At 42.2% G+C, this 72,089-nt stretch overlaps 2 protein-coding genes across 2 annotated transcripts; both read right to left on the reverse strand.

Annotated features, from left to right (window-relative positions):
• Positions 1 to 8,114: 8,114 nt before the first annotated feature.
• LOC101342258 (speedy protein E4-like) lies at positions 8,115 to 8,531 on the reverse strand. Its single transcript, XM_012556470.2, has one exon. The coding sequence runs from the start codon at positions 8,529 to 8,531 to the stop codon at positions 8,115 to 8,117; it is 417 nt and encodes a 138-aa protein (XP_012411924.2).
• Positions 8,532 to 33,205: 24,674 nt separating this feature from the next.
• On the reverse strand, positions 33,206 to 45,547 carry IGSF1 (immunoglobulin superfamily member 1). The gene is made up of 14 exons (XM_012556471.1): positions 45,268 to 45,547; positions 44,619 to 44,906; positions 42,474 to 42,758; positions 41,125 to 41,403; positions 40,634 to 40,695; positions 37,887 to 38,049; positions 37,313 to 37,591; positions 36,423 to 36,710; positions 35,372 to 35,659; positions 34,893 to 35,180; positions 34,415 to 34,453; positions 34,018 to 34,296; positions 33,497 to 33,620; positions 33,206 to 33,344 (listed from the first exon to the last, which is right to left on the reverse strand). Exons 1-14 carry the CDS (start codon positions 45,545 to 45,547, stop codon positions 33,206 to 33,208), a joined length of 3,081 nt encoding a protein of 1,026 aa, XP_012411925.1.
• Positions 45,548 to 72,089: the final 26,542 nt, after the last annotated feature.

Genomic DNA, 72,089 nt, shown 5'->3' on the forward strand with positions numbered 1-72,089 from the left:
TGTAATTGATGTCACTGAATAGTACATGTAGAAATTTTTGAAATGGTGTATCTTTGGCTACGTATATTTTTACCATCAAAAAAGGTCCTCCAAGGTTGAGAAGGGAGAGTGTTGACATTTTATGGGGTTGTTAACTAATGTCATAAAACAATGTGTGTACTGACCGTTTAACGAGAAACTATTTGTTCTGTAAACCTTCATCTAAAGAACAATTAAAAAAAAGTGTGCCCTTTAAAAAGTGTACGTCTTTCAACTTTTATAAAACAGCTCCAATTTTAAGTGAACTAGGAGAGCTTTCTAATAAAAGAAATCCTGTAGCAAATTTTGGAAGAGTGAGGAATATTTTGTAACAAGATTACCTGTCTGGTTCCTAACATCTCGGTTTTATAAGTTTAGATTTTTATGTAGTAGAGTTTCTTAAAGTGAGTTACCCTTTGAAGTTAGACAGGCCTTCATTCCCAATTATTATAATCTGGTAACGTGGGACCCTAGGTTTTCTTAGGGTTTCAGATAGTTTTAGGGACACATCTACCAATATATCCCTAAATTCTTTTTGATAAGGCAGATTAAAAGAGCACACTTCCTCTTCTTCTGAGGAAGACATAAGGAACAAACCGTGGCGTTATTCTTCACAGAATGTGTCATTGGAGAATTCACTAGACGCATTTTTTTTTCAGGGTCTTTCCTATGTCTTTGTACCTTGGAGTAAAAATGAGAAGATTCAATCTAGCGGGTGGTGAACACAGGGTAGATAAGACAGACTGAATTTCCCAGAGGGGATGCCCACACAGAGGACTCAGCTCAGAGTGAATGGAGAAAGCACACTGACCCAGTGGTGATGAGGGATCACAGGATGGAGGTGGCAACGTAGACATTTGATACCAGAGACTATAAGAAAGTGCCCATATCCACTGCGCAAGTGTCAAGAGAAAGGGATTGCCTCTGGAGTGCAGGTATTGATATTGATTTACATTGGGGTGGCAATGCAGTGGTGTGGAGAGAGCACACACTTTGGACCCAGAAAGAGCCCATCAAATTCCAACTTGCCCTATTACTAGTTGAGTGATCTTGAGCAAGTTGTGTAAGCTCACTGCATTTCAGCTATCTCATCTGTAAAATGGGCACAGTATCTATCACATAAGGTTGCTGTGTGGTTTAAATTCAAGTGTCTTGTATGTAAACTGCCTACTAAAATAGGTCCTCAATAAATGTTAGTTCCCTTTCCGCTCTCCTCCTGTGTTTATTTGATTTAAAAAACGGGAAAAAAGGAAAGGAATGGACTTCACTCACTGCAAAGAAAGGCAGTTGGAATGTCAGAGTGATGTTGATTGAGATTAGGAGTCAGGAGTTGAGAAAACCAATATTTCTCAGCAAGCAGATGTAAAGTTCTGAGCTCATAAAAGCCTCACTTACTAGACGGTACATTTCTTGGGGACAAAGAGCCAACCATATCTTGTTTGTTTCTATATTATAGCAATCCCACAGTGGGCATAACTTTGTACTTAGCAGGACTTATTTAGGGGACACCAAGCAAGGAAAGTTTGAAAATTGGATGACTAGTTCTCAAAGTTCAGTTTGTATTCTAAAAGGAAAGTTTAGGCTAGGCAATCTTCAAGAACCAAAAATTGTTATTGATATAGAGTGATGATTGATATCTGGGCAAGCTATTAAGTGCCATTACATAAAAGAGTCTAATTTCCTGCTCTGTATTTTCATCACAGGTTCCAGATGGAGAATTGGATCATAAGTTTAATGAACCCCTCTTGTAAGAATTTGTAGTAGATAGAAGGGTGGTTTTCATCAAAGCTTAAGTGGTAAGGACAAAGGGACATGATCTGAGGTTGTCATAGGAACCTCTTACCCCTCAAGGGCCATCAGCAGGATTAAATAATGGCCATGGGACACACTGGCAAGTCTAAGGACCATACAGTCGTGAGAAGAACAAGATGAAAAAAAAATGAGTGGGAGTAGGAGACGAGGAAAGTGATTAAAGCAACTTTAATCACTCCATAGTCATGGTTTACCAATCTCTGAACCCTCCCCATCTTCTCTACTTGCCATTTGAGCATGAATTCTCCAGCCACCGTCAGGTAATGGATATTTACAAAGTGCCTGTTCTGTACCAGGTAGTGTTGTAGGTGCTGTGAGCGATACAGAGATGATCAGAACACGATTAGCATAGAACGGAGTCTTCAGTTTGTCACAGAAGACAGGTGGTTTTATTCCAAGGTGAGATAAAAATGTCAAGACAGGAGTTCAAGCAAAATGCTAGAGTCAGAGAAAGCAGAGAAAGCTTCCTAGAGGAGGCAGCATTTGAGGTGGGCCTTGAAGGGTGCAAAGGACTACAGTAAATGGTAATTAGGAGGACATTCAATACAGAAAGAATGCATTAAGCAAAGGAAAGGAGGAGGAGGGTATAATAAGGATAATATTATAACAAACTTTTTATTTTTTTTGGTGTCTTCAATGCACCAGGCACCCTGCTAAGCACTCTAGATGCATTACCTCATTTAATCCTTATAACAATTCCATGAGACAGGATTCCATTATTATTCCTGTATTATAGATAAGAAAACTGAGGCCAGAAATGTTATATAATGTGCTCAATGTCACATAACTACTAAGTGGCAGAGCCAAATTTCTGACTGGAGCCTATATGAATCCAGAGCTCATGCATGCAATGAACCAGTACACTATATAGCAAATCAGGTCATGAAAAGGAGTGGAAGCATAGTGTGGCTGAGCAGAGTTTATGTGGAAAGCAGGGATGGGAAAGGATGTTGGAAAGGCAGCTTCGACCAAACTATGGAGCGTCTTTCCTGGCAGCCTAAGGAATGAGGGCAGGGGTGGATTATGCAATAGGCAAGGTAAGCATGGTGCTTACCTTGCTTACCATATCATCTGTAGTGAACAATGTCACTACAGATTAGTAAGCATAAGTAAGCCCATACTTACCTTGCTTACTGGGTCATCTGCCCCTGTCAGGGACTGTAAATCTGAAAAGAGGCCTCGATTCTATAAGAAGTTGCTGTGGGGCTGGGAGACAGATAGATGCCAGCCATACTTAGAAGCAGAGTCTTTGATGTGGTAAAAAAAAAAAATGTGGAATTGTTCACTACAGATGATTTGGTAGGCAAGGCAAACACCGTGCTTGCCTTGCCTATTGGATAATCTGCCTCTGAGTGGGGCCTGGATCTTCTAAACAATGGGAAACCATTGGAAGTTTTAAAGTAGTAGAGTGACAGTCAAAGTGGTGCTTTAAGAAGATTAATCTGTCAGCAGTGTGTAGGATGGGTGGGAGAGGGGAGAGACTGGAGGCAGTTAAGAGACTATTGCAATACACTGGTCCGAGTGTAAGGTAGTGTATTAAGCACTTGAATTAGGAAAGCCATAGCAGGAGCAGACAGGATAGAGACATTGTGAAAGGAAAAGAAATAGAAGTGTGTGACTAACTGGATGTGGAGGTGAGGGAGAAAGAGAGGTTGGAATTAAATAAGGGACACTGAAGTTTGGAGCCTGTGAGACTAGAAGAATGGCAATAATGCCAGTGAGAGAGGTGTGGGACTGCAGTCCTGGAGAAAAGTCTGAACTTGAGATAGAAAATGGAAGATATTTCTAAAAAGTGATCCTTGCCACTATGGCAATGAATGAGATCAACTTCGGAAGAGAGGAAGTCTAAGGGCAAAAGCTTGGGGGGGGGGTGCCTTTATGGAGTTGGTGGGGCAAAGAGGGACAATAAGTAATTGGGTTAGGCAAGAGAAGTCAGAGAGGGGAAGAAATAGGAAATTGTGAAAAAGGAATTTCAAGAATGTTGAATGATCAGCACTGTGAATCTGGTTGAGGAGTCAGAGAAAAAGGAGGATGAGAAAACACTATTGATTTTGGTGATCTGCAAGGAGCAGTTGCAGGATAGAGCCAGCTATTAGGGGGTGAAGAAGAAAGAGAGTAGGGGTGACAAATTGGAGACAGTGAGTATATAAAATGCTCAGAATAATTTGTGTGGTGAATTTAAAGAGCAAAACAGACTTGTACAGGGTGCTAGGACTGTTGAAATGTTTCCCTAGTATTAAGGATAAACTAAGCACATTTGTTAGCTGAAGGGAAGAGTGGAGATATAGAGATTAAAGATGCGGGGTGACGGCAAGGGTGATAGTGGCTGGAAGAAAATCCTGATGAAGGTGATAAGGAGTAGGATCAAGAGCTAGGTGGAATATTTGCTTTGGCAAATGTGAGGGTGGTCTCTTACTTGGAAAATGAAAAGAGAGAAAAGAGGCAGACATGATACAGAAACATTTGGAGATGGAGATGAGGGTATGAAACTGGAAACACGGGTTTTCAAGGAAGGAAGTCTGTGGTGTATGTACTGGCTGGTTTTGGTGTTACCAGTAGATCATCTGCAGAAGGGAAAGGGAGCAAACATGGGACTGAGAACGTCAGGAGTATGTGTCCCCAGAACCTGGCCCAGTTCCTGGCACATAGAAAATGCTCAATAGATATTCGTTGCATAAATAAGTGAATATGTGGACATGATTTAGAACAACCAGTATGAGACATGGGCTATTCTGTTATAGAAAGTGAATAAAAGGATTGCAGAACAACACCCAAACAGACTGGCTAAGATGAGAAAGATAAATTATACCAGAGTTGGTTAGGATGTGGAACACCTGAATTGTTTGGTCAATGCTGGTGGGAATGTAAATTGGTACAACCACTTTGAAAAACTATTTGGCATGCAATGTCTACTAGCTAAATATAAGTATGCTTCATACCCCAGCAATTCCACTCATAGTTTATACCCAAGATAAGTGAATGCAGAAGACAAAAGACATAAACAGGAATGTCCATAACAGCTTTGTTTAAAACAGACCCAAACTGGAAAAAAACTAAATGACCACCACCTGTAGAATGGATGAAAAAAATGTCATGTTGTACTTGTTGTTGTTGTTAGGTGCCATCAGGTCAGTTCCAACTCATAAAAAAAAGAAAAAACTCGTTGCCATCGAGTCGATTCCGACTCATAGTGACTGTATAGGACAGAGTAGAACTGCTCCATAGAGTTTCCAAGGAGCACCTGGTGGATTCGAACTGCCGACCTTTTAGTCAGCAGCCATAGCATTTAACCACTATGCCAACAGGGTTTCCTCCAGCTCATAGCAACCCTATATACAACAGAACAAAACACTGCTGGGTCCCTCGTCATCCTTATAGTCTTTGTTGTTATGCTTGAGGCATTGTTACAGCCACTGTGTCAACCCATCTCCTTGAGTGTCTTCCTCTTTTTCCCTGACCCTCTACTTTACCAAGAATGATGTTCATCTCCAGGGACCGTCTCTCGTGACAACATGTCCAAAGTGTGTGAGACAAAGTCTCGCCATCCTTGCTTCTAAGGAGCGTTTTGGCTATACTTCTTCTAAGACAGATTTGTTTGTTGTTCTGGAAGTCCATGGTATATTCAATATTCTTCACAAACACCATAATTCAAAGGCGTCAGTTTTTCTTCGGCCTTCCCTATTCATTGTCCAGCTATCCGATGCATATGAGACGATTGAAAACACCATGGCTTGGGTCAGGTGTCCCTTAGTGCTTAAAGCGATATCTTTGCTTTTTAACACTTTAAAGAGGTCTTTTGCAGCAAATTGGCCCAATGCAATGCGTCCTTTGATTTCTTGACTGCTGCTTTCATGGGCATTGATTGTGGATCCAAGTAAAATGAAATCCTTGACAACTTCAATCTTTTCTCCATTTATCATGATGTTGCTTATTGATCCAGTTGTGAGGATTTTTGTTTTCCTTATGTTGAGGTGTAATCCGTACTAAAGGCTGCAGTCTTTGATCTTCATCAGTAAGTGCCTCAAGTCCTCTTCACTTTCAGCAAGTAAGGTTGTGTCATCTGCATATCGTAGGTTCTTAATGAGTCTTCCCCCAATCCTGATGCCTTGTTCTTCTTCATATAGTCCAGGTGAAAGGATACAACACTGGCACACACCTTTCCTGACTTTAAACCACACTGTATCCCCTTGTTCTCTTTGAACAATTGCCTCTTGGTCTATGTACAGGTTCCTCATGAGCACAATTAAGTCTTCTGGGATTACCATCCTTCACAATGTAATCCATAATTTGTTATGATCCACACAGTTGAATGCCTTTGCATAATTGATAAAACACAAGCAAACATATTTCTGGTATTCTCTGCCTTCAGTCAAGATTCATCTGACATTGGCAATGATATCCCTTGTTCCAGGTCCTCTTCTGAATCTGGCTTGAATTCTTGGCACTTCCCTGTCGATGTACTGCTGCAGTTGCTTTTGAATGCTCTTCAGCAAAATTTTACTCGCTTGTGATAATGATATTGTTCGATAATTTCTACATTTGGTTGGATTACTTTTCTTTTTTCCTTTTAGAGTCTTTAAAGTATTTTACTTAGGAAAAGGGAACCTAATACTTATTGTCATTTGTTCTCTTATCTGGTGGTGGAAACATTTTGTCTGTTGGAAACAGTGGCAGATTGCCAATGATCTATATAAAATGATTTTCAGAGGCTGCGCAGAATACAAATATTGCTAGTACAAAACACTGTATTTTTCAATGATGCCATTTGTAATAGAAATTAGAGTCATTCTCCACGTAACTGAGAAAAAGATATCATGGAGTAAGATAAGTTAAATATATATATATATTTTACACATATATATATATCTTTATTACCAGTCTGCACTTTCTGGCATAAAATTTTAAACATATTATCACATCATCAGTTAATAGTAGCCATAGATAAACCACAAGAGACAGAATTCACCCACAATGAAAACCTAAAATTCAACATAAATACCATCAGCACCCCATGTTCATGTTAATACAAGGAAATAGTCCTGAATTGTGCAAAGAACTTTGTATGTACATATGCCACACATAAATTCTTGAGCATCTCCTCCCCAAAATTCTTTCTGTTACAGCAGATATTTGCTGCATCCAGTGGCCTATAGCAGTTTTCTGGGCAGAACGTCCCTGATAAGAGCAGCCCATGGTGAGTTGTCTGTTTTTAAGGCTTATCTGCAGAACAAATTACAGCCTCCGGGACACCAGGTAACCTCATGGATTACCACACAGCCCAGTGGGAATTCCCAGTTAGTGGAGCTCACTGAGGATGCTGGGAGAAAGTTGAAAATCTACCCGAACCAATGAGAAGATCTGTTTTGCAGGATCAGAAGATGAAAGACTTTTCATCTTTAATATATTTCCCCAACAGGAGTATTGCATTGTCCTCTTTAAAATAACATCCTAATACATTCAAGGCAAGTTAAAAAATTGAAACTGAATCCTCAAAATTCAATAATGAAGACTAAGCATTAAATAAAACATTCATGTTTACAAGGACTTGGGAGATTACCACCTAGCTATGTAACTTTTAATAGATAAGAGGACAAAAACAGCTCTTGAAAATATAAACAAAATTATATTTACATATATATACGTATATATTTACGTATATATATATCTATCATAAAACTTTATAGAAAGAACATGTTTTCAGAAGTATAAGAATGGTTTGAAATATATAGGTAATATATTATAATAGAGATAATAACCATTCTATGGCCAACATTTTAAAAATAAACCAACCCAATTTATGGCATATATTAAGCTATCTGTCACAATCCTATGGCTTTAATTTTACATTTTTAAAGTTATCCCCTTCCAACCTAAGCCCCTGCACTCCACCTTCAAATGGTAACTAAATGTATTTATAAAATGGGACCTCCAGCTTCCACCTCAGGGGAGATTTGAACAGAGCAATTGAAAAATTTAGGTGGTGCTGTAGGAAGGAACAGAACTGAAAAAACCCTGGTTTCTCATTATCCCCCTAAAGACTACTAGAAGGACCTGCCAGCTTCTAGGAGTAGGGAAATGATAACTCTTTCCAGTCCTTGGAGAAGAGCTTGGGTTCTTATATTTGTATGAGGCTCCTCTCTTCCTTCCTCATATCTGTCATTCAGCAGAGTTGACTTTCTGCTGAAGGCTCATCTCCCCTGAGCCGAGCGATTTCTCCTCAGGCCGATGTCCCCAAGCCTCTGTGGTCTTTGGGAGCTCTAGGGAATGAGGGTGCGGTCTCGCCCTCACACCCAGTGCTCCAGGTCATAAGCCTGGATCTCTTCACACTCTTCCTGGGAAACCCTTGTCTTCCAGCCCATGGATCTGATGAATCGAAATCTTAGCTTGTGGAACAATGGGTGCTGGGAGGGGTTCTTCCCATAGAGGAATGAAAAGATGGCTTGTTTGGGGGGCTGGTTGTCCTTTTCCATGTTGTTGGCCAGGTAGAGAGCTAGGAAGAAATGGATCCGCTGGTACTGCAGGGAGAAGAGGCCAGCCCGGCTAGAGTAAGCAATGACCATGCTCAGGAGATACTTGTCAGAGACCCTCAGGTTTTTGTCCCAGGCCAGGAAGTTTTTAATGACAGGATCCTCAGGCAGCCTGTTGAAGACCTCATGATGCTCAGGCAGCACAGATGACACCCGCTGTCTCTTCAGCTTCATCTTGAGCCTGCACAGTGACTCCACGACCCTGATGTCCTCAGCCGCTGGGGTTATTTCCTCCTTGAATGCTGTTGACAAATCCCTCTTCCAGCCAGGAGACTGAGGCAGGGGGTTAGGCTCTACCCAGGGGGCTGATGGTCCTGGGGTTTCTTCATCTACGATCAACCCTGAGGAGCTTGGCTGGGGACTCAGGTCCTCAGACTGGGAACTTGGTTGACAACTGGCCATGATTTCTCTCAAACTACTTCTTCCCTTCTACAGAACTGAAGCCCTAATAGGTCCAAACCACTATTCAGTATTCTGGCTAACTCAAGCCTGTTATCTCTTCTCCAGACTAGGGAGAAGTTAGTGGTGGAAAGAGCTCTGAGAAGATGCTGTTGCTCACATTCACTGCCAAGCATCCACGGAGTTTGGTGCCTCCAGTCAGGAAGGTTAGAAGCCTCTGACGTCATCAGTCAAACCAAACTGGCAACCAGTTTGAAGGAAAACACATGTAACTGTCAGAGTAATGCGTGTTCTTCTCCTGGAGATCTGGGGTCAACGGTATCTCATGCCACTGCTCCAACCTCCAACCATCCCCCCAAGCTACCCTCAATGTCTCAGAGTCATTGTATACCCTACTCCCAGCAGACGCCATGTTCTCTGCATTCTACACTTGAAACACGTGGGATTCTCAGGTGTAGCCTAACCTTCCACAGTTTTCTAGATGTCCCTTATGAGTGGTCAATAGAAAATTGGCTTGCTGCCTCCAGGGATGGAAAGGTCACCCAAATAACAGGTAATTCTTTTCTATTGGATAAGTTTAGTTATTGGAAGGCCCCTTCTTAAAAAAAGAATAGGATTGGAGGATGCTATTTGGGGCTGCTTCCTACTAAGTAGCCTGTTGAAAACCTCATGGTGGATCACCTTTCTTGGGAATAGGCATAAATATGGATCTCTTCCAGTCGGTTGGCCAGGTAGCTCTCTTCCAAATTTCTCAACATAGACAAGTGAGCACTTCCAGCGCTGCATCAGTTTCTTGAAACATCTCAGTTGGTATTCCATCAATTCCTGGAGGCTTGTTTTTTGCCAATGTCTTTAGTGCAGCTTGGACTTCTTCTTTCAGTACCATTGGTTCTTGATCGTATGCTACCTCCTGAATTGATTGAACATTGACCAATTCTTTTTGGTACAGTGACACTGTATTCCTTTCATCTTCTTTTGATGCTTCCTGAGTCATTTAATATTTTCCCTGCAGAATTCTTCAGTATTACAACTTGAGGCTTGAATTTTTTCTTCAGTTCTTTCAGCTTGAGAAATACCAAGTGTGTTCTTCCCCGTTGGTTTTCTATCTCCAGGTCTTTGCGTATGTCATTATACTTTACTTTGCCTTCTCTAACCCTCCTTTGGAATCTTTTGTTCAGCTCTTATTACTTCATCATTTCTTCCTTTCACTTTAGCTACTCTATGTTCAAGAGCAAGTTTCAGAGTCTCTTCTGACATCCATTTTGGTCTATTCAATATTGTCATATTTAGATAACGAACTACTCTACAGCAATCGGAATGAATGAACTACAACCGTGTGCAATAATATGGATGGAGCTCAAAAACAAAATGCTAAGTGAAAGAAGCCAGACACAAAAGAGCACATCCTGTATGATTCCTTCTATATAAGTTGCAAAAACAGGTAAACCTAATCTATGCTGTTAGAGGTCAGGATAGTGGTTGGCCTTGGGGGTTAATGACTGGCAGGGAGCATGAAAAGTATTCCTGGGATGCTGGTAATATCTGGTTTCTTCACCTAGGTACTGGTTACAAGTGTCTAGTCAGTTTGTGAAAATTAAATTGCAAATTTTTCTGTATATAGTGTTATACTTCAATACTTTTTTTAAAAATGCAGAACATTTGATGGAGCCCTGTTCAGGTTGGAGAGCACAATGGCACATGGATCTAGTGTGGTGTGCTGGGAATAATGTAGCCATATTTAGATTGGGCTTGGCTACTTACTACCTGTGAGATTTGGATAACTTGTTAAACTCTATAAATCTATCCCTTTGTCTTTAAAATGGAGGTAATAGTAACAGCTACACTTTATATAGCTCTGGCTACACGTCAGACATTTTCCTAAATACTTTACAGAATTAATTTGCTCCCACCTCACAACAACCTTATGAGTTAGGTTCTATTCCCATTCTCTAGGTGAAGAAGTTTAAGCATGTTGTTGTTGTTGCTAGGTGCCGTCAAGCCAGATCCGACTCATAGTGACCCTATGTACAACAGAATGAAACATGACTCTGACCCTCTACTTTACCACGTATGATGTCCTTCTCCAGGGACTGGTCCCTCCTGATAACATGTCCAAAGTATGTGAGACGAAGTTTTGCCATCCATGCTTCTAAGGAGCATTCTGATTGTACTTCTTCCAAGAAAGATTTGTTTGCTCTTCTGGCAGTCTATGGTTATTCAATATTCTTTACCAACACCTCAATTCAAAGACGTCAATTCTTCTTTGATCTTCCTTATTCATTGTCCAGCTTTCGCGTGCATATGAGGCGATTGAAAATATCATAGCTTGGGTCAGGTGTACTTTAGTCCTCAGTGTGACATCTTTGCTTTCAACACTTGAAGGAGGTCTTTTGTAGCAGATTGGCCCAATACAATGTGTCTTTTGATTTCTTGACTGCTGCTTCCATGGGTGTTGATTGTGGATCCAAGTAAAATGAAATCCTTGACAACTTCAATCTTTTGTCCGTTTATCATGATGTTGATTATTGGTCCCATCATAAGGATTTTTGTTTTCTTTATGTCGAAGTGTAGTCTATATTGAAGACTGTGGTCTTTGATCTTCCTCAGTAACTGCTTCAAGGCCTCTTCACTTCATCAAGCAAGGTTGTGTCATCTGCATAACACAGGTTCTTAATGAGTCTTCCCCCAATCCTGATGCTGGGTTCTTCTTCACATAGTCCAGCTTCTCGGATCTTTGCTCAGTATACAGGCTGATTAAATATGGTGAAAAGATACAACCCTGACATACACCTTTCCTAACTTTAAACCATGCAGTATCCCCTTGTTCTGTTCAAACGACTGCCTCTTGATCTATGTACAGGTTCCTCATGAGCACAATTAAGTCTTCTGGAATTCCCATTCTTCACAATGTAATCCATAATTTGTTATGATCCACACAGTTGAATGCCTTTGCATAATTGATAAAACACAGGTAACGCATCTTTCTGGTATTCTCTGCTTTCAGCCAAGATCCATCTGACACCAGCAATGATATCCCTCATTCCATGTCCTCTTCTGAATTCTGCTTGAACTTCTGGCAACTCCCTGTTGATGTACTGCTGCAGCCACTTTTGAATGATCTTCAGCAAAATTTTACTTGTGTGTGATATTAATGATATTGTTTGATAACTTCCACATTCTTTTGGATCACCTTTCTTTGGAATGAGCACAAATATGGATGTCTTCCAGTCGATTGACCAGGTAGCTAGCTGTCTTCCAAATTGCTTGGCATAGACGAGTGAGCATTTCCAGTGCTGCATCTGTTTCTTGAAACATCTCAATTGGATAGGGAGACTATTCAGGTAGGCCTGATCTAATCACGTGAGCCTTTAAAAGGAGAGAGCTTTCTCTGGCTGGTGGCATAAGACAAAGTCAAAGAAATGGGAAATCTGAGAAGGATTTGATGTGCCATTGTTGCATTAAAGATGGAGGGGGCCATGTGAGAAGGAATGTGGGTGATGTTTAGGAGCTGAGAGCAGATTCTGGATGACAGTCAACAATAAAATGTGGACTTTGTTCCTATATGCACAAGGAACTGGATTTTTCCTGAAGGATCTTGGAAGTGGCTTCTTCCCCAGAGCCTCAGATAAGAGCACATCCCTGTTAGCACCTTAATTTCGGACTTGTGAGACACTGAACGGAAAATCCAGCCAAGCCCACCCAGACTTCTGACCTAGAGAAGAAATAATAAATGAGTGTTGTTTGTGGTAGTTTTTTACACAGTAATAGAAACTAATTCACTCATAGAGGTTAAATTGCCTGCCCAAAGTCGTAAGTAGGATTTAAAATCAAGGCTTTCTCACTACAACACCTATGTATTTGCCTCTAAATCACCTTGGCTTCCATTTATTATATGTCCAGCAATTTACATATACTGTTGCTAATCCTTGCAATACAGGTATTGTTGCTCTCATTTTACAGGTTAGTAAACTAAGGACCAGAGAGTTAAGGTGCTTTTCCAAAGTCACACAGCTAGCAAATGGTGGATATATTTTTCCCAAAGCTTAAATGTGAACTCAGGTTTTACTGACTCCAAAATTCATACTTTTTCTCTTTCATCATGGAATGGAGGGTGTTCTCAAGCTTTGACAAGCTTTAAGAAGGATGTGCAATGGGCAGGTAAGGTTCAGTGAAAGAGTGCTGGTAGCCTGGTCTTCATTGCCTAAAAGACAAAGACCAAAGCCATAGCAAAGTAATGTCCACCCCTTTCTTCCCATCTGTGACCCATTGAATGCGTTCACTTTATTATAAGACCCTGGGAGCCAAGGCTCTAGGCATATAGGTGAAATAGAAAACTATTGTTTAAGCACTAACCACTCATCTTTTTCAACCCTCTTACCTAGTGTAGGTAACTCTCTCACAATATATTTCTCTCTCTCTCTCTCTCTCACACACACACACACACACCCCTCTAAAACTATTTCCTTAACAATCTACCTCCTCATTGCCGAGGACTTGTTACATACACAAAGAAGTGCTTGTGCTGAGGTGACTCAGTGGCTTTTGCCATCCAGTACAGGGATACAGATTAAGAACTATCTCCACTCACCTGAGTTCCAGCTCCAGCTCCCTTATCATAGGAGATGTTCAGAGATTTCTGGCAAGTATCTCAAACTGTCATGGTGATCCCGTATGTGTCAGAGTAGAACTGTGCTCCATAGGGTTTTCAATGGCTAATATTAGGAAGGAGACTGCCAGGTCATTCTTCTGAGGCACCTCTGGGTGAACTCAAACTTCCAACCTTTCGGTTAGCAGCCAAGCACATTAACTGCGCGCACCATCCAGGGACACATGGGCTTGCCATGAGTCGAAACAGACTCAACAGCTACTGATTTGGTTATTTTTTGTTTTGTTTTTATTTCAGACTCTAGTTCTTCCTCATGCCTAGAGTGCCAGAGCACCCTAGCGACCCTATAGGACCCTATAGACCCTATAGAACTGCCCCATAGGGTTTCCAAGGAGTGCCTGGTGGATTCAAACTGCCGACTCTTTGTTTAGCAGCAGTAGCTCTTAACTACTGCGCAAAAAGGGTTCTAATCATTAGTTTCTAATAAAAACAATTATGAGAGGAGAGAGCCTAACCAAGGTAGACTAATCCCAACAGGGCAAGACAAGTTCTGAGGACACCAGTTGGGTGCAGAGGCTCCGACCTTTGCCAGGTCTTCCTTTACTCCCAAACCAGAACCCTGCAGTACAAGCCCTGTTGCTCCCTCTGTTCCTCCCCTCACCCTCCCTGCCCAAGAGTCAGGTGTCTCAGGCTGAGAGGAAGAGAATTAGTTGCCATGGTAACCTGTAACTGTGCCTGATAGCCTCTTCTTTCAGCCAGTTCTAGGCCCCGGACATCTGTTCTGGGTTCACCTCTTCTAATGTTCCCAAACCTAAGCTGAGGGCTATATGCCAAGTTGCAGAGTATTTGTGAGTAGGTGACACAGAGGCCCTCACCCGCATCCAAGGCAAAAGAAACCAGAAAGGAGATAATGGAATATCAGGAAAGAAGAGTGTTTCAAAGGACTTCTTGGGACAAGGAGGTCAGGGCCACTAATTAAAGTTAATTAAGGACCAGTCGCACTGATGCCACATCCCTTATTTCATTTAATTCTCTTAAACCACCATATAAAACATTATTTGCACTATACAGATGAGGGAAATGGAAGCTCAGAGAGACAAAGTGATTTGCCTGACATGGCACAGCTGTGATTTCAGCTCAGTCGTTTTCTTAGTTTTCAAAACCCAATCTCTTTGCATTGCACCAATTTATGGTTCTTCCTTTTTTTGGAAGACATGTAAGAACTTCAGAGCAATCTTTCCTCAGTCCATGTGCCTGTGAATCCCTCAAAGCCTTTCTCCAGGAATAGCCTCCTTCCTCTCTTCAAACATGGCCCCTGTTCAGACACCACCTTCTTCATAGACTCTTCCCTTTCTCTTCGGTAGCCTCTTTCTAGCCTGCAGAGGTTCCCTACAATTTCCCCTTGGCCAAATCCTCACATTTCCCACATTTTCAGATAGAGCCCTAACTTCTTCTTTCCTATGGGGCATTTTTTTTCTTAGTTTCTTTTTCTTTTTTTTAATTGTACTTTAGATGAAGGTTTACAGAACAAACTAGCTTCTCATTAAACAGCACACATATTGTTTTATGACACTGGTTAACAACCCCATGACATGTCAACACTCTTCCCTTCTCGACCTTAGGTTCCCCATTACCAGCTTTCCTGTCCCCTCCTGCCTTCTTGTCCTTGCCCCTGGGCTGGTGTGCCCCTTTAGTCTTGTTTTGTTTTATGCGCCTGTCTAATCTTCAGCTGAAGGGTAAACCTCAGGAGTGACTTCATTACTGAGCTAAAAGGATGTCCAGGGGCTATACGCTCAGGGTTTCTCCAGTTTCTGTCAGGCCAGTAAGTCTGGTCTTTTTTTTTTTTTTTTTCTGTGAGTTAGATTATTGTTCTACATTCTTCTCCAGCTCTGTCCGGGACCCTCTATTGTGATCCCTGTCAGAGCAGTCAGTAGTGATAGCCGGGCACCATCTAGTTGTAGTGGCCTCAGTCTGGAGGAGGCCATGGTAGTTGTGGTCTATTAGTCCTTTGGACTAATCTTTTGCTTGTATCCTGTTCCCTTCATTCTCCCTTGCTCCCGAAGGGATGAGACCAGTGGGGTATCTTAGATGGCCGCTCACAGGTTTTTAAGATGCCAGACGCTACTCACCAAGGTAGAATGTAGAACATTTTCTTTATAAACTATGTTATGCCAATTGAGCTAGATGTTCCCCCAGACCATGGTCCCCACAGCCCTCAGCCCAGCAGTTCAGTCCCTCAGGGAGTTTGGATGTGTCTACGGAGCTTCCATGACCTTACCTGAACAAGTTGTGCTGGCTTCCCCAGTACTGTGTCTTAGCCTTCACCAAAGTTACCACTTACCTATTGTCTATTTAGTGATTTTCCATCCCTACCCCTCCCCTCCCTCGTAACCATCAAAGATTGTTTCTTTTCATGTGTAAAACGTTTCATGTGTTTTTCTAGTAGTGGTCTCGTACAATATTTGTCTTTTTCTGATTGAATCTATGGGACATTTTTTGTGGTATGGGAAGAAGAATGGGATGGGCTCAGTTTCCCCACACAGGCAGAACAGAGGGCACCTGTATTAGTTTCCTATGCTTGCTATAACAAATTATCACAAAATCAGTGACTTAAAACGACTCAAAATTATTCTTTTACAGAAGTCCGAAAGCAGTTTTACTGGGTTAAAGTCAAGGTGTTGGCAGGGCCATGCTCCCCCTAGAGGCTCTAGTGAAGAACCTGTTCCTTTGCCTTTCCGGCTTCTAGAGCTGCATTCCTTGCATCCCTTGGCTCATGACCCCTTCCTCCATATTCAAAGCCAGCACCATAGTATCTTCAAATCTCTCTCGTTTCATCGTATCACTTTCTCTTCTTTGGTCAAGTATCTCTCTTCCTCCTTCTTTCAAGGACTCTTGTGATTACATTTATGGCCCACTTGCATAATCCAGGATAATCTCCCAGTCTCAAGATTCTTAAAAGTCTCTTTTGCCATATAAAATAATAGTCACAAGTTCCAGGAATTAGGACCTAGATATCCCTAGGGGCCATTATTCAGCCTATCACAGCACCCAAGATACAGTTGTACCCTGCTAGAGGGAACTAAGTAGGCCTGGTGGCACAATGGTTAAGTGCTCGGCTGCTAACCAAAAGGTCAGTGGTTCGAACTCACCTGGTGGCTCCATGGCAAAAAGACCTGGCAATCTTCTCCTTTAAAGATTACAGCCTAGGAAACCTTATGGGGCAGTTTTACTCTGTCATATAGGGTTTCTATGAGTTGGGATTCACTCGATGGCCCACAGCAACAACAACAGAGGGAACTAGTTGTCCTCCATTTCTAGAGTAGATGATCCAGGACCACAGGAGTCAAAGACAGAATAGTTGGCATAAGCATGGGAGAATAATATAAACTTGAATTTTGCTGAAATGAGGCTGAGCATGCAGCAGATGATTCCTTCTCTCTGGTGAGAGGTCCGTTAACCTGCACACTGCCCCTGCATAGAAAAGAAGGTAGGACTTAGAGGTGAAGGCTTCTTCCCCTCCTATTTTCAAAATGGTTGTCTTACTATTCTTCTCTCTTGTCTGGGTGATTTCTCTGGCATAGGAAAGTTCAGTAAAGGGTGAGAGTCTGGCTCCTAAAACAAGAGAAGGAGGCTAGATCCTCTCCCTAGCTGACCTCTACTCTCTCTTTCCACCTCCGTATTCAATCTCCTCTTCCCCTGCTTGGTTACCTGTCAGGCACCTCACGTTTTTGGGAAATGAAGCTACAGTTAGAGAAGTCCCCATGTCCGTCCACCTCAAACCAGAGAAAGCCTTCTCCATCAGTCATTCTCAAGATGTGGGGCATTTGGGATGGCTGCCAAGCTGAGTGACCAAGAGTTATAGGGCCATTCCTAGGTAAACATTCACTTCTCTTCCTTGCCACAGAATATTGACTATATTTTTGCTATCTAGAATGTGTGGACTCTAAAAAACTCCTTTCTACAAGGTTCTATCTGATGATTACCTTGAGGAACAATTTTAATTACACCTGGCAAACCTGAAATAAAGCCTGGTAAAGAGGGTGGGGAATGGGTATTTTGGAAGTTCAGATTCTGAGAAACATGGAAAAGACTTGTTGGGGTGGGAGTGTGGGGGCGTGCCTGACGCCGGGCTAAATTTTCATGGTCTTGAAGTGTCGGCCACAGCATCAGAAGCTCAGCAAGGTTTTGATTTATGAGCAGCAGATGCAGAGTTGTGAACTGATGTTTTGTAAAGTTAGCAGCTGACTCCCCATATTTTGTTCCTGTTCCAAGATATCATCTATTATATTGTTCAATGTTCCTCCTTATATAAAGACTCATGACAAATTCTTCTCCAAGATCAGGGCCAGGAAAGAGTTTGTTTCTCCTGGTGAACATGTCTGTTTCTTTCTGCCAGACAATGAAACTGGCCATACAGTGGCACCACTCCTCCTCCACATCCCAGTCAAGGGGTTGACATAATCTGTCCAGCTCTATGAGTTTTGAGCCTGCTGAGAAGAAGTGGCAGAGGTGAGGAGGAAGCCAAGGGAAGCTCATAGAACTCACTCAAAATTAGAGGTCTAGCAAGTCACAGTTCCTGAAGGGATAGGCTGTATACCGAGACCAAACAGGGATTCCAGAGAATTCCTAGGCAGGCATGAGCAGCAGTAATGGCACATCAACTTCCAAGCTGAACCATGCTAGGGAATTCTCTAGCAGAAAAGTAGGAGCTGGACCTGGCTCCCGTGGTTAGAGACAGCAGGAATGTGTAGGAAGCAGATCTCATATAGATCTTGCCCTGGGTATCACTGGTCTGGAAGACCAAGAAGATCTTGGAACTGATAGTACTCAGGCAGAGAAAAGGCCTAGTTGTCCATGGGATATCCAGGAAGATATGCTGATCTGATAGCACCACAGAAGTGAACTGAACCCTCTGTGATTGGGTCCAGGAAAGACTTGACTTTCTAAATCCTACTAATTCCCTAGATCAGTCTGAATTATACTTTCCTGCTACTCTTTTTAATTGACCGTTAGACAAATATGTCACGTTTTACAAAAATCCGTGTGTAGATGAGCATGAATGGTACTATTAGAAGGTAAGGGTTAATGTCATGTTTTGAATTTCACCTTGGCTTCCAGGAAACTCAGTTCTAAATTGTATGCCCAATTGTTTTAGCATTCTAGAAGCATCAAGGGGGAGTTCAGTATATTTTGTTTTTCTCCTTCTTCCCTTTGCGCTACTTTTATACTTTGGTAACCGATTTTGCTCTAATTGTATCGAGAATTTAGCAACTATAAGTTTCCTCAAAGCCTTTTTGAAGATAGGCAGGAAATAAATAAGCATATAGATACGTGATACTTTCTTTGTAGGCTTGTCAAATTCTTCATATGCCCTTTCTTGGGTTTAATGTGGTAAGGCTATTGACGTTGACTCAAGCTATGCTCATTTTTGTTCTGCAAATCTGTTACTATTGACCATGAGGGGGCCTGGGCCAGTGTATGTCCTGCTAGCAGTCTGTGGAGTCATTGTCACAAAGGAAAGAAAGTACCTCATTTTGTTAGATGCTTTTATTACCCATGGTATTGCAATAACACTTTCCTCAGGTTCCTTGCCTTGGGAACACCTAATGGCAAGATGCTTTTGATACTTCAGTAACTAAAGCTCCTTTAATGGGGTCCATGATGGACCTGCCTTGTTTTGTTCTATAGTGAAAAATGTTATAAGGAAATCTCAGTATATATTTCGTTGGTAACAATGCCTTAAGCTATTAAGGCCATTTGTTATTTTCTGAAAACAAGAGAGATAATGCTCACTAGTAAAGTTCACTGCACTGCAGGCAGCTCTAAGTTTCTTTCCTACAAAGTGCTCCAGAGCTCTCACAGGTCAGCTTCCCTCCTTCATCTTTCTTATGTCCTTTCTAAGACGGGGAGGGGGCATAGCTCTTTTAGTGCTAGGGAATTGAACTCTGTCTGAATCAAAAATAAGTCATGAATAAGAGCCAGCTTAATGCAAACTCCACCCCCTCTTAGAGTCCCCTCTCCTGGCCCTGGCTCCCATGTTTGCCTCTCCCTGTCTCCAGAGTCCAGCCTCCCTGAGCCACCGATACTGGCATCTTCCTGAAGACCCTGTCCCTCACTCAATTCCTACTCCCTATCTAGGATTCAGGCATTGAAGTTCCCCTTAACCCAATTTCTCCCCGAATTGAAAATGCAAATGTGCCTGCTTTGTTGTCTGTGTATGTATTAAGCTTCTACAAGAGGCTTTGTGCTAGGCACAGTGCTCTGTATGGGGAAGTACAGGAAGGTGGGGGTAGGGGAGCAGAATGGCCTCTGAACTGCCTCAGGTCAGCAGCTGGAGTGCTTTGCACTATTCAGGCCTGTGATTGGGGTGAGGAGAGCAGCCAGCGTGAATGGGGAGAGAAGCAGGGAGAAGCACTGTGAACTCCTTCATGGAGCCAGGGTGAATTGAGAGCCATCTCAGGGAGAGGAAGCTGTAATTTCCATCTTACCCCAAATCTCTAGGCGCAAAATCCTATTCACAATTCCACTGCTATAAGGACTTCAGCTCCTAGTAATGAAAGATAAGGTTGTGGAGTGGGGAAAAGGCTGTGGGTTTCCCATCTCCCATCTCCCTTCCAGACCAAATCCAAGACATCAGGAAAACTTACTTTTCCTCAGATCCAGTGCTGTGTGATTAAGTTACACACAGTGTCCTAAGGCCAATTTCACATAGGCAGGACTCTCTGACAACTTTGTGTGCTAATAGTTCACCTGTAATACTGGTATTCATTTAAGATGTTTGTTTTTCTAGCTACTATTTTAAAAAGTGACAGGAAGTTTGACAATATAAAAGTTTGAACTTTGACATCTGTTGGATTAAACTCACATTAAACCCATTGCCATCAAGTCAATTCCAACTCTGAGCAACCCTATAGGACACAGTACAACTGCCCCATAGGGTTTCCAAGGCTGTAAATCTCTATGGAAGCAGACTGCCACATCTTTCTCCCGTGGAGCCACTGGTGGTTTCAAACGGCCGACCTTTCGGTTAGCAGTAGATCGTTTTAAACACTGTGCCACTAGGGCTCCATAAACCCACATTAGAGTGCTGAAATTTTATCCTCGCTATCTGACTGGACTCAAGTGTATTAAAAACATAGGTTTTCACAGGGGCAGGCAGGGATGGTAGGGGTATGCAATACATGGATCAACAACCAGCTTCTTTTAAGAAAACATAAAAGCTATTTCCAGCTGAAATTCTCAGAAACACTATAGGAAATGAGTATAACTGATTGATGCGATCTCATCTAATAGAAATGGGAGTTGAAGCTTTATCCTTCTACAACAGGTGATTAGAGGCAAATGAGGGGCAGGTTCCCATGGCAACCATTTGGCTATCTCAGACCTGAAGGAGGCCTCTGAAGGGGAAGCTTTGAGAAGAAATATGGGTTTTCAAAGGCAAGAAATATTAGACCTTTGTCTTTTAGGGACACACTGGGTTGCTTAGGGAATTAAGGTGATGTGGGGGCAAAGTCTAGAGTTTTTCTGTGAGTGTTGGAGAAAGATCTTAGATATTGTTCCAGTCACTTGAAGCTAGGGGGATTACTCTTCCATTTGGTTACTCCTCTCATCCCATCCTCTTGTGAAAAGAAGCAGGGTGCCTCTGGACATGAGATGACATGACTGTGAGAGCGGTTGTGGTCATGGTGGATGTGGAAGTGTCAGGTAAGTCCCTCATAGCCAAACGGTTTCTTTCTCCCCACAGATCTGCCTTCTCCCAGTGAACTCACAACCAACCATTCTAGCCCATGATGGATCTGGAGAAACTTTGGGGTGGCACTGCTTGTGCTGAGGGAGGTGTGGTAGGCTATCAAACCTCCTTTTGTGAAGAGGTGTGGCTGAAAACTTCCTGCTGACTGCCTTTTATTAGAAGTAAGGTCCTACATCATGACAGCCCTTAGGCGATAGGGGTTCAAACCAAAGTCAAGGGGCATTGCTCTTACTCTGAGGACTTTTCCAGGCTAAGCTACAATCTCTGCCCAAACTCTGTCCCTTTTTCTTCCCTTTTCTCATAAATAAGGTGTTATAAGGTCTTCAGTTATTTTCTTTCCCTAGCTGTTTTCACTTCTCCTTGGTTCCATCCCCCACTCTAGTCCATCCCCCTCCCCCACCCACACTCCCAAGGCCTTTGCTGATATCTGAGATGTCAGATTTGATGAAACGTCTGTCTGCCCCTGGAATTTCAGAGGACCTAAGAGATTCCTTATCTAGGCCAACAATACTAATGAAGGACAGGGATAAATAGGGACAAGGTGTAACATTTTTTAAATCCCTACTATGTGCTTTCACATATGCTGTCTTAATGAATCTGCAAAATAGCCCAGCAGAAGTAGACTTGTTAATTAATCATTCTCATTATGAAGATGATGAAACTGAGGCTTATAATATTCAAGTGACTTGTCCCAGTGATTAGAGCTTATAAGTGGCAGAATCAGGATTTAAAACTAGGTCTCCTGGCTTTAAATCTGGTTCTTTCTCCACTCAATTAGGAGAGTGTGGGAGCTTGAGGACCACATGTTCCCGGGAGCTGATGTTGTTGTGGGCTCCTAGAGGCTGTTGGAGAGTAGAAGGGGGTCTTTAAAGACTCAATTCTGTTTGACTGCTACAAACCCAGGGGCTTTGCAACCTTGGAGTTTCTATTTTCACTCAGCGTGATGACATCTCAGTCTCCCATTGGAAAACACCTTGTTCCTACCACAAGCTTGGTCGTTAGGATGACCTGAGCCAGAATTTCTCTCCATTTTGGGTTCTTTGTTTCCATAATTCATTAATTCACCAATTCATTCATTCACTCATTCATTTATTTGCTCAACTTTATTGAGTACCGCTTAGATGCCAGACACTATGCAAAGAGCTGAGGATCTCTTGATGATGAAACCACAGTTTCTGCTCTTCTGTAGCTTGTGGTCTCCTGGAGGATTCAGAGACTTCAAAGACAATAGCATTATAACATGGTAAGAGCAGTGATAGAGCTGTGGACTGATTTGTAGCATGGAAACTGTGACCATAGTGGGGGGATGAGGGTTTATGTTTGTAGGGATCAACCTTTCCTGGCTCCCAGTTACCCCCCTTCAGCTTATTTTCCTTTCTTTTTTAGGTTCCAGTGAACAGCAAATACTCGAAGTCACTGTTATTGTTGTTAGGTGCCGTTGAGTCATTTTCAACTCATAGTGACCCCATGCGACAGAGTAGAACTGCCCCATAGGGTTTACTTGGCTGTAATCTTGGAGCAGATTGCCAAGTCTTTCTCTCAAAGAGCCCGCTGGGTGGGTTCAAACCATCAGCCTTTCAGTTAGCAAGTGAGCGCTTAATCGTTTGTACCACCAGGGCTCTTTTACCATATGTATAATATATGTTTAATATAGATAGAAAGATAGATAAAAACACAGTCTGCTCTAGTAGCACTGTGGGCAGTCCTCTAAACCAGACTATAGAGCTGAGTTGGGCGGGGGGAGGTTTACTGGAAGGAGGTAGCATCTGTACTGAATTTTGATTGATGAGTAAGAATTAGGTGAAAAAGAAAGATGTGGGGGTTATTCCAGGTAGAGGGAACAATAACATACAGAAGTAGTTGGTTTGGGCTGGAGTGCAGTGTATATGGTTAGGGGTGGTCAGATGGGAGTGAGAGGGAGATAGAGACTAGAGATTATGAAGGGCTTTGCTTGCCATGCTAACTACATTAGACCCAAGTCTCAGAGACTAGTTTTCTTGGAAATGATGAACTAAAAGATTCACACTGTGGTGTAAATGAATCAAAACAGGTATTTGCATCTTAATACAGGATAGAATGTTCCAAAGGTCCAGTTCAAGCATTAGTAATTAGGGAGGTGGAATCTCCCTCATGTCTCTCAATTCACACATTTATGAGAAAATGACACACCTGGTTGTCTGGGTACCAGACTGTTCTACCCAGTGGGGAATCTGCCACCCTACTGAAGGTGGGTTTCTATTTTCCAGAGGATTCTGTTTTCTAGAAGCCCCCTTGTTCAGGACTGGTGATAAGAGTCTAGGAAGAAAGAGTAGCTCCCATGGTAACCAGTCATTTGTGCCGAGAACTCTGTGGAATTTATCGCTGAGAAGGACTAGAAGACAAGCAGGTGTCCTAACCAGCTAGGTCAGCTGGTTTCCCTCCATTGCAGCTACATGGTACAGGGGCAAGTGCACAGGTTTGGGAGTCAGACAGACGTGGGTTTTCATACCATCTTTGACACTTGCTAGCTCTGCGACCTTGGACATGTTACTTAAACTCTCTGAGTCACAACTTCCTTGTAGGATTGTGTGAAATAATACATATAAAGCACTTAACACAATGAACATGCAGAGAGTACTCAGTAAGTGTTAGCTCTTATGATTATTCCCTCTTCCACATGAGCCCACTAAGGATTACTATTACTGTTGTCATATTATGATTATAACTATCATTTTCCCTTCTTATCCATGAGTTCTCCCAGGACTATTGTTGTTGCTGTAGTTACTCCCTCTTCCATATGTGTCCACCAGATATTACTATTATTGTTGTTGTTATTATTATTCCTTCTTCCCTATGAGCCCCCACAGATTATTGTTCTTGTTGTCCTTATCATTATGAGTGTCATTGTTGTTATTATTTGCTCTTTCCCATGAACTCTCCTAGGATTAGACTCCTCATGCTCTCTACCTCGTGACTTCTCCAGGCCCCACCACTGGAGGAAGCTGCAGATCTGAGGCACCACACCTGGTGCTCCCTTTAAGAGCTGCCCAGCTAGCTTTCAGCAGGTGGAGGAAAAAGAGGAGGGGCCAAGAAGGCAGAAGTAAAAGAATTCCCTCTATCTGCCACCCACCCTGACCTTCCCTCGCTGCCCGCCCCACCACCAGACTCTCAGGGTCTCCAAAGGTTTGGGATCTGTTTCCTCTGGTCCTTTCCTCCTTGGTGGAGTGATTGAAACAAGTAAGTTCAACTGGTAGGTGGAAATAAGTCATCTCAAGTTTTCAAAAAAAAAAAAAAAAAAAGGAAAAGAGAAACTCGGAGTAAAGAGGTGAAAGGACTAAAGGACTCCTTAGATATGTATGGAATCCATGAACCCCAGGTCCAGAAATCTTGAGAAGGGTTGAACACAAGATAATGAGAACAATTTCTTTTTGCTGGGTTCTTACACTGTGCTAAACACATTACATCCTTACCACACTGATATGAGTTAAGTACTCTTATATTCTTCTCTTGCAGATGAGGAAACTGAGGCCAGGAGAAAGTACAGGACTTCTCTAAGATCATGGAGTTGATAAAGGACAGTACTGGGATATGATCCCAGGCTTGTCTCACTCCTGGACCAGGGGATTTAATCTCTACACTAGACTGTAGATTTAAAAGAAAAAACTTGAAGTTGAGCAAGTCTGGGGCAGAGACAGCTCAAGGTTATTTCTATTCATATTTCAGTGATTACCACAGTTTGTGATTTTTATAATTTTCCTCTTGTAGTTTTCTTTTAAATTGTTGTGACTTCGCAGCTTTCACCTTCTGTTTGCAATTAGTACAGTTTAAACCTCACTAGTTGTTTTCTCTAAAAATTCCAGTAAGAAGTCTGTAGAAAAAATAGTTAAAGCCACCATTTATTAATCACCTACTGCATGCCAGGCACTTTACATACATCATAGCTAATCTTCATGATATGCCTTGGAATTGGGTACTATTATTATTCACTTCCATCTTACATAAGGAGAGACTCAGCTTCAGTGAGTTTTAGTGATTTGCCCATGCAGCTGGTAAATGGCAAAGTGGGGTTTCAAACCCGGTGCCCCCTCACTCCCAGATTCTTAGCCGCCACATCATACTACCGACTGTTTGCGTACCATGCTCCCTCAAATAAGTATCATTTTTCATTAGCCTTGGGAGGACAAGTGGGGGCTGTCTAACTGAGAGCACGGGAAGATGCTGAGGGCCCATGGAAGAAAGAGGGTGAATGGTGAGCTGTAGGCAGGCTAAGAAGTATCCCCAGGGAATTGAGTCAACAAACTTCTCATCCTGGAGTTGTCTCCTTCAGAAGGATGATCCTTGAACCACTGAGTGGCATCTGGAACTGAGATGTGGTGCAAGGAGTTTTCTTTCTCTCTGAGACTACCAGGTTGAGAGAAAATTTGAGGAAAATGTTGGAAGAAGTATATGAGTTTTGAAGGGGGCGAAAGGTAGGGACAAGTTCAATTAGGAAGTTTTTTTTTTTGAATGAATAAATGAATTTTATTAATTTTTTCCCATCATCAATATTTATTGCACATTTACAGTGTACTAGGCACAATAGAACATACAGAAAGCATTGTCCCTACTCTTGAGGAGCTTATATTCTAAAAGAAAAAAAAAACACCTCTTTTAAAATGGTGGGTTTTCTGTGTGTGTGTTTTCTGCAAGGTATTGAGGAAATATTCTGTAGGGTGAGCGTTAGGTATAACTTAGCCCCATCATTATTTAGGGACTAGAGCAAGAGAGGAAGCCCCTCAATGAGATGGACTGACACAGTGGCTGTAACAATGGGCTTAAGCATAACAACGACTGTGAGGGTGGCGTAGGATTGGGCAGTGTTTTGTTCTGCTGTACATAGGGTCACTATGAGTAGGAACCAACTTGACGGCACCCAACAACAACAACAACAGAGCAAGAGGAAAGATTTAACGGCAGACAATGACAGACCATTCAGGATAAGTAGGGTCAGTTCTGAAGTCTCGTCTTTTCTTTTTCTCCAGGAGGTTTTCCAGGAGAAGATGAGTCATTGGAAAAATCTCCTGACAGGGGCATTGCTGAAAAGCACTCAAGGAACCACAAATTCTCCCTACCAGGTCGTGCCTTTTTGTAGACCCTCTAATGTATGACCGGTGTGTAAAGAGAAGGGATTTGCTGAATGTTGACTCTCTAGTGTTGGAAAATGAGCAATATCGTAATAATGGTGACTCTATTAGCATGCCTCAAAGTGGCCATTTTCCACGTTGTCCCAAAGGATTGTCAGGTCTGGCGCCAGCAAGAATTGCTGGAGAGGGAGGATTCTTGCCTAGAACTTTTTTGAGACCTGCCACCATCCAGTCTGCTCTTTGTTCCCCTTTGAGCCTGGCCTCATTTGGCTGTTCTCCCTCTGGTATGCCCCTAGCTGGAGTGTCAGCCAAGCCATTGCCCTTCACACACCCCACCCACAGACCGATATGCTTTCTCCCTTTGCTTGGCTGCCAGGGAGAGGATTTATATCAGGATTGCTCAACTAAGAAATGCCTAGCTCTGTAAAATTCCGATGCTTGCTCTCTATTACATTTTTGTTCTTTCATAGTGCTGATCCTTAACCTTCATGTTGGGGAATCTTCATGAAAGATTCTACCATTGAATGATTTGTCTTTGAGTCTTAGGTTTAACATTCTGTGCCTCAAATTCTTTTAGTTGCTTGGACTGTCCTGTCTCCACACTCATTGACCCACTGTCAATGAAGACAGGGTTTGCTTAATAAAGCATTTTCTGTTTTACATGTGTACTCACTCTGATCGAAAGAGGAATGTTTACTATAAGTGGGGCTCTCTATGGAGGTCCAAGCCAAACCACAACCTGGCCATTTCTATAGCACTTTCTAAATTGTTGTGCAAGTGGTGATGCTATATAAAATCACCCACTGGAGGAAAGTGAGTTTTTATTTCTACAAAATTATGTCTAGCCTAAACTTCCTCAGGCATGCCACCCTTCTGACCCTTCAATTATGGTAGTAGGCAGCAGTAGGAAAGCAAAAGTAACCCGAAAAACACCGACATTGAAATGCAGTCTCTTATGGCTTACAATACTTTCAATCCTCTTGGTTAACAACGTTTTACCAAAAGAGGGTGTCTTTATGCATGGGCCTGTAGTAGGCAGATGAGAAACTTCACTTGAGCGACTTCAGCAGCTGCAGGAGCCAGGGAATAATTTTTGAGTTCTTCTGAGGACTAAATATTAGCCAAAAGATTAAAGCTAACTAGCTTTAGAACAGCCTTCTCGAGCTTGGCTGCACATTGGAATAACCTGAGGAGATTTACTGATTCCTGGGCCCCACCCTCAGAGATTCTGCTTTATTTGATATGGGATGCGGTTTTGTCGTGGGGATTGTTAAAAGCTCTTCAGGTGATTCTATTGTGTACCCAAGGTCTAGAACCATTAATTGATCTAACATCTTGCTACACAAAGTGTGGTCTGTGTGCCAACAGTATGCGCATCATCTGGAAGCTCGTTAGAAATGCAGAATCTTAGTTCCCACCCCAGACCTACTGAATCAGAATATGCATTTAACCAAGATCCATTAGTGATTCATATGTGCATTAAAGTTTGAGAATCACTGTTCTAGAATTGTCTGCTCTTATAAAGCACCTCTTGGTGAAAAAAAAAAAACTTTTGCATGGTCAACAGACCGATAACAAATCTGCCCACTGACATTCTGGATTGTCTAAAATATAGCATATAAACCCTATGACCTCAATTGCAGGGGGTCATGTCTATATCTGTCTAATAAAGATGAATTCTCCCACTTCAGAAAAATGAAGAACAGTGGTAGATAGCCTGTTGTCTAGCATTGTTTCCTCTAGTCTGTCTTATAAGCTTGGAACTTCTGTTAGTTGTCTTCAAGGATTTATGGATAAGAAGAGAGGTGCCAAAAGACTAAATAAAACAATGATTTTCTTTTTCCCACAAAGCAAGGAGAAGCTACAAATGCTAGCCTGGTGAGTTTGGTGTCTATCCCCAGCAAACTTCTAGGATGGATTATTAAGAAGATGATTTCTGAGCCCTTAGAAGGGGACTTACTAATCACTAGGAACCAGCATGGGTTCATTAAGATTAAGTCATGCCAGACTAAGCTCATTTCCTTTCGGATGGGCTTCCAAGAGGAAGCTGCAAAAGTTATTTACCTGGGCTTCAGCAAGGATCTTGACAAATACTTCTGTAATGTTCTTTCAAACAAGGTGGAGAAATGGGAGCTAGCTGACAGTATGGATAGTTGAATGTTTAATTGGTTAAATGATCATATACAAAATGTATGGATTTAACAAATTATTGTGAACCCAGAAATACATGTGCTTTTCAATATTTGGGTAAAGATAAGGATGAGATGTTGACAAAGTTTGGGACAAAGACCAAGATTGGAGGGATATTGTGTATATTGTACAAAAGAAAATAACAATCATCATCGATGTCATCTTCAGGCCTTATATTGGCATGATACTTTTCTAATAACAAAGCACTTTCATATCTATTGTTTCATTTGATTCGTAGCACAGCCCTGCAAATTGAAAATAGTGATTATCTCCATTTCACACATATGAAAACTGAAATTAAAAGATTTAGTAACTTGTCAAGGGGTCAAATAGTTGTGAAGGTGAGCATAAAAAACAACTCTTATTCTAAAGTAGTTGGGACAAATATGAAGTTTTATATTCCAGCTCTAAATTTGACTGCTCAAACTCAGAGTGAAGGCAAGGCTTAGCAGTACTTCTGTAAAAGGCACGGGGGTTTCAGTTAGCTCCAAACTTAGTATGAGTCCATAGGGTTACATAGTTGCTAAGTATGCGCCTGAGATCTTAGGGATGTATTAATAGAAGTATAGTGTCCATCACATTGGAGGTGATAATTTTTCTGTATCCCACATTGGTTAGAGCATCTCTAAGGTATCATGTTTTACTATATTTGAAGAAAATGGGAATGTTGTGTCTCTGCACTTGAAGAAAATGGAGATGTTTTATTTGACTAAGAAAAGACTTAGGGAAGGATTTTGTGTTAGACATTTTCTGTGGGTCATTGGGTAGAAGCTGGAAAAAGGCGGCTGTCAGAACATTCTAAGCATGTCCTCACCATTATAGCTACCTGATAATTGAAGGGGAAGCCCCTCCTCATAGGTACTAAGTCTCCCATCCCAGAAGGATTCAAGAAGAGACTAGCTGCCTAAGGACTAATGTAATTTTAGATGGCATTAATAGTAATGGTGAGTTGAGATCCCAGAAAGTAATCATCTCACTGTATCGCGTGCTGGTCAGATCGTTGCAGACATACAGGACTGCATCTTGCATACATTGTTTCTGGATGGACAATCTGTCATTGGTAAACTGTTCAGAGGCAGTGAACTGGGTGGGTAGAGATTGGAAAACATTTTTCTTGAGGATAAAATTAAAATAACCCAAGGAGGGAAACACTGAGGCAATATTTGAAACAGTTCTCTTTTAATGAAAATGTTTACAGAACACACCCCACATCCAATCTGTCAGCAAATCCTGTTGGCTCTTTCTTCAAATTATACCAATAATCCATCCATTTCTCATTACTTCTTCTGCTACTGTCCTGATGTAACCTACTCTCTCTTGCCTGAATTATTGCAATAGTTCTTAGCAGATCTCTTTGCTTCCCCCCTTGCCGTCAGTCTATTTAGTCTCTCGGAATCCTGGATGGCCCTATTAAAATGGAAGTCCAATCCAATCATGTCACTCCTGTGGCTTCCTATCTCATTCAGAATATAAGTCAAAGTTCTTATCATGACCTACAAGGTCTTACTTGGCCTGACCCCCATTACCTCTCTGACCTCATCTCCTTCTACTCTCCCCCTTGCTCACTCTGCTCCAGCCACACTAGCAATTCCTTAAACCAACTAGTCATTCTTCTATCTCAGGGCTTTTGAACCTGTTGTCCTCTCTGCCCAAGGCCCACTTTCCTCAGATATCTGCACAGCCTATTCCTTCATGTCCTTCAAATCTTCACCTATATATCACCTTCTCAGTGAGGTCTTCCCAGGGACTCTTCTTAAATTGCAACAATCTCCTCCCCCAACACACACACCTCCCTACCTTCCTTCTCTGCTTTATTTTTAAATCATTTATCACCATCTAATATTCTATATAATTTACTTATTGATTATATTGTCTCTTCCCTCACACTAGAAAGGCAGGGATTTGTGTTTGTCTCACTCACTTTTGTATCCCCAGTGCCCAGAACAGTGTCTGGTACATAGAAGGCAACCAATAAGTGTTAGTAGAATAAATAGACATATAAAATATATAAAAGAGCTGCAGCTGTTCTGGTTGAATCTGGCAGAAGTAGGGTAGTTATGAACTCTGCCCTCTCTAAAGCCTAGATTATTGAGAGTTACCATTGAGATGGATTTGCAAACAAACCTTGGCCAAACCTTGAAAGTGCCCCAGAATAAGATTTACGGACTCAGGGAGGATAGCCCACATTTTCCAAACTTTGTATGACAATGATGTGTAAGAAGTAGACTTCATCTGAGTCAGAACTAGAGCCAAGGAGTATGAAAGAATTACACACAGGCAGATATGGGATAAATAGAACAATTTGAAGTGGTGCACTCCCATCCCTGGAGGTGTACAAGAAGAGGCTATGTGCTTACCTATCAGTTCTGCTCTAAAGCGGATCCTGTACTGGGTGGGGAGATTTGACCACATGGCCTCAACAATCTTTGTAACTCTGAGATGCTAGGGCCAAAGGTGTGTGAGCCCAAGGATTAGGGGTAATTTACACTTATTTTTTAGAACTGGGGAGACGATCTTTGCCCTTTGCCCTTTTTTCCTGGAGTTCCAGAGACAATTTCTCCTTTCAAAGGTCCATTCCACCCTAATGGAGATTCCATTTCCCAGAATTTACCTGATGCTGGGCTGATGATTAGAGGCCAGCCAGGGGTAAAGGGACTGATTCCCATGGCAACCAGGTTGAAAAAACATACCTTGTGGGGCATTGTCAGCAACAAGCTATGTTTGCATTATAAATAGATATTTAATTCATTGAGATAGCTCTGACAGGGAGCAGGAAAGTTAAATCCCAAAGCCACTCTTTAAGTATTTTGCCATTAATTGACAACTATTTTTCCCTTCTAAAACATGTAGAACTTGGTTTTCTAAGTGAAAGAACGGTATATGTGAGTGCTTTTAAAAGCCAGCTAACAGTCCAGCGTCACAATATTTCTCACTATTTGTTTCTCACTGAAAGTTTTATCAGAATTTTCCTTGATTGTATGAGTATCTGTACTTGAAGCTTTTTGACACAGGAGACCCCAGGTTCAATGCCTGGATTTCACAAGAGTCTTTTTCTGTCGTGTTTGCTTCATCCTCTTGCTTCTCTAACTCCGAGGCTTCTCTCAATTTCAGTTCTTGGCCCTGTGCTCTTATCTTCCCACTTCTCTTTCCCTTAGTGAACAGATAAAGCAATCAGGCTAACTTCCACAGCCCTAACACTAGCCTTGATAATGCATACTTTGGAATGCCCAGTAATTGGAAAGCAAAATCAGACCTGTTCAAAGGACTTCTATCCTGAAACCGAGGACGGGCCTCCCTCCTGTGTTCAGACTGTACAGCTTGATTGAGGGTTAGGAATGGAGAGTTTGAGGGCAGAGAGTGCTGTTCAATAGAAAGCAGCAATTAGGTTTGGCTAAATTCAAATATAAAAGCACTTTTGAAATGCAATTTTTAGAATCACTATAAGAAATTAGTATAAGCGACTAATATAATCTCATCAAATGGAAATTGGAGTGGGACTTTGTACTTCTACATTCCAAACAGCTTAATACAAATTAGTCTATAGTACTCAGAGTGTTTCATTCTGTAAGGATTAAGGGAAGTGGGATGCATTTTTTTTAATTAAGTCGCTGGGTAAATAAGCTTCCTAATACCAGAAATATAGGAGTTGCTCTCTAAACTTTATTATAACCAGGGATAAATAACTCAGTGTGTGTGGCAGCCTTGTACCTTGCTTTTTTGAACAGTGTTAGCTTAAAATTTAATAGTGTGGAAGGCAAGGAACTTTAGGGTCAGGTTTGAAGAGGTTATAACCTCCTCTAGGATCCATAGTTCAACTCTTCTGAGACCTTGGACAGGTTCAAGGAATTAGGTAAGTCTCCCTCCCCAATCCAGCTTCCCTAATGTGTACTGAATTCTCATCTATGATGATCGAGGATGAAAGGTCAGGGGCTAGAAGGGTACACTGAAGGTCCCTGCTCCAAACCACCCACTTCGCTTGCTTACTCACTCCCTGAGATCCCATCACTAGAGACCCATTCTTTTGGGAAAACAGGGCTTTCTTTAAGGAAGGTCAAAGTATTCAGCTTTAAAGTGTGAATGAATTTACACCCTGTAATTGTTAGGTAAAGGCCACAAAGCACAACTTTGCCAGTTTCAAAATTTTTCAGAGGGATACTGCTAATGCTTTAAATCAGGTATACTGTGGACTTAGACGTAACATGGGGAAAAGCATGTAACTTCAATATTTGTCCTCCTCAGACTCAACTTGGAGAGAACGTTGCTGCTCAGTCATTCATTCGTTCATTCAGTAATGAGATGTAAGTACAACAGGAACTCTGTTCAGTGGCCATGTCTCAAACCAAATTGGGAAGTAGCTATTTTGGAGCCCTCCCTCCTCTTTTCTCCCCTAGTTCCCATCCTTGAGCTCCCCTTCTTTGTACCAATAGCCCTGTGCTCTCTTGTTCTTCCATGGAGATCAGCTCCAATACACCATTCTTGCTAAGTTGTCAGTAGAGAACAGACCAATGGAAGACCACTGACATAGTTTTTGCAGTTAAATAGTGAATACTCTCTTTATTCAGAAGAATACATTTTTAATAGAATTTCATGCACCAGTAAATCAGTACAGTGAGGAGTTATAGGGTAGGGAACCTCTCGTCAGGAAACATCTCACCCTAGGAGAGCCCTCAACTCCCAGAATCCCCTTGACCCAACTCAGGTGATTAGAGGCCAAGGAACAGTAGATGGGGCTATCTCCCAGGGAAACCAGTTGGATTTGTAGGTAAAAGAGGGAAGAGGAAAGTTCTTGTAAATCAGGAGGTTATTCTATTGGGACTGGCAGTTCCTCTGAGGTTCCTTGAGAGACTGATGAGGGAGAGTTGGTGGTAGTGCCTAGTTCTATTTCTTGGTTACACTCTTCAAGGGCTATGGAGTGGTCTCTTCCATCTGTGTCTGAGTCCCTGTGTAGAGAAAAAGACATGACTAAGGGAAGATCCAGAACCATCAATCTGAAAACAGGTTGCACTGTGGGACTCAGATGCTAGGGGAACATTTGGGCCATTGAACCCAGCAGCTCTGGGTTCACAGAAAGAGCCTGAGATATGGCATTTACCTGGTTCGGAGTCGGGGCCACTTCTTCCACTCTATGGCTAGCACCACCCCCAATGCTACAACAACAACCACAATCAAGGTACTTCGCACAATGTTACCCACAGTGCACTCCTGAGCAACAGGCCCTGTGATGATAAAAAAGCAGAAACAAAGGCCATGGAGGTCAGCACATTTATGTTCCCCTTGATTTCTTGTTGCCCCCTTACTGTGGTCTCCACCAGGCTTCATTTGGGAGCCATGTGCTGAGACTGCAGAGGGAGTGGTTAGTGGCAGTGCTTATGCTGAGGCAGAAGCAGCCATCCTTTTCTTGTGGGGAAGGACCCTTGAAAGCACCCTGCTCACTCTTTTTGAGTGAATGTGAGGTCCCATATCCTCATCACCCCTAGGAGAAAGTTGACCAAACTTGAGGGCTCTGACTCCAAAGCGCCGCTCCCCTCTATATATTTGGGCTGTCTCTATGGGGACTGTTTTCTGAGATCCCAAGTGTGTCATGCCAGGTCCATGGAGGGATTATTCTCTCACCTGCTGCCCCCACCAGCTCTAGGGGATCACTAGGCTCTGACCAGATGTCAGGGTTGGCCTGGAGGCGGTAACTGCAGCTGTAGTTTCCAATGCCTTTCCCTTCCACATTATTGATGACAAAGTCTCCATCCTCTGAGAATTGCTGGGGTGCTTCTTCTCTGTCATGTTCCAGGACAAATTCAACACCTGGCAGGGGTCCTCGGCACTGAAGGGTGATATCCTTCCCCAGCTTAAACATGGTACTGGGCCATGCTGACAGAGAAGGTTTGGGCGGCTTATCTGCAACCAATCAGGACACAGAGTTAGAAGTAACTCTGAGCCCAGCCCTTTCCCCCTTTATGGCTAACCACTAAAACCCACAAAATATAGATTCTTACTGATGTTCCCAGAATCTTACCAGTCACCCAGATCTCCAGGGGGTCACTGTGATTGGAAGCTGCAAAGGGAGCAGAGTCCAAATAATAAACACAGCTATAGGTTCCAGAATCTTCACCTCTCACTGCTGGCATCCAGAAGTCAGCCCTGTACCCGCTTGGCCTCTGTTGCTCTAAGGGCTGTTGAGCCCCCTCCTTCACCAGAACAAATGTTGAGTCTGGCAGTTCCCCTTGGCATTGAAGAGTTATGTTTTCTCCAGGAGCCACCATGGGACCAGGCTGGGCTAACAGGCTAGGTTTGGGGAGCAAACCTGGAAGAAATGAACACCTAGTCAGAGAGTAGAGGCCCCTTTCTTGTGTACTATCCTTGAAGTCTCTGTTCCGTAAATAGGAAAGACAATTGTTTTGGCCCCTTTGAGATCTTTGGAAACCATCTCCCATGATCCAGGCTATTCCTTGCTTCCACACTCTCACTCCCACTCCAGATCATCTTCCCCTTACCTGTGACTATGAGTTCCAGAGTGTTGCTAGGCTGTATCTTGATAGGGCTGGTCCAGTCAGGGTGGTAGCAGCAGCTGTAACGCCCAATGCTAGCACCAGATATATTGGTGATGAGGAATGCTCCATCATCACTGGTGGATCCCCATAGCTGCTTTGAAGTGGCTTCTCCTTCCTTGTGCAGAATGTACCCTACTTCATGGACTGGCCCTTGGCACCAGAGAGTAACATTTTGCCCCAAGGGAATCACAGAACTGGGCTCAGCGTATAACCAGGGCTTGGGGAATGTGTCTAGAAAGAGGCCAAAGATGTAAAGTGGTGAGTATGAGAACTTATTACTCCCTGAATTAACCCTTTATCTTTCTCCTCCTGGATACAGCAGTTTCCCTCTGTGACCTAGCCTAGCCTTCCAGGAGGGATCATTCTCCCTAACCCCTACTCCAATTCTTTCTATCCTAGTCCCAGATCTTGTCTGTCCTTACCAGTTACCCAAATCATAATGGGCATGCTGAGATATGATCCCCTGTTTGACATGGTCGTCTCATAGTAGACACAGCTGTAGTTCCCAGAGTCCTCTGCTCCAACAGCATGGAGGAGGAAGTCAGCTGAGTTCCCTGAGGCACTCTGGAACTGTAAGGGATCCTGGGTTCCCTCCTGCAAGAGGGCAAACCTCATACCCTGCAAGGCCCCTTGGCAACGCAGGGTCACATTCTTCCCAGGAAGCACTACAGGACCTGGCTGTGCCAGGAGAGTGGGTTTGGGGTAGAATTCTGAAATTAAAGAGACCACAACATGAATGCCCTCCACCACCCCCTACATTTTGCAAATAACAATACATGTTTATTGTAGAAAATTAGAAAATACAGAGAAAATTAAGAAAACATAATTCTACCACTCAAAGATAATGATTCTTTATATATTTTATACATTTATTTTCCATTTATTTTTTTCTATATATGCCCACGTTGATGCAATGAGAACTATTTACATAATTGGGATCCTACTGCATGTACAGTTGTGTAGTCTGATTTTGTCCACTTAACTTTATATTGTAAATATTTTCCTATGATGTTAAATAGCCTTTGAAAACTATCATTTGTAATGGCTGCATAATATGCAGCTGACATTTCAAGGTCTTCTCCGTTTCTCTGAGGGCCATCCAGCCCACCAATCTCTGACAGCCCAGCTAAAGAAAAAGTAGACATTGAGCCTAAAGCTCAAGGGCAAGCCACAAAAGGATTTCAGAAATAGGGCTACTGGAGCATGGCTCTTGGGATTGGACACCCCCCATCTTCCTCTCTTTTTCCCCCTGTGAATGACTTGCCCTCCCCCCTCTCTTTTGTCTCTTTTTGTAATAATATAAGCAGCTGCCTTGAGTGAACTGCTTACCATGTGCCAGGCACTGTCTTAAGCCCTTTCTGGGCATCTTCTCATTCTAGAAGGAGCACTTCTCCCTCTCCCACTGACAGTTCTTCCACCCACTCTTTCAGGGTCAGCACCACGTATATCTGGATCCCCCCTACCCCTTCTGACCTGTCACCACGAGCTCCACAGGGTCGCTGGGCTCAGACCAGATAGCAAAGTCATAATAGCGGCAGGTGTAATTCCCTCCATCACCAATGCCCACCGAAACGATCAGAAAATGAGCTGCACTGGACCCTGGACTTGCCCAAGACCCATCGCTGGATGCAATTTCACTTCCATCTTTGTAAAGAATAAAGCTCATGTGCCGGTGGGGAGTTGAGCAATTGAAAGTCACTTGGGCACCAAGGGTGACCACTGGGCTGGCCCACGTCTTGAAGAAGGGTTTGGGGTACATTTCTAGAAAGCAAAAACACAACACAAAACAAAATCCATGGGAAAAAAAAGAAAGCAAATATAAATATTGGTTCTAGGAGGCTGCTCTGCTTTCTCTGGTATCTCATTAAAAGTAGGTGAACTAAAAATCAAGGTAACTCCACCTTGCAGATGGACTTCTCACACAGGAGCTCCTTTCCTCCCCTTTATATCCCCCCAATGATTCCTCACTGTCACCAAGGCAGGCAGTGGAGGCTAGCTAAAAGACTGAATTATCATCAGGGTTCCACTGGGTCTCTGAGCCTCAGTTTGCCCATTTGGACAAGAGGGGGAAATGGTACCTGCTCCACCTCCCTTGAAGATTTGTTGCATCGCTAAATGAGACAATCGATGTGAAAATAATTAGAAAAATTAAATCACCCTCCACAAACCCAAGCTATTAATAACAATTATGGCTATTAATATCATGCAGCCAGAGGCCCTGGCACTCCCAGCGCCACGCCTGCCTGGCTCTAAGATTGGACACAGGCTCCTAGGACCAGCAGCAAAGTTTGCTGTTGGGAGAGGAGCGTCTGATCCCAAGCTTTACTGCCCCCTCCTCCCTCACACACCCTTTTCAGCTCTACCTTTTATGACAAGCTCCAGGGGCTCACTGGACTCAGACCACTTGAAGGGGCGCTTTTCAGTGTGAGTGCGGCAGCTATAATTGCCTTCGTTTTTATCCTCCATTCTTTGGATTGTAAAGAAGGCTTCTTTCCCAACGACACTAAGTTGCTGGACAGGTTCCTGCTCTCCGTCCTTATACAGAGCAAACCCCATGCCTGCCAGCCATCCTTTGCACCGGATTTGTAGTTCTTGGCCCCGAATTGGGGGGGAAGCAGAAATGACAGGTTTGGGGAGGATGTCTGGAAAGGAAAATGGGGGGAAAAGGGAGTCAGAAGTTTGGAAGTGTCCAGATGGGACACTCACAATCACTTTGTCAGCAAAAAGAGAAATCCATCCTGGGCCGGCCTGTGGCTCTTCCTGACAGTTTCTTCTTATTCTCTGTCCCCTTCTTAGTCCCCCCATTCAGTCTCCTCCAATCCTACTTGCAGCACAAGTGTTCCCCGGGGCTCTGTGCATTTCCCCACCCCCAGGGAACAGTGTTGGAGTCCCAGAGTAACGCGGCTCTCTCCCGGAGGACCCTGTGCCTTTTCTTACCTGTCCCCACCAGCTCAAGTGCCTCACTGGGCTCCGACACAGCCATCTCTTCCCAGGAATGGCAGTGGTAACTCCCAACGTGATTCTGGGTCAGGGCACCAAGGGGGAAGGCAGCCCGGACCAGCTCTGAGGCTGGGCGAGTTGCGATCCACCCGGTCCCGTCCTTCAGCAACACAAACTCCTTAGTTGAGCTAGAAGGGCTTCTGCACCAGAGGGTTAAGTTCTTCCACGGGGCCAGAGGAAAGTTGGTCTCTGCCCACAGCTCAGGCTTAGGGGTTGGCATGATTATTTCTAAAAACAGCAGAGTTAATGAAGCCACCCCCCCTCCTCCCTCCCGCTCCCCCTTTCCATGAAGCTGTCTCTCTTGTCCTTGAACCCCCTACCCAAATCACACTGCCTACCTCCTCTTTCACCCCCAATCCAAACAAACCCTTCCCTTCCTTCTGCAGGTGCTGGGGAAAGGGGAAGCTGATGTCTCAGCTAAGCCTCAGAAAAGTGCAGAAGCTTGTGAGAAATTTTGCAGGCAGTAAAGCAAGAGTTGGAAGCTGAATTTTGCCAGCAGCTTTAGCAAGTGCCCCTTCCTGGCTGTCCTTCCCTCCCAACCAGTCACTCCCTGGCCACTGACACTGACACTCTGTAGTTATTTCGGATCTCCAGGGAGGAATGTCTCAGTCTGGAGCAGGAAAAACTCACCAGTCTGTTCTGTCAATACCCCACTGCACAGTCCTGCAAAAGAAATTGCTGCCAGGGCTCTGCCCCCTCCCCCACGGGACTTCACCCCGGCCTTCTGCCCAGGCCCCTTCCCCACCCCCTTGTACTCACCACAGCAGAGAAGGGCCGTGACTATGAAGAGCATGGTGACCCCTTGAGCTGTTCCCAGCAACCAGGCTTCTCTAGCAAGACCAGAAAAGAGATGAGAGGAGTTGCTGGGATTAGGGGGAGGGCGGAGAGAAGGGGGCGGCAATTTATGTCATTGGCTTACTCACCACCCAATAGGGATTGGATGTGGCCAAAATAATGGGGTATAATCTTTTCTGACATCGATGACTTTTCCTTTTGAGGGCCTCACCACCTACAACCCTCTTGCTCTTTCAGGATTCACGTGCCCCCGCCTCCTCCCCCCTTCCCAGCCTATATCATATGTCAGCTCCCCATGCCCCCTGATTAGGATGTTGCTGAAATTGAGATGTCAGATGTGAAAATGCTTTTGTGTCTCCAGCTCTCAGAACCCCTGGAGCTCAGAGTGATCGGCAGCTCAGGGTGGAGGGTGTGGGAGTGGAGGGAGAATTTCTCCGTCATCAAATTGAAGTTTGGAAGCAGTTGTTATTGTGGCAGTATAGGTCCTCAGACCAACCTGCTTCATTTGCCTTTGTTATGGAAGGGTTGCCTAGGCAGCCGCTGTGAATTACTAGAGGGTTGTCAGTGCTGAGCTAAGCTTGTCAGAGAGTGGGATGCCCCTCCCCCCACCCAGATTATGACTAGAAATGTGTAGTGGCTTTGGGTTATGGGTCCTGTAATATTAAATGATATTAAGCCAAAATCCATTTCACAATTTTTACTTAGAAAACACTGACCCTCCTTCCTGGTCACTAAACATGCTTTTCAAGCTGCTTTCTCTGAAGTCTGATTTCTGATCTCATTCTTTGATGCAGTGGTCCTGGGCTGGGGTGGAACACATGAAGCTACATTTTTTTTCTAACCCCTGGCTTCGAGGTTACCCCAATGTGTTGGGGGAATCGGGGCAGATTCTAGGAAGAACTAGAACCTGACCCCCACTGATACTTTTTGAAAACTCAAGGGGTGGTGGTTTCTGCAGAAGGCTTAGGTAGCTCCTCTTCCATGACCCAAGCACTTTGTTCCTCAGTGGAAAACACAGACGTACATAATCATAGTCATCATCCATTGTGTATTGAGTACTCTCAGACACACAAAGGCCTATGGGTGGGGGGTATGGCCAAGGGCAGAAGGTGGGGGGCAGTGGGCAAGGCATTCAGGAGCTGAGGCCCCCACCAGGCTAGGAGCTGTCATTTCTTTTCTCATTGCCAAGCACAGTAGTCTGAGCAGAAGCCACGGGGATTAGGGAGAGAGGGGCATGGCCCAAAGGACACCCAAGGATCAAAGGAAATGAATGGCAGGACAATCTGTTTGGCTCGCCATGTTCTGCGTCAGAGGAAACAGTCTGATTCTCTGGCCCGATTCATTGCCTGATTACATGCCTACCCACGTTAAGATCATATTCCCAGAATGCTCTGCACAGGTGGTTGGAGGCTAGAGAGAGGCAACTAGGATGGACCACAAGACTCTCTAGCCTTTGTGAACTAGGGGTTAAGGTGAAAAATTGGGCTAGGTATTGGATAACAACCTGAGACTCAGGACAACAAGACTTCTTACAAAAGAAAAAGTTCAAACCAAGGTAATGGAGGAGACAGCAATCTTCTGTGAGGGGCAGGGTGGTTTGGAGGAGATTTGAGCACTCTCCTCAGGGGATCAGTGAATAAGATTCTGATTACTTCTCCAGCCTCTGAGAATTACTCATTTCTCCACCCTCTGGCTCAGGTGCTGACCCCTCTGTGAGGTGAAAGAGAAATAGCTGGGGTGAGAAAGCCTTGTCCCCTAATCCCAGAAGGTGGGGGGTATACAGTGTGCCCCTGTGGCTTGTCTCCACTGGAGCATGGCCCATTCCTGAGAGTCTGTGGAGCCTGAACTCAGCTAGGTTGAGGAAAAAGGAGCTGGGACAAGACAGTTACCTGATTCTGAGTCTCCGGCATTTCCGCCTTATCCACAGCACTACCAACAGCAAGGCAACAAGCTGCATGATTAGAGATAACCTGATTGCTTCATTCAGAACGTAATTCCAGGTGAGAGAGCCTGTGGCCAGAGAAGACCAGAAGCAGGGGCCTTGATGGGAACAGGGGCAAGCGAATACATTCATGGGTGTGTGTGTGTGGTGCGGGGAGGTGGGGAAGTTGATTACTGAGAGTACTTATATTGGGTAGGTGAGGCAGAAGTGGTCTTTCTTTTCTTAGGGTATGGGAGCCTTCAAAGCACCCTGCTCACTGCCTTTGAGTGATTGTGAGACCCCACTTCACCACCCAGGGGTAGGGTGCCTAAACCCAAGGGCTCTGACTTGCAAGTCCCTGACTCCTCTTTCTATATCTCCCTGGAAATTGCTCAGGGATCCCAGGGGTATCATGGCCAAAGCCATGGAAGGGGTCCTTATAAAGAGTTGTCTTCTCACCTGCTGGTCCCATTAGCTTCAGAGGCTCACTGCGATGTGACCAGATGTCAGGGTGTGCCTCTAAGCGACAGCTGCAACTGTAGGTTCCTGTGCCTTTTCCTTCGACATTACTGATGATGAAGTCTCCATCCACTGAGAATTTTTGGGATGTTGCTCCATCTTCCCGTTCCAGGGAAAATTCAAGTACTGGACGAGGTACTCGGCACTGAAGAGTAATGGTTTTTCCCAGCTTGAACATGGTGCTGGGCCAAGCTGACAGAGAGGGTTTGGGAGGCTTATCTGGAACCAATCCAGAGACCAGAGTTAGAAGAAGTGACCTTGAACCCAGTACCCGCCCCCCCATCCAATATTTCTCAGCTCCCTATTTGGCCTTCTCTTCCTTGTCATTTCCACTAAATTTGTGGCTTCCAAATTTGACTATGCATCAGAATCCCTTTGCCCACTCCTTGGTCCTCTAAGGACTTCTGAGTCCATGCCTTCAATCAGGAAGACTTCATACCTGTAAGCTTCCCCTGGCCCTGAAGAAAAATACCTTTTCCAGGGTTCACAATGGGGCTGGGCCATGTTTAGAGGTAGGGCTTGAGGAACAGTCCTGGGAGAGAAGGTTCCTCAATTTTGTGGAGAAAGTCCTTCACCACACTCCTAGTGTGTTTTTCCTGGGATCATATCTCTGAGAGGGGACAAGGCCACTAGTTCCTTCTTAACCAGTTAACTAGTTGCCATCAAGTCGATTCTGACTCATGGTGACCCTATGGGTAATTACGATAAAAACAAACAGCAGTTGTTAGCACTTGTCTACAACTACAAGCTCCACACTGTTGTATGCTGCCATTCTAATGGAGCTCTTCCAGGTGAGGAGATAGTGGCAGCTATAGATGCCAGCATCACTGTAGGTCACATTGTTGAGGAAGAATGAATTGTCACCATCAATGTTGGTAGTATCACAAGAGATGAAGTGGTTTATCTTCTCCTTTCTTATAGAGTGCTAGCACCACTCCATTCACTGGCCCTTGACACCACAGGCTCATGTTCTGACCCATTTGAACCACAGGACTGGGCTGAGCAAGTAGCCAGGTCTTGGGGAAAGTGTCTATGACAAGACCCAAAATAGAAAGGGCTAATGGTCTGATTTCCCCCTCCCACTACTTAGGGTTTTTTTTTTTTTTCCCTTCTCTTCTAATTGCCTTTCACCAGTCCCCTTTTGGAAAATTCCCACCTAAGCCCGGTTGGACAGTCTGTACCCTTCCCCACTATTAGTCCTGCCTGCATGATTAGGTTTTCCAGGGGACCAGAAGGAGTTTTATATCCTTAGCCCTTAACATATGTCCCATGGTATCCCCCTTTCTTACCAGTTACCCAGATTTTCAGGATATCACTAAGGAGTGAACCCCTATATGACCCATCATAGTAAAAACAGAGGTAATGTCCAGCATTGTTGATTTTCAGAGCCCGGAAGAAGAAATATGCCTCATTTTTTATTGGCCTCTTGTGGTAAAAGGACTTCTCCAAGTCTTCAAGCCTCATCAAAGCAAAAGTCATTCCATAGATTGGCCCTTGGCACCTGAGATTCAGGCTTTCTCCAGGTGCTAGGATGAGCCCGGGATAGGCTGTCAGAGTTGGTTTGGGGTAGAGTCCTAAAAAGGTAAGAGACCCTGAAGTTAGAGATGGGATGATTCTTCCCTATTACCTTTCATTTTTATTTTCCTCGTATCTTTGGACAGGTAAGTTTTACCCTATCCTCCCTTTCCCATCCTTTGATCCCCACTTTCCCCAGGAAGTAATCAAAAATTGGTCCCACTTATGCCCCTGCCCTCTCACCAGACTCTATCGGTTCCACTGAGCTATAACCATATGTAGAGGTGTGTCTCAGAGGAATATCTACAGTTGTAATTCCCTGAATCTTCAGGTCCCCAGAATGCCAAATGTCCTCTCAACCACCTGAGAAACCAAACCTCTGAAAATGATTTTGGGTCCATCTTTTGTAGAGCATGAATATTACTGCAGTATTAAGCATGACTTTTGAGTGCATTAAGTCCATGTAAGACCCTACTTTCAACATGGGATTAGAGGAAGCCAATAAAGAGGGTTTGGCCAGTAAGTCTGCAACCCAAAGTAATCTCTGTTAATGGGGCCACTCCCTGATTTCCATGATTGTTCTTCCAAGGAGACTGTACTATGAAACAGAGGACAAATCTCACACCCATACCACCCCTTCTTACCCTACCCTAAGTCCAGGTAGACCTACTCATCCATTATGGAAGATCAGCTCCATCATATGCTCACTGAGCATTTAGGATATGTCAGGTATTATGTAACGTAGGATTACACAGGTGAAGAAGACAGAGTCCCTGCCAGCCAAAAGCTCATGGCCTAGTGGTGGATACTGATGAACAGGTAACTACAGAAGTATGTGTTAGTGGAATCTATGCTGGAAGGACAGGCGCACAACAGACACCCATATACACAGTTCAAACAGTCCTTTGTTTTTGGTCCTCAATAAAAGGCTATACTAATAGAATTAATATCTATCATTTATTAAGAATTTATATACCAGACACTGTACATATATTTAGGGAATTCCTCACAACAACCCTGTGAGGTAGGCATTATTATTATATCCATTTTACAGATCAGGAAACTGAGGAATAGAGAGGCATGGAGTAGTTTGGATAGATAATATAACCCCATTTTAGAGTTGAGAAAACCAAAATACAGAGAGGTGCAGTGGCTTGCTCAAGATTACACAGGGAGGCACCGTCAGAGGTAGAACTAGAAACCAGGATGAGTGCCTTAAAGTCCAGGGTACTTTCTATAGCACCGCAGCTGCCCCAAGGCTATCAAGCCTGGTAGAGGGACTAAAGCAAATGTGGCCAATTCCACCTAGAAGCATCCAGGCTATGGGGTGAAGGAGATGGGACTGGAGTGTGTGTCTGGCATTTGGGACATTTTGAGAAGTCTTCTGCTGTGTTTAAAGATTGGTACTGCCTTAATGGATCTATAGATACAGGACTAAAGTAATTGATAAAGCATTTCTAAAATATGAACTATCACTTTCCTTGTCCTTGTTTTTTATTTTTATCACAAGCGCTAATAATTGGTTCCATTTTCCACACTTAAAAATAATAATCATAAATAAAATAAAAATACATTAAAATCAAAAAGTTTATAAGAATGTAGTGGCAGTGCCTGGAACATACTGGTGCTAATAAACATTAGTTGAATGAATGAATGCATGCATGATATTCAACAAATAGAGAACAAAAAAGCTGTGATGAGCTAAAACTGCTGGACATTTGTCTGGGCTCGTCCACTACCCAAGTGATTGGATCCCACACACCTAATTTGCATCTCAGTAAAAGTTAAATGACTCTAGCTCATGGACCTTGCAGGGCCTGGGAACTGGCTGAGGAAAATAAAATCAGAAACCCTGGCTCATCCAGCCATGATCCCTGGAACAATGATTGTCAGACCCCAGCAGCCATAGCCACACCCACCTGCTATAACCAGCTTCAGGGGGTTGCTGGGCTCTGACCACAGGGTGGGGAGCATCTGGATATGAGTGCGGCAGATATAAACCCCTTCATTCTCAGGTGTCATGTTGTCAATGGAGAATATGGCCACTGCCCCAGTTGGGACTTGGCAATCCACAGGCTCAGCATATCCCTCTTTAAACAGCATGAATACCAAATCCTGCAGCCATCCATGGCAGAGTACGTTAACATTACATCCAGGAAGAGTGGAGCTCTCAGCCAGGATCCAGAAGATAGGCTTGGGTAGTTGGCCTGGAAGGAAAGAATGAACTGGACTTCAGGTAAAGCAAGGGTAGTGCTGCCAAGGGAGAAGTAGATGAGAGCTCTACTTTAAATAAGGCATCCCTCTATGATCCTTACTTGTCAACAACCCTCCTTATTCAATCTCTGGGCCTCCCCTTTATTGAGAGGTTTCCCTCTAAATCTGTTCCAGAGTCTGCATCTCCACCATTCATTGCCTAATACAGAGTAGGTACTTATTTAATAACTGTGGAATGCATGCATCCATGTACTTGAGGTAAACCAATGAATGAATTAAACAAACCCTGCCCTGGGACGACACGTTTGAGTCCCAGGAGCTGGAGTTTATTCTTGAGTATCTATTTCTTCTTACCTGGTGCCTCCAACTCTAGAATTTTACTGGGCTCTGACCAGCCCATCTCCTGCCAGTAGCAGCACCTGTAAAGACCTGTATTGGACTCATTCAGGGCACCTATAAGGAATGAAACTTGGAAGGTCTTGTAGGTAGGCCGGACCCAGGTCATCTGTGTCTTATCCTTCAGCAGCAGGAACTGGCTAGATATCCGAGAAGGGCTTCTGCACCAGAGTGTGATGTTCTCCCAAGGGGCCTGGGGGTAGTTGGTCTCTATCCACAGCTCCGGTTGAGATTCCATCGCTGTCATTTCCAAAGACCACAAAGATATGAGTAGTCCAACCCTCTCCCTCCCATAAGGTGCTTTCCCTATGTTCCTTGAAATTAACCCCAACTCAGATCCCTCTTTTTAGGTTGCCTATGGGTTTTTGGGTTTTGGGTATAGGAGCATCTACTCGTCTGGGGAATGGGATAAGGATCCCAGGATGTTTGTTCAAGGAATCCAGGTGGGTTGGGAGAATAAAGGGCAAATCTGGGTTCCTTTCCATCTGAGATAAAGCTCTTCACTATTCCATGGGAAATCAAGTCATGAATAAGGGACTCTGATTCCCAACCAGCTCAATCTGGGAATCATCTTTGCGATCTCAAGGCAGTAATATCCAGGGCCATGGAGGCAAGCTGATGCCTTGCAGCCTGCAGGAAGGAAGGTACTTGAGGTAGCAGGACTCACTTACCCATCTGTGTCATACCCAGACTCAGCCCTGTGAAGAGAGATTATAGTAAAGGAGAGTCCCCTCCCTGCCCCCACTCTATCCTCAAACCCCAAAGCCCTTTTCTCCCTCCCCAAGCTTCCTACTCCCCTACACCTATGACAGGGTTACTTGTACCTCATTTGCCCCTCACCCCCTTCCTTGTACTCACGAATGCAGAAGAGCAAGAGAGCGAATGTCTGCAGCATGGTTGTCCCTGCCCCTGCACTGTCCAGGGTCGTGGGGCCTCTGGTGCTTACTGTAGGCTTTGAGTCTTGAGGAGCTGTGCCCCTCGGCAGGTGATAGAATATAAAAACAGAGTTGTTTTTACTCGGAGGACTTGTCTTACTCCTTAAAATTTAGTTTCAATCACTAAACTGCACTTGACTCCCTCACAGGCACAGAAAGTGTTACAAAGTTACCTACTATTTCCTCTCCTTGTCCTTTCTTTCTACTTCCCCATCCTCCCACCCAAGTTCTTTGCAGATATCTAAGATGTCATATTTATTCAAATGCTTGTTTGTCCCTGGGATCTCAGAGGCCTAGAGGCCTACCTAATCCAGGCCTGCAGAAGCCCCCATGGGATGGGGGAGATGGAAACTGCTGGAGTCACCTTTTCAGATCTTTTACACACACACACACTCATGCACACACATATATATACTCACTGAGTCTGCCCACAAAACATTCCTACATCCCCATTTTGCTGATGAGAAAATTGAGCCTTAGAGAGAATATATAATTTACTCAAGGTCAAAATTCACATCCAGGTTTAAATCTAATACCCATGCTCTAAAACCACTATTTAAACTTCCAGAGGCAGCCCATGCTCCCTTTCTCACCCTCTTTCACCCCCTCCCATCTCATCCCATCCAGGCCTTCACTTCTATGGAATGCTTCAGATCCAATGTTACTCTCATTCTTATCTCTTACCCCAAAAGCTCAATAACTCCATCTCAGGTAGGTGTAAGTGAATTAAACTACTTGAACTAATTCATATAAGGTGAAAATGATTTACGGACTGCTTTTAAGCTTCCAAGCATTTTTGTTTGTTGCCCATAAGGAAAATGGAATTGGCTGAATCTCAAGGAGTATGGTGAAGATATTTGAGTTCAGGGAGGCCTTCCCATTTCCCAGAAATCACTAGTGACTATAGGCCCGGCATGTACATAAGGTAGGCCCCTGAATTTTTGTGCCCCCAGGGCATCCTTTTGCCAAAGAAAGGTGCACCCCCAATACACAAACTCAGCCTAACTCCTCCACCAGGTCTCTGTTCAGAGCATGAGGTCCTGGCTGTCCCCAGCAATTTAATCCCTACTTCGGGAGAATGGGGTAGAGGTAGCTCCCAGAACAGAGAAAGGGGCTACTTTCACTTCTCCGAACTGATCCTAGGACTCCAGCCTCTAACTTGCTCCAGTGCCAACACCAGCTGGGGTATAGGAGCTAGAAGAGGGGAGGGATTCATTTTCAAAACACCTGGGCTGCAGGAAGAAGCTGGACAGTCAGAGATCCAAGAGGTCACAGCTCCTTTCAGTGTTGCTCACTTTTCATTGAAGGATGGTCAAATTACCCTCTCTGAACTTTATATAAATTGGGGATAACAATTATAGAATTGTTGTTGTTGTGTTGTATTAGAGATGCACAGTGCCAGGCACATCGTGAACAGTTCATAAAAAGGTGGCTGTTTTTTTATTCTTCCCAAAGGGGGTATCAAACTGGTATAGGACCCTAAAGATGCTCTTTTCATCTTGGCTCTTAGAGCCCCTTGGCCCCACTCCCTCAGGCCAGGCCAAGGCTTGGGCTCTACCCTGTTGATTTGTTCCTCTGGGGCCTTGGGCCGGGACTTATTCGGGAAGTAAGGTTCTACTGTCAAGGGAAAGGTTCCACCTGGAATTCCACGCAGGAAATGGCCATCTGCGGTTCTAGCCTTGTCCCTTGGGCCCCCAAATCTAGGGTCTTTGCCTCGAGGATTTGAATGGAGTCAGAGCAGCTGGGCTTCTCAGCATGGCTGACCCCTCCCCAGTCACTAAGGAAACTATTTATATACAGCCACAGTGATGAATTCTATGCCTAGGGAGCACCCCCAAGCTTCAGGACTGAAGAGGGCTATTGGCCACGCCCATCTTGGCCTTTCACCTCCCCCCACGGCCCGCCCCCAATCTCGGCTCTCAAGCGGTTTTACCCTCTCCTTCTACTCCACCTCAAGCACTTTCCCCACCCTTAAGGCAGCGCCGCAGTGCTTTTTGAGGGTGACATACCCGAAATGTCTAATGGCTCGCACCCTGCATAGCTTACAGGGTTCCAGGAATCAAAGGGGTTGGGCTCGGCGGGGTGTTAGGTACATGCACCGCTGAACGTTTGGAGGGAAGACTGAAAAGGAAAAGGGAAGATATCGACGGTGTCCAGAGATTCCCAGCGAGGCAGGGCTGGGATCCTGGGAGGGAAAGAGAAAAGGGGGTGGTGGTGGTGGGGGGGGGGCAGACTAGGAAGCAGTTTAATTTACGGCAATTAATTACAACAAGGAGACTCGGGGTTTTGTTTAGGATCTGGTGGCTGGTATTTAGTCTTCAGCCACTGGACTATGCGCTCATTTGCAGGTACTTACGGTAGCTGAAGACCCGCTCCGCTGTTGGAGATTCTCCAGTGAGCTCCTCCAGATGCAGCAAACTGCCCGGCATGGGAAGAGCTGGCTAAGGACAGCCTCTTGTGCTGTGGCCCCGCCTCCCTCTGTCCCCAGACCGCCTGCGGGCCGGCCCCAACCTCCTCTCCTCCCTCCGCTAGGCCTAGGGAACCCAGCTACACCAACTCTGCCGGCCACCTGCAGTCCTCTGACTACCGGGATTTCTATGCCCCTCCCAGCTGCCCGCCTCTCTCCAGACTGCCTGCAGAGGCCATTGGAGCCAAATTCTGGCCCCAGGCCCCTCGCCTGCTGGTCGCTCAGAGTTTCATTGGGAGAGGTCCAGCTCTTGCCAATGCTGTAGATCCCTTCTCTCCAGCGCCCCAGTGCCTTTCAAGGGATCTCAGATCTTGCTCTGCCCATTTAATGTTCCCTTTATGCTTAAAAATCGTCACCATGGTTTAAATGCCTACTACGTGCTGCTAGGCCCTGAGCATAAATTATTTCTAATCTTCATAGCAACCCAACAAGATAAGGGTTATTTCCCCCAGTTTTACAGATGAGGAAACTGAAGCTCAGAGAGGGTTAAGTAACTTGGACAGCCTTCAAACTCCAGTTTGGGATAAAACCGCAGACTTTAGAGACATACAAACTTGGGTTTTAGTCCAGGTTCCACTATTTAATAGCTGTGTGACCTTAAGCAAGTGAGTTAAACTCTCTGAGTCGCAGTTTCCTCATCTGTAAAAGGAAGAAAACAACAGAACAGGGCTTCAGTGGGATAATGCAAGTAAAACTCACAGCACAGTGCCTGGCACAGTCGGTGCTCAATCAATGATTACCGCTGCTGCTACTACTACTATTAATCTGTAAAGCTTCCCCCAACAGCCTTACAGTAACATGATTTTGATGATGTAGAGAAAACTTTCACAAAATTAGTTGGCCGTGAAAAACTTAAAAAAATGATAATGTATGAATAAGACACTAGCCAAAGCTTTTAAGATATGACATATGATGGGATTAAAGTAGAGCAGCCAGTGGGCTCACACATCAATAGATTTTTCATAAGAAATAGCCAAAATTTTAATGATGTGTATTTTATATACATTTTTATTGTGGTAAATATATAGGTAGCAAAACAGTTACCATCTCAACAATCTTCACATGTACAGCTTAGTGACATTAAATATGTTTGTCGTGTTGTTCAACCATTACAATTAACTGTTCCCAAATAAAAATTTGAAAACCATCACCCTTAATATGTATATTTTTACCATCATAAAAGATTACAGATTATCTAACGAAAAATACTTTAAGAACAAATTATATAAAAATAAAATAACTCTTTTAATGGGCCGATTGAATATCATATCTTCATGCATCAGGTGATCTCTGTTGTGGCTTTCTAGCATCTTCAACTACTATGCACCATTATCAACTACAGATTATTTGTATAATGAATAGAATAGCCATGTTGTTGTTGTTTGGTGCCGTCAAGTTGATCCCGACTCATAGCGACCCTATGTATAATAGAATGAAACACTGCACCGTCCTGGGCCATCCTCAAACAATCCTTGTTATACTTGAGCCCATCGTTGTAGCCACTGAATCAATCCATCTCCCTGAGGGTCTTCCTTTCTTTCGATGACCTTCTATTTTGCCAAGCATGATGTCCTTCTCCAGTGACTGGTCCCTCCTGACCACATGTCCAAAGTGTTTCAGACGTAGCCTCGCCATCCACTCTTCTAAGGAGCATTCTGGCTGTACTTCTTCCAAGACAGATTCGTTTGCTCTTTTGGCAGTCCACGGTATATTCAATACTCTTCGCCAACATCACAATTCAAAGGTGTCAATTCTTCTTGGGTCTTCCTTATTCATTGTCCAGTTTTCACATGCATATGATGCAATTGAAAATACCATGGCTTGGGTCAGGGGCACCCTAGACCTCACAGTGACATCTTTGCTTTTCAACACTAGAGAGGTCTTTTGCAGCAGATTTGCTCAATGCAATATGTCGTTTGATTTCCTGACTGCTGCTTCCATGGGCATTGATTGTGGATCCAAGTAAAATGAAATCCTTAACAATTTCAATATTTTCTCTATCATGATGTTGCTTATTGGTCCAGTTGTGAGGATTTTTCTTTTCTCTATGTTGAGGTGTAATCCATACTGAAGGCTGTGGTCTGTGATCTTCATCAGTAAGTGCTTCAAGTCCTCTTCGTTTTCAGCAAGCAAGATTGTGTTATCTGCTTAACGCAGGTTGTTAATGAGTCTTCCTGTAATCCTGATGCCACGTTCTTCTTCAGATAACCCAGCTTCTCGGAGTATTTGCTCAGCATACAGATTAAATAAGTATGGTGAAAGGGTACAATCCTGACACACGCCTTTCCTGACTTTAAGCCACACAGTATCCCCTTGTTCTGTTCAAACAACTGCGTCTTGGTCTACGTACAGGTTCCTCATGAGCACAATGAAGTGTTCTGGAATTCCCATTCTTCACATTATTATCCATAATTTGTTATGGTCCACACAATCGAATGCCTTTGAATAGTCAATAAAACACAAACAATCATTTTTCTGGTATTCTCTTTCAGTCAGGGTCCATCTGACATCACCAGTGATATCCCTCGTTCCACACCCTCTTCTGAATCCCGTTTGAATTTCTGGTAGTTCCTTGTCGAAGTACTGCTGCAACCACTTTTGAATGATCTTCAGCAAGATTTTACTTTCGTTTGATATTAATGATATTGTTCAATAATTTCCACATTTTGTTGGATCACCTTTCTTTGGAATGGGCACAAATATGAATCTCTTCCAGTTGTTTGGCCATGTAGCTCTCTTCCAAATTTCTTGGCATAGACGAACGAGTGCATTCAGCCCTGCATCTGTTTGTTGAAACATCTCAGTTGGTATTCCATCAATTCCTGAAGCCTTGTTTTTCGCCAATGCCTTCAGTGCAGCTTGCACTTCTTCCTTCACTATCACTGGTTCTTCAATAATACAGGTAGCTCAACCACGTATACGAGACTAAATGGGCACAGCAGCCCAGGGGCAAGGATGAGAAGGCAGGAGGGGACAGCTGGACAAATGGAAATGGGGAACCCAAGGTCGAGAAAGGGAGAGTGTTGACATGTTGGGGGGTTGGCAACTAATGTCACAAAACAATATGTATATTAATTGTTTAATGAGAAACTAATTTGCTCTGTAAACCTTCATCTAAAGCACAGTTAAAAAAAATAAAAGAAAATATCGGTTCTTGACCATGTGCTACCTCCTGAAATGGTTGAACATTGACGATAGGGATATACATATATGTATCTGGGCAAGTTATTTAGTCTCTGAGCCTCAATTTTCTTATTTGTAAAATGGGGAAAGTTGCATTTACTAATACACAGGGTTTTGGGTAGGATTGAATGAATTCCCCCGTACCTCCTTAAACCACTACATAGTGCCTGGACATAGGAGGCATCCATTAATTAAACAAATGTTTATTGAGTACTTTCTTTGTGCCAGCCATTGCTCTAGATCCTGAAGATTCAGGGAGAATGACAGTTTCTGCTCTTAAGTAGTTCATAGACAGTGATAGAGACAGAAAATAAAGTGAGTGAAGGCTTCCTGGAGGAGAAGATACTGCTTATTAGAGAATGAGTATGAATTAGCCAGAGAAGGGGGAGTTATGAGAGGTGAAGAGGATTGGAATAGGAAAGACCACTAAGAAAGGCATGGCAGTTTGTGTTCAGACAACTGCAAGCAGTTTGCAGTTGCTGTGTGCCTGTGTGACTAATCTAGGACAGTGGAAGCAGAGAAGGAGGGAAGAATAACGGTTCCCAAAACGTTTAGGAGATAAAATAGGCTAGATTCGATGCTCGTTTGGGACCCAGTAGCAATAGTTGTTATCTTTATCTGTCAAATTGGAAGCATCTATGCCAATTTTCAAACATTTATATAGAAATCACATGACAGTATAAGGCACTAAATGCTTTATAAATATTAATTCATTTTCTTCCCTATAACAACACTATAGTTTCACTACCATTTATCAGCCCATTTTACAGATGAGAAATCTGAAATACAGAGCCATTAAGCAAATTGCCCAAGGCCAACATAGCCATCAAGTGGCAGAACTATGATTCAAATTCAGGCAGTCTGTATCTAGAGTCCATATTCTTAACCACTACCCTATGCTGACTCTGCATTCGATGGTTGGAATGATAAAAATAAAAACAAAGATGTGAAGAACAGGCAAATGTATAGAGACCAAAGTTTATAAGTGGTTTTCAGGGGTGCTAGGGAGGGGAAAATGGAGGCGGGGGGGGTTGTTGCTTATGGAGCACTTACTTTCAGTTTATGGTGATGGAAAAATCATATTGATTAAGGGTAAAGTTTGCACAGCTGAGTAACGTAAGTGCTGTCAATAAGTTGCACACCCGTAAAAAGTTGAATTGGCAAAAGCTGTGTAATAGACATATTTACATATTTACCTCCTAGTTTGTTGCATAGTGTCTGGAGTGTTAAAAGCCTGCAAGTGACCATCCAAGATACAACAATTGGTTTCTATTCACCTGGAGCAACAGAGGAAGAAAGAAAGTCAAGAATAGGAGGAGGAAAAAATGGAATGTGTGGCTAATTGCTCCGTTTGCCATGGGACCAGAAAAATTGGATGGTGCCCGGCTACCATTACTGAATATTTTGATCAAAGATTCTATTGAAGAATCCTGATCAAAAGGGGGAAAATACAGAAAAGAATTCCAAATTCTAGTGGAATCCAGACTTTACGGAGCCACTGAGGCTGGATGAACCCCTGAAACTATTGCCTTGAGATAATCTTTAAATCTTAAATCAAAAATACCCCCTGAAGTCTTCTTTAAACCAAACAGCACTTTAGCTTCACCGGTAAAGAATATCTGCCTTGAGCACTATGCTCTTTTAAGAACTACCTATATGGAATCAAATTGACAACAGCAACTCGAAAGATTAGATAGGAAGCTTAGGGGGCAGTGAGTTTATGTTAATGGTGGAGGAATCATTCAGAAAAGGAGGATGAGAATGGTTGCACAACTCGAAGAATGTAATCAATGTTACTGAATAGTACATGTAGAAATTGTTGAATTGGTGTATGTTCTGCTGTGTATATATTCAAGCACAACAAAAAAATAAATTTTAAAAAATGTTGTGAAAGTACTCAGTAAAATAGAAAAGTAATGATCAAATACACTGTTAATAATGTGGAAAAATGCAATGATCTTGTCAGCAGGTACTCTGCAAGTCCTTGGACTGAAGCTTGTGCTCTTGGACCAGCAACCTGCATCTGGGTCCCAGAATCCACACGCCCTGGCCCTGAAAGCCTAAGAATATCTTGAAGCTATGTGAGTGAGAATATCACTCATTCATGCCTTTTGCTCTGGGACATTATGAAGTCTTCTAAGGGACTTATTATTCAGGCTTCAAAGAAGATCCTCATTTAACCTATAACAGGTAATTAAGACACCAAAAGCTCCACCTCTAGACTGCCTCTGCGGGTCTTGAACCTGCAGGATCAGACACATTCTCCGACCAATTTCCCTAGATAAACCTTGAGTGGCCCAATATTATGAAGCTGGGGGTGAGGCCAATGTGGGACGGGGTCTGGGGCTGGACTTTCCCCATCAAGAACCCAGAAGGCTTTTTTCTTGTATACACACACACACACACACACACATGCACACACATGGCCTGAGCTTCTCTCCTGGTTTACTGCTCAAAAGTTGACTGATATTAAGCAATTTTCCTTTCAGGAAATATTTTGAGAATATAGTATGACTTGTCTTGTTCCTAATAGCCAGGTCTCCTCTGATTCTCCAGCCCCTATTCAAGGTGGGGTGAAGAGGAGGGGGTAGGTATGGGAACTCCCACCCTCACTGTCCTCCTGGGAGGTATTGATATCAGCAGATATTCCTGAACCACACTCCTTTTCATATTCAGACCTTGAGCACAGGGGCTGAGAGGATTCTTACCACAAAAACTTCAGAGTCACCCCTCTTAATGTATTGTGAGACAACTAGTAAACCCAAGATTTTATTGAGCACATACTAAACATGTTGAGGTAGAGACTGGTGGGATGGAAAGGTGGGAATAAAGTGATTTGTTAGACAGGGTTTCTGAGCTCCAAGGACTATCAGTCTAAAGAGAAGAAAAGAGCTACTATCTCACGAAGCTGTATCAGGGCCAGAGGAGTACTAAAAGAGTTCCCAAAGGTGGAGCTCCCAGGAGATGAAGCATCAAGAGCCATGTATGTGCACAGGTTAGTCAGGGAAGCCTTTCTTCTTAACTGAGTCCAGTGTAGGATGATATATTTTTTTAGCTGAATCTGTCTTATAGCATCCCAGCCCGGAGAAGCACAGGGCAAAGGTAGCCTCTTCCTAGGGATGTGCTGGAGCTAGCTAACACTGGCTCAGGAGAGCTGAATATGTCCATCTTATCTCAGCTTGGCATTCAATGACATCATGTTGGTAGCTTGAAATTGGCCATGGTGGGAGAATTTACACCACTGAAATGAGCAAATGCTACAAAGCAATTTTTCCCCCAGAGAGCTGGTTGTAAAACATTTACTAGCACACTGCTTTCTTCTGATTCTCACTCAGAAACAGGGACTTTTCCAAACTACTCAAGAATTCTGATAATTTTCATATACTTTCAGTAGAGTTATGAGAATCGTGCTCAACTCTGCTTCCCCTTTTCACTGCTATGGTGAGCTACCTAGGACTGTGTCAGATCCCTCAGGTGTTTGGTGCATGCAAAGGTTGACAACGTGCTTTTACACCCTTCCCCAGCCATCATCCTTTTCTGTAATGGAGAGGGGATGTGGAGTATACAAATGAAGAACTCAGAGATGGGACTAGACAAGTGGTCTTCTGGGACAGTGAAGAGGTCCAACCAGACAGGTTAGGTTCCAACAGCCATACGGGCTAGGGAGAGGGGTGTTGGTCATTGGAGGTGGGGTGTATAAAGCTGGTCTCTTCTCAGTGTTGTGCTGGAGAGCTCACTGACTCCGGCTCAGAGGGGAAGCTGGGGCCATCCCACAGAGCTTGGATTTCAACTTATCCTTTGTCAAGCATTTCAATTATTAAGGGCACAGTTTGGGGCATTAAGCCACTTCCAGAAGCTATAACTGAGGGTATTTTCAGGACTGTGCAGGAATCTTCCTAGAATAACTCAAATGCAAGTGATGAAGACAGAACTGAAACTTATTTAATCAAAACACTCATCTCATCATGAGCCATAACGCATTAGATAGAGGTTTGCATGATCAGGCTTCTGGGTACCTGTCACATAGCAAACAGTGTGATTACCTAAGTGAATTTAACTTAAGGTTAATGGGTGGATACAGAAAATGAGGTTTTGTTGTGTCCAATCTAGAAGGGCCACAAGGTTCTATTTGGCTCATATACCGTTTACCCAAAAGGTAAACTACTGGTTCACTGTCTCCAAATGACAATACTCCTAGCATCACAAGATGTTTTTCGTTTTTATGATGTGTGTGTGTGTGTGTGTGTGTGTGAGTGAGTGCATGGGGGAGAGATCAGGGATGCACCTTTAAAGTACATGAGGGCTCTGAGGTTGGGCTGCACTGTTTCAGAAGCCCCTTTTCCTGTGTTGGATGAAGTTGTTGGTCCCACAAGGAAAGCAAGTGGGCGCAGCCCCACTTCCTGGGGCAAGTGAGCAGAGAGCCTCCTATGAGCTGTTTAGGTCTCACCCAGGTGGGAAGCTCGAAAGTGCCAGCACCAAGAAAGCCTTTTTCTGCTTTGGAATCTGACTTACCTCCAGCATGCCCAAATTGTAGGCATTTTCATGGGGTGGGGGTGGGGAGACGGAATGGGGATGAGAGTGCCATTCAGGAATGTACAAATGGGCTCTTAAGAATATTTACTTACTTTTAATCTCCTGTCCAAAGGCAAGTCTAGAAGTCAAGAATTGTGTTTTCCCCCATTTATTGTATGATTAATGAATTTTGTAATTAAAGTTAAACAGAGCCATCTAAATTGCAATAGCAACGTACATTAACAATTTAAAATCACATCGCTGCAACATTATTCACTGTTTACAATGTTTCTAAAAATCTCAGTTTACAGGCAATCATTTCAATGTATATGCATCTCTTCCAGTTCTACCTTTTTCATGAGCTAGCATATGGTCCAATTTTCTAATAGATCCATGTACTCTTGACAGATGAGGGGGAGAGACTTTCTCCAAACAAATCTGTTACTTTCATATCGTTGATTGCTCTGAAGAGTGACAAAAAATTGTTTTGTTATTATCATTTGATTTGTCATATCCCAATGTCTCCCTATTCCACATACCTTTAGTTATTATTTTACTTTATTCACAGCCTTATTCCCATTTATCTCTTCTTATCCCGTCTCATTTTCTTTTCTCTTCCTCTCTTTCCATGCAGTGTGTGTGCGCGCGCGCACGAGCACACGCACGCGCCCCTGTGTGTGTGTGTGTGTGTGTGTGTGTGTGTGTGATAACAATAACAATTTTGGTGCGACATTACATTTTTACTTCCTTTTCCATTAATTACCCTGGCAAAAATACAATTAATCATAAAAATAAGATCTACGTTCTGTCAAGAAACCTGGCTTTGTAAGTGAATTTAGTCACTTATCTTGAGGAGCACCCCCTCCCTGGGCTGCAGCTGTTTGCAGTAAAGCTAGTAGTTTCGGAGTTTTGCTGACAAATGCCTGGAAGTCATCTTGATTGTTAAAGAGTGTTCTCTCATCTTCAAAGTGGAAAGAGAGCTTGGCTGGATAGTTCACCCGGGGCTTCAGACCCAGGAACTTCAGCTGATAGTAGATTTTGCTCCAACTTTGTCTCTCTTCCTCTGTTAGTAAGGCATAGTCAGGAGTCGTTCCTATCTTTACCTTGTTGAAAATCAGTTCTTTTTTCTGAGCAGCTTACAGGATGATTTCTTTTTCTTTTAAGTTTAAGAATTGTACAATTATGTGCCTTGGACTTTTAGATTGAGAGGCATATTTGAGTGGGGACCTGTAAATTCTCTCTGTATGTAAGCTGAGATCTATGTTTAGCTCTGGAAAATTTTGATCAATAATTTCCTTAATAATGGTTTCAAGACTACTGTCATTTTCTGTACCTTCAGGGATGCCAGATACACAAATATTATACCTCCTTGATTTGTTTTCAAGATCCATCACCTTTTCTTGCACTGTGAAGAGATGCTTGTTTAAAATGTTTATGTTTTGGGACTGAAGCTCGATTTGGTCCTCATCTGTACTGATTCTCTCTTCCATAATATTTATTCAGCATTTTTCCTCTCTCAGAGTCTCTTTCAATCCTATGACCTCATTCATCAGTGCACCACAGTCTTTGAGGAGCTTTTCTTGTGTGCTTTTTAGAATGTCCACTTGGTCCTGCATCATTTTCAGGGTAGAAAGCATCAGCTCCCTCATGTTGGCCCTTTCCCTGGGTTCTGCCTGCTGTTCCTCCAGGCCAGCCATATCTCCTGAACTCTCTGAAGTCCCTGCTTCCTCCTCGGCATCGGCGTCGGCATCCCAGTACTTCTTGCTTGCTCCTAGGCTTGTTTTCATCATTTTTCTCATTCTCTTTTAAACGTATGTTGTTTTATTTTCTTTTTTCCTGCTCTTGTAGCTGAGGCTTCTCCTGGCTTGTAGGTGTTTCCGTAGCTCAGCAGTTTGGTTCTACAACGCCTGCTCTGTTCTCTGCTCTCTCCCCTAGAAGCTCGAGAGCTGGGGGTCTTTTAATCAAAACGCAAGACCTATTTTAAGCTGAAATCCTCAGGAACACTATAGGAAATTAAGGTATATTCAACTGATGTGCTCTCAGCTAATAGCATTGGGAGTAAGAGCTTCATAACCCTACGGGTAAGATAAAGAAATACATAAATGCATAAATAAAAAATAAACACGCACGCATATAAATACACAAGTACACTAAATACCTGAATACATAAATATACAAATACAAAAAACAGCATATAAATGAACTTACACATACATAAACAGGGAAATAAATATGTACATAAAATGAGCCTCATGTGTTCAGAATATTTAGCTTCTGCCTGGCTGAGGGTACATAGGATATATTTATGATTAAGTTACTAGATGCATTAAAATTATAAAGCAGAGAATGAGAGGAGTTCACCTAAATGTTTTGGTGATTGTGGAAAGAGATTTTGACTGTGTGTCAGGGGGCTTGAATTTCAGTTCTGGCAGAGTCACTTACTAGCTGTGTAACTGTGTGACACTTGGCAAGCCACTGAAAGTTATTTGAGTCTCCCTTTCCTCATCACTCAAATGAGTATTCAATAACTATGAGTTAAATCTGAATATAGAACTCTGTTTGCCTCAACCTAATCATTTTTGTTTTATTTTCAATATCTTCACCAGTATAAATCTGAGATTTATATTAGTGAAGATGGGGTGGGTGTGGAGACAGGATAATGGTAGGGAGGGGGATATATAAATAAGTCTCAAATGGATCCCCTCCCATGTCCCACAGCATGATTTGTCTTTCTTTTTGAACAATTAAATATATATGTATATATTCAGCTTGATTATACTCAAATTATTGTAGAAAGTGTTGCAAGAGATGTGGAAATAGATAAACTTTGCCTTTAAGATTACGATCTAGTGGGAAGTACAGCCATGTTCACAGTTAGCTACCATATAATGCAGAGCATGGTAAGCTTTGAAAGAGTCAAACAAAGCATTATGGAAGCACAGAGGAGAAAGCAGATAATTCTGACTGGCAGCACTTAGGAAGTTCTTCATCCAAGTCCCCCAGATTCAAGCATACCCATCATAGAGCATGGTGAGAGCACCTATGAGGCTTCCTACTCCAAAACATCTGCTTCCCCCACCTCACATCTCCCTGATGTTCCACTATGTGAATTATTTCTTTGGGAATACAGGGCAAAAAATGCAAAGTATGATGGTGCAAGGTGTGGGGAAAGTGGTTGGAAATGAGGCTGGAGACATAGACAGGAGCCAGATCATTAAGGACCTTGTGTGCCCCATAGCACTTTTCAATAAAATTTCATGTATGTGCCAAATAGGAAGGCCAGGACATGGTCTAGGTCCAAAGAGATGGCTTCTAACCCAGCATAAAATGACCTTCTCTAGCTCCTCATGCTCCCTGACATTGGTTATGCTATCCTGGGCACAGATCCTAAGGGACAGGGCTTGAAGGCCACTTTGTGAGCTGAGAGTCCACCTGTCTCTCTAATTCAGGCTCTCAGTAGTTCAGGTTTCTTTTCCAAAAGAAAAATGAAAACTGGAGATGGGGTAGTTTACCATTAGAGTCACACATTTTAAACACCAATATATGAAAATGTTGAGATAATTTTAAAATCAGGGTCTATCTTGGATTCCAATGTGTCCAAGCAGATAATTTTTAATGGGATTTCAGGAGGACAGTTTAGAAGGAGAGATGGTCTGTAGGGGAAAAATAAAAATTAGGCCCAGTAAATTCAAATGCAAAAGGTGTTTTCATCTGAAATACTCAGAATTGCTATTGTTGTTGTTGTTAGGTGCCGTTGAGTGGGTTCCGACTCATAGTGACCCCATGTATAACAGAACAAAACACTGCCCAGTCCTGCGCCATCCTCACAATCGTTGTTATACTTAAGCCCATTGTTGCAGCTACTGGGTCCATCCATCTCAATGAAAGTCTTCCTCTTTTTCCAGAATCGTTATAGGAAATTAATATAAACACCTGCCTGATGGTATTTGCTTAATGAAAATTAGAACAGGTACTTGGTACTCTATATTCAAAACAACTTAAAAAAAAGGTCTATAGTACTCAGAGTGTTTAGGTACTATGCGATCTTAGGCAAACGAAATTCATTCATTCATGCATTTATTAAAAAATATTCAGCGCACACCTACTTTGCTTTCTAGTTCTGGGGATACATCAGTGAACAAAAAAAAGCAACACATATTACTTAATGCAGTTTTACTAATTATCTGGGTAAATACTTTTTCTAATACTTGAATATAAAGAGCTATTTTCATAATTTACTGTTTACTAAAGATACAGAGCTGACTTCTGCTGCAAACTATGGCAACTGAGTTTTTGGATGCCATTTAGTACAGTCTGGGATTGGTTGGGGTGTGGATGACTCTGAAGAGGTTTTGGGATGACCCTATCAAATCTCCTTTCCCTGAACCCCTTTATTCAGAATCAAGTGTAGGAGAAAGCTTATGGAAAGCCCTCTACATGTAGAGAAAAGTGTTTGACCACTTGGCATTAAAGGTCCTTTTGATTAACTATGTGACCTTTACCTACAGAAGATTGTTTCTTAGTATTTTTAACAAGATTGCCAAAAGTTTAAGATGACACGATCCAGTGGGGAAATTGCGATGCCAAAAAAATCTGCACTACAATTGTCATTAGGCACTATGATGTTAAAAATATGTATTAACTAATGGGAATAGTGCTGAACACTAATTAAAGTATCCAAATGACTTGTCATTATTAATAACTCTGGACTTCGACAAGGAGCACTTGCTGTAGAAGTTCTGTGACTATCCTGGGCATGGCATGACAATATTTTAAAAATATGTACACCATGAAAGAATCCCACTTGAAATAGCTGTAAGATGGCGCCAAAAAGTTACCAAGTGTAACTTAGCACAGACTCAAAATGAAGCAGAAATTCATCCCTATGACTTCAAGAAGTGGTTTAAATCTTATGCTTTTTTCTGAAAATATATGACAGATTTAATAACAGACACTTTCTTTAATTCTAGTGCTTAGCTCCAATGCTTGTTCATTTAACCAGTCTTTATTGAATGCCTACAGGAAACAAGAATCCACAAATACTTAGTGGAATAATATGGGTAAAGGATGGAAGGAAGGACAAATGAATGCAAGACACTCTGCTCATACATAGGAAACTGTAAGATGAATGAAACACATTCAGTGCCATTCCAGTAGCTGAAAGTCTAGAAGGGGAGCAAAGATATGTAAACAAATAAAAATAAAAAGTCCAATGTGGTAAAGTTTGATAAGAAAAGTACAGAAAAATGGTCGTGGAAGTTTAGTAAAAGGCAATATTCTTTCCAGCTGAGGAAATCCATGAAAACCTTGTGGAGAAGGTCACATCTGGACTGAACTCTGACGTATGGTCAGAGTAATCTGGTAGCCATAAGTACTAGATGGCTAGTTCTCCAAGAGCAGAGAGTGTGATTTATTCATCTGTGTATCTCATGGCTTAATGGAAAAGATGCTAAAAATACCTATCATCTATTAAGTACTTACTATTTGCCCAGCATCTGTTAAGCATTTTACATACATTATCACATCTGAGCTCCACAACACTCGTGTGCGGAGCCTATAACAACAGCAGCAGCAGCAGCAGCATTTATTGAATGCTGACTATGAGCCAGGCATTGTTCTAAGAGCTTTATATCACTAATATACAGATTACAGATTGGAAACCCTGGTGGTATAGTGGTTAAGAGCTATGGCTGCTAACCAAAAGATCAGCAGTTCGAGTCCACCACGTGCTCCTTGGAAACCCTATATGGCGGTTCTACTCGATGGCAACGAGTTTGGTTTGGTCTTACAGATTAAAAAACTGAGGGTCAGAGAAGTTATGTAACTTGCCCAAGATCAACAAGCTACTCAGAGGTAGAGCTGCAATTTGAATCTGATTACAAATGCCAGGTCATCTGATTACAAAGCCCACATTATCATGGTTCAGTACCTGCTACCTAAGAAGGAGTTAGGAATTTTGAACAAGTAAGTGAATAAAAATGGAAAGAGGAAGTAAGAAAGATATTGTAAGATAGAAACCACTGAACCTGAAAACTGTTTGGAAGAGAAAGGAATAGAAAAAGAGGCGAAACTGTCACTGTACTTTCAGCCTATGCTAAAAAAAAAAAAAAGCTAAGATTTTTCTCTGTAAAAGTTGAGCTATCATGTACTAAACCCGTTGCCTTCGAGTCCATTCCGACTCATAGCGACCTAAGACAGAGTAGAACTGCTCCATAGGGCCCTGATGGTGCAGTGGTTAAAGCAATTGACTGCTAACCCAAAGCTTGGCAGTTTGAAACCACCAGCGGCTCCGCGGGAGAAAGATGTGGCAGTCTGCTGCCTTAGAGATTTACAGCCTTGGAAACCCTATGGGGTCGCTATGAGTTACAATGGACTCCACGGTAGTGGGTTTTAATCTTTCCAGAAGCAGACTGCCAGATCGTTCTCCCACGGAGCACATGGTGGTTTGGACCCACCTTTCCGTTTGTAGGCAAGAGCTTAACCACTCCGCCACCAGGGCTCCTCATCATGTACTACATTTTTAAAAATTATTTTTGTGAAGCATTGGTGAAATGTTATAATTTTAAGTATATATAGTAATATTCCATAAAGTTTACATAGAAAAAATACTTTAAAGAAAATACTAAAATGTACATGTTGGTTATTTCTATGTGGTAGAAAATTATCAGTGATACTATCCTTTTTTTATTCATCTGTTTAGAGCAGATTTAAAAATCAACAGAATTACTTATGTTTAGGAAACACACACTTAAGTATTTAAGAGTGAAGTGGGTATTATATTTTTACATTTTCAACCAACTCTGAAATGATTCAGAAAAATGTGTATATATATATATATATATATGGAGAGAGAGAAGCGAGCAAGTGAGCAAATGTACTAAAATGTCAAAATTTAGAGAATCAGGGAGAAAGGTATCTGGAAATTTTTTATACTATTCTTACAACATTTCTGTAAGTCTGAAATTATGTTAAAAAATTTAAAAACCGACTAATTTGAATAAGTAAAGCAAAAAACCCAGAGGAAATACCACAAAGTCATAACAGTGTGTGTGGTAAGGGTTGCGGTGGATATTTTTTGTATGTCTTTATTAAAGAAATTTTCTCATATGATTTTATATATATATGTGTATGTGTATGTATAATGTATATATATGCATATACATGTGTGTGTTTGTATGTGTATATACAATTTTAGAAATAATTAAAAAAAATCATTGGAACCATAAAATTTCTACTCTTCCTATAGCACTTATGCCGTTAATTTTCCTTCGTTTAGCACCACCAACCTATCCCTCCGAAAATTGTCAACGGTACCAAAAGAAACCCAGTTCTAGTTCACATAATTGGTCATGTTACCCACAACATCATTTCAAGATCTAGTTTCTGTTCAACTGCTGCAAAATTATCTCAAAGATGGTCAAGTCTTAATTGAGTTTGACCATTTTTACTGAGCTAACTAGCTGTTTATTTGAATTGACTTGGATGTTTGGTTAAATAAATAGTTGGTAGGGTGCTTTTGGGGAGTGGGGTGGAGAGAAGGGTTGGACTAATGGGGGATAATTAATCCAAAAGGTGAGCCTTGATGCAAACAGATTGGCATGGAAACAAACAGAGATAGTTCTGAAGGGTTTGTGAAATTGGTTTTAGTTCTGTTGTCTGATTTCTATTAGGTCAGATCTGATGATTGTTATTATTTTTATTATAATTCCTTATCTATATATAGCACTGTTCTTTCTTTCCCACCAAAGTGCTCATAGATGCATTCTGTCATTTTACCTCCATAAAAATGCTGTTAAGTAGAGCCAGGGTACATGGGGCTGACGCTTATTTTCTTAGCTAGCTTAGCATACAGCACTTAATTGCAGAAACACAATCTGTTCACAGGTGATGATGCTTTTGGACTGAATGTTGTATGTCATATACAATACAGCCATTATAATTTATAATGGACATAATAGCTTATGATACTTTTGGAAGATGTTATTGAATAGTATTCTTAGCCGTTATAAAAGACTAGGCATAAGCTGTGGAGAACTAAAAATATATTAATTCTGAATCTTAGATTGAGAAAGTTTTCTTTGAATTTGTGTTCCCTCAGGGTTTGGGGAGAGAAATAAAAGCTAACAACAACCTGAATTTTTCCTTAAAACCAGAAGACCATTCTGTGATTTTTGTAAATCCCTCACCTTATACCTTGATGTCATTTTCTACAAATAATTAAAATGCAAAACATCAACAGAGAGGTTTTTCTAAGACTCATGTTCAACACAAGGTAAAAAGGCTAGATTGAGTTCTTTTAGTGTAATTTTAATTTTCATTCTAAACAATTTATATCTCTTCCAAGGTTAAAAACACAGAAAGTACACATAAACACTAAGTGATATCTAAAAATTTCCTGAAATACATTAACCATCCCATTTATATAACAAAAACCTTGTTTGTTCATGACCATTTCAACGTTAAGCTAAATAAGTAGATGCAAAAATGAAGGGAGTTTGATTTGTGACTCTGTCCATTGCCCAGCAACGAGGGGCTATGGTTGTTTTTGCAGCACTGCACCATTTCAGGAGGCTGGGGACAGTTTAGGCATATGCCACTTTTTGCTCCCACCTGAGACAGCAAAATGAAGAATAAAAATCTATCATTTGTCAACGGGTTAAATTTGGGGCCATTTTAAAGATGAATTTCAAAAACTAAATGTCCTTGAATGCTTAATTATCTGTGCCTTCATTCTCAAAATTAATTTTCAGAATGAAAACAAAACAAAATATGACATTTACTTGACAACAAAATTGATGACAGTTATTTTCAAAAATCTCTGAAATAAGCTTAACAATACATTTATGTAAAAATAATTTTTAAATGTTCACAAAATATGGAACATAACTGTAAAACCCTGCATTTGAGTCCAAAAACAACCAGATGCACAAGCAAAAGATGAGATGTGGTTAAGCAGCTATACACGCAAAAAAGATTTAGGAGTTTTCAGGGACTGTAAGATCAATATTATTCAGTTGGGTGTTGTGGCTGCACAGAAACCTGAATCCATCTTCATTTGCATTAATAGAAAGATAGAGTCAGAAGCAAGGGAGTGATAGCACAAGACAGCTCTATGCTTGGCTCTATGAGTTGGCAGACCTGTACTTGAAGTATTCAATGAAAATAGGAGGATAGGGGGAAGATTTGGGCAGCAGCCACAAGCTAAAATGCATCTAGAAGACAGAAAGAGGGCAGGATGCGGAAGGGGCTGGAAACCATGCTGGTGAGGGACTTCTGAGACACCTGGGCTTGCTTAGCCTGGAAATGAGAATTCTTGAGGAGAAAGCGGAAGGCAGAGGTTGTCACTGAATCCTCTCTCTCCATTGTCTCCTCCTCCCTCCTTTTGCCCTCTCATTTACCCCATCTCTTCTTCCTCCTTTCTTACTCCTATCCTTTCTCCCTAAAGCTATTTGCCAAGATAACAATGTTCTAATTAGGTTCTTTGACATTGGTATTATTTCTATGCATACCCTAAACACCACCCTTCTCCCCGTCCCCTTTTCATTTCCCCCTTGGTCTTGTGCCTCTCCACTCACGGCCAGTAGGATTGGACCACAGTAAGCCTTCCCCCATCTGCCTCACACACACACACACACACACACACACACACACACACACACACACACATTTCTTTTTTAGGAAGGGCTTCATGTACCCTGGGAAAGGAAGCAAAATGTGAGTGAACTAGCACAGACCCTTAAGCCGAGGCCTTGTGAAAAATGGCCTAGGTACAAAAGAAGCAATTCTAATAAAGCTATAAAATGAACTTCTTTAGTCCCTCTAATGCTCACTGGCATTAGACACAGGAATTCGAGCACAAATCCTCATCGGTGGGCTGAAAGTTCACCTGTAGCACTAATCCAGGATGCTTAAATATCAGATTCCTATTTAACAAGAAAAAGAAAAGGGGGAGTTTGGTAATACAAAAGTTTGAACATAGAACATCACCGCCTAAATGATTAAACCTATTTCAGACGGCTGAAATACTAATGACTCCAATTTGTCAAAACATAGGAGTTTTAATGAGGGCAGGAAGGGTTGGCAGTGGTATGCAGCAAAGGAATCAACAACTGCATAGTTTAAACCAAAACATAAAAGCTCTATCCAGCTGAAATTCTCAGAAACACTATAGGAAATTAGATGTAATTGACTGATGTGATCTCATGTAATAGAAATGGGGCTGACTGCTTAGTATCCTCACAGTTAAAACAAGTAAATAAAATGAGTTGGCAGTACACAAAATGCTTATGGTGTGTAAGAGTTCATGTAAATTGGCCACATCCTTGATTGAAATGTTTTATAAATATAAATATCTTTGCTAAAAGAAGACAGATGGAAGGGAAGAGGGAAAAGAAGGAAAAAAAAAAACAGAAAGGAGGAGGTGCAAAGGAAAGGGAAGGATAGGTGGAAAAGACAGGGAGAGGGAGAAGGGGAGAAAAGAGAAAGAAGAGGAGAAAAGAGGCACAGAAACAGGGAAAATAAGTTTAAAAAGGAAAATAGAGAAAACAGGAGGGAAAGGGAGAAGATGCAAAGATGTGGGTCACTACAATGAATCTGTGTTTACCAAAATCTTTCAAGGAGAAGTAATAAATCTTTTTCTTTTTTCAGTTTGAGATTACCAATAACAACATCCTTATAACGATATAAATGAATTAGGGTGAATTGGGAGAGGAGGGTGAATTCTGATGGGTTCACAGACCAACGGTCTCTTCCAGGACCCATTCTTCTCTTACCAGACTTCTTTGCTCTGATTTAAGCGGCTAGACAAGTGCACCGCCACTGCTATTTGGATGTTCACAGCGGCTTTATTCATAACAACTCCAAACTGGCAACATTTCAAATGCCCATCAACTGGTGAATGGATAAATAAATTGGGTTACATTCATACTGCAGACTACTTCTCAGCAAAACAAAAACAAAAAACTAAAAAAACTATGGATACCTGTAACAACGTAGATGAATCTTAAAGCCTAAGCGAAAGAAGCCAGACTTAAAAGGCTATATATAGTATAATTCTATTTATATGACATTCTAGAAAAGGCAAAACGTTAGGGATGAAGAACATATCAGTGGTTGCCAGGGGCCACTGCTGAGGGTAGAGGATTTCTGAAGAAGAGAACAAGGGAACTTTTGGGGGTGAAGGAAATGTTCTTTATCTTGATTGTGGTGGTGGTTACATGTCTTCGTATCTTTGTCACAACTCATAAAACTATATGCTTGTTGTCGTTGTTAGGTGCCCTCGAGTCAGTTCCTACTCATAGCAATCCTATCTATGTACGACAGAACTAAACACTGCCTGGTCCTGTGTCAGCCTCACAATCATTGTTATACTTGAGCCCATTGTTACAGCCACTGTGTCAATCCATCTCCTTGAGAGTCTTCTTTTTTGCTGACCCTCTAACTTACCAAGCATGATGTCCTTCTCCAGAAACTGGTCCCACCTGATAACATATCCAAAGTACACAAGATGAAGTCTTGCCATCCTTGCTGCTAATGAGCATTCTGACTGTACTTCTTCCAAGACAGATTTGTTCATTCTTCTGGCAGGACATGGTATATTCAATATTCTTCACAAACACCATAATTCAAAGTCATCAATTCTTCCTTGGTCTTCTTTATGCATGCATACGAGGTGATTTAAAATATCATGGCTTGGATCAGGCAGACCTTAGTCCTTAAAATGACATCTTTGCTTTTCAACACTTCAAAGAGGTCTTTTGTAGCAGATTTGCCCAATGAAATATGTTGTTTGATTTCTTGACTGCTGCTTCCATGGGCGTTGATTGTGGATCCAAGTAAAATGAAATCTTTGACAACTTCAATATTTTCTCTGTTTATCATGATGTTGCTTATTGGTCCAGTTGTGAGGATTTTTGTTTTCTTTATGTTGAGCTTTAATCCATAGTGAAGGCTGTAGTCTTTGATCTTCATCAGTAAGTGCTTCAAGTCCTCTTCACTTTCAGCAAGCAAGGTTGTGTCATCTCATAATGCAGGTTGTTAATGAGTCTTCCTCCAAACCTGATGCCCCTTTCTTCTTCATAGAGTCCAGCTTCTCGGATTATTTGCTCAGCACACAGATTGAATAAGTGTGTTGAAAGGATACAACCCTGACTCATATCTTTCCTGATTTTAAACCATGCAGTATCCCCTTTTTCTGCTTGAATGACTGCCTCTTGATCTGTATACAGGTTTCTCATGAGCACAGTTAAGTTTTCTGGAATTCTCATTCTTTTCAATGTTACCCATTATTTGTTATGATAGACACAGCTGAATGCTTTTGCATAGTCAATAAAGCACAAGTAAACATCTTTCTGGTATTCTCTGCTTTCAGCCAAGATTCACCTGACATCAGCAATGATATCCCTCCTTCCACATCTTCTTCTGAATCTGGTCTGAATTTCTGGCAGTTCCCTGTCAATGTACCACTGCAACAACTTTTGAATTATCTTCAGCAAAATTTTACTTGTGCATGATATTAATGACATAGTTTGATAATTTCCGCATTCTGTTGGACCACCTTTGTTTGGAATGGACACAAATATGGATCTCTTCTAGTCGGTTGACCAGGTAGCTGTCTTCCAAATTTCTTGGCATAGATGAGTGAGTGCTTCCAGTGCTTATAATAGGTGAATTCTACTGTATATAAATGATACCTCAGTAATGCTGATAAAAACAATCAAATAAACCAACAAAAATAAAAACTTGTCCATAGTCACCTTTCTACTAAGTAGTGCCACCCTTGCTTCTTTTCTCTATATCACAGAAGGATCAGTGTGTAGAAAACACAGGGTCCAAAGAGTTTTAAGATGTTTCTTTACAGAATGCCTCATTGCAAGTTCATCAGGTTGAAATTCCTCACTCTGGCATTCAAGGTTCTCTATAATCTGACCCTGTTCTGCCTCTACAACTTTGACTGCCACCATTCTGCTCACTTCACACACCATGTCCTGTCTTTCTATTCCCCTAGCATACACATACCATGTTTATTTTATTCTTTGCTTTTGTTGATACTGCTTTCCTTCCATGTTCTGACATGCCTTACCCTCATTTATTCAACAATTATTTATTGAGTGCTTACTATGTGCCAAGCAAAGTGCTAATAATTGGATATACACTAACACTTAAAAATTGATAAAATGGTAAACTTTTTGTTATATATATTTAACCACATAAAAAAATTTTTTTTAGATAGTCCTACAAAGAAAAGCCCAGGGCCAAATGACTTCACTGTTGCTTTCTACCAAATGTTTAAAAAGATTGACACCAATCCTCACAAACTTCCAAAAAATAGAAGAGGAAATAATACTTTCCAATTCATTCTGTGAGGTCAGTATTTACTTGATACAAAGACAAACAAGGACATCACAAGAAAGGAAACTACAGATCAATATCCCTTATAAATATAAATGCAAACATCTGCAACAAAATACTAGCAAACTGTATCCAGCAGCATATAAAAACAATTACACACCACGATCAAGGAGACTTTATCCCATGAATGCATGGTTGGTTTAATATATGAAAATCAGTCAATATAATAAACCATAGATAAAAGGATAAAAACCACACGACCATTTCAACAGACATGGAAAAAGCATTTGACAAAATTAAACATAATTTCATGATAAAAACACTCAACAATCTAGGAAACTCCCTCAAATGAATAAAGGGCATTTATGAAAAACCCACAGTAAAATCATATTTAATGGCAAAGGACTGAATGCTTCCTCCTAAGATCAGAAAGATGGAAAGGATGTCAGCTTTTGCCATTTCTATTCAACACTGTAAAGTAGATTCTAGCCAGGGCAATGAGGCAAGAAAATAAAATAGAAAGTATTCAGATGGAAAGGAAGAAGCAAAACTCTCTCTGTCTGTAGATAACACGATGTTGTATACAGAAAATCCTAAGGAATATACTAAGGTACTATTAGAACTAATAAACAAGTTCAACAAGGTTGCAGCATACAAGATCAGCATACAAAAATCAATTGCATTTCTACATAGTAGCAATGAACAAATGGAAATTGAAATTAAGAAAATATTTCCATATACAATAACATCCAAAACAAAATACTTAGGTATAAATCTAACAAAAGTAATATAGAGTTTCTATGTGAATAACTAAAACACTGATGAACAAAATCATCTAGATCTAAACAAACGCATATAGATTCTGTGTTTATGGCTTGGAAGACTCTTTTTTAAGATATTAAGTCTCCTCAACTTGATCTACAGATTCAGTACAATCCCAGTCAAAATTTCAAAAAGATATTTTGTAGATATTGACAAATTGATTCTAAATTTTTATGGAAATCAAAGGATCTAGAATCGCCAACACAATACTGAAGAACAAAGTTGGAGGATTCACACTACTCAGTCTCAAGATTTACTATAGTTGTTGTTGTTGTATGCCGTCAAGTCGATTTCAACTCACAGAGACCCTAGAGAACAGAGTAGAACTGCCCCTATAAGGTTTCCAAGGCTGTAATCTTTATAGAAGCAGACTACCACATCTTTCTCCTGTGGAGGGGCTGATGGGTTTGAACTGCTGACCTTTTGGTTAGCAGCCAAGTGCTTAATCACCATGCCACCAGGGCTTCTTTAGATTTACTATTAGGCCACAATAATCAAAATAGCGTGGTATTGATGAAAGAATAGACACAGATACCCCAGAAATAAAATCAAAATCCGTTGCAGTAGAGTCGATTCTGACTCATGGCAACCCCAAGTGTGTCAGAGTAGAATTGTGCTCCACAGAATTTTCAATGGCTGATTTTTCAGAAGCACATTGTCAGATGTTTCTCCTGAAGCTTCTCTGGGTGGACTTGAATCTCCAATCTTTCAATTAGCAGCTAAGTGTGTTAACCATTTCCACCACTCAGGGACTCAAGGTGCAAAGGCAGTTCGATGGAAGGATCATATTTTCAACAAATGGTGTGGAAAAATTGGATGTCCATATGCAAAAAAGAAAAAAAAAGAACCTAGACACAGACCTTACACCTTTCAAAAAATTAACTCCAAAGGGATCATAGACCTAAACATAAAATGCAAAACTGAAATTTCTAGAAAAAATTTCAGAGAAAATCTAAACAACCTTTTGTTTTGTGATGAGTTTTAAGTATAACACCAAAAACACAATTCATTAGAGAAAGCAAAAAAACAAAAAACTTCTGCTCTCCAAAAGACACTGTTAAGAGAATGAAAATACAAGCTACGGCTTGGTGGGAAATATTTGTAAATTTCATATCTGATAAAGTGCTTGATCCATAATATACAAAGAAATCTTAAAACTCAACAATAAGAAAACAAACAACTGAATTAAAAATTGAACAAATATCTCACCAAAGAAGACATACAGATGGCGAATAAGCATATGAAAAAATACTCCAAATCATTTGTTATTAGACAAATGCAAATTTAAGCAACAATGCCATACAACTACATATGTATTAGAATGGCTAAAATCCCCAAATCTGACAATAACAGTTGCTGGTGAGAATGTGAGGCAACAGGAATTTATTTCATTCATTGCTCGTGGGAATGAAAAATTGTACAGCCATTTTTCAAGATAGTTGGCAGTTTCTTATAAAACTAAACATTGTTTTACCATATGATTCAGCAGTTGTGCTCTTAGGTTTTCATCC

The sequence above is a fragment of the Trichechus manatus genome, unplaced genomic scaffold (assembly GCF_000243295.1).
Source record: "Trichechus manatus latirostris isolate Lorelei unplaced genomic scaffold, TriManLat1.0 scaffold00066, whole genome shotgun sequence".
Classification (NCBI taxonomy): domain Eukaryota; kingdom Metazoa; phylum Chordata; class Mammalia; order Sirenia; family Trichechidae; genus Trichechus; species Trichechus manatus.

Excerpts from the sequence above, each read along its gene's own strand:
- LOC101342258 (XM_012556470.2), bottom strand. The coding sequence starts at position 8,531 with ATGAAGCTGAAGAGACAGCGGGTGTCATCTGTGCTGCCTGAGCATCAT.
- IGSF1 (XM_012556471.1), bottom strand. The coding sequence starts at position 45,547 with ATGGAATCTCAACCGGAGCTGTGGATAGAGACCAACTACCCCCAGGCC. Across the intron at positions 38,050-40,633 it reads TGCCGGAGACTCAGAATCAG|GACGGGACCGGGTGGATCGC; the intron begins GTAACTGTCTTG and ends GTGTTGCTGAAG. Across the intron at positions 37,592-37,886 it reads ACTTGAGCTGGTGGGGACAG|ACATCCTCCCCAAACCTGTC; the intron begins GTAAGAAAAGGC and ends TTTCCTTTCCAG.